Here is a 67,267-nt window from a genome sequence, read left to right as displayed (position 1 = left end):
AGACTGTAGTCTTACTGGTACTGCTGTGGTTAGACTGTAGTCATGACTGGTACTGCTGTGGTTAGACTGTAGTCATGACTGGTACTGCTGTGGTTAAACTGTAGTCATGACTGGTACTGCTGTGGTTAGACTGTAGTCATTACTGATACTGCTGTGGTTAGACTGTAGTCATGACTGGTACTGCTGTGGTTAGACTGTAGTCATGACTGGTACTGCTGTGGTTAGACGGTAGTCATTACTGGTACTGCTGTGGTTAGACTGTAGTCATGACTGGTACTGCTGTGGTTAGACTGTAGTCGTGACTGGTACTGCTGTGGTTAGTCTGTAGTCATGACTGGTACTGCTGTGGTTAGACTGTAGTCATTACTGGTACTGCTGTGGTTAGACTGTAGTCATGACTGGTACTGCTGTGGTTAGACTGTAGTCATTACTGGTACTGCTGTGGTTAGACTGTAGTCATGACTGGTACTAATGTGGTTAGACTGTATTCATGACTGGTACTTCTGTGGTTAGACTGTAGTCATGACTGGTACTGCTGTGGTTAGACTGTAGTCATTACTGGTACTGCTGTGGTTAGACTGTAGTCATGACTGGTACTGATGTGGTTAGACTGTATTCATGACTGGTACTTCTGTGGTTAGACTGTAGTCATGACTGGTACTGCTGTGGTTAGACTGTAGTCATGACTGATACTGCTGTGGTTAGACTGTAGTCATGACTGGTACTGCTGTGGTTAGACTGTAGTCATTACTGGTACTGCTGTGGTTAGACTGTAGTCATGACTGGTACTGCTGTGGTTAGACTGTAGTCATGACTGGTACTGCTGTGGTTAGACTGTAGACATGACTGGTACTGCTGTGGTTAGACTGTAGTCATGACTGGTACTGCTGTGGTTAGACTGTAGTCATGACTGGTACTGCTGTGGTTAGACTGTAATCATGACTGGTACTGCTGTGGTTAGACTGTAGTCTTACTGGTACTGCTGTGGTTAGACTGTAGTCATGACTGGTACTGCTGTGGTTAGACTGTAGTCATGACTGGTACTGCTGTGGTTAGACTGTAGTCATTACTGGTACTGCTGTGGTTAGACTGTAGTCATGACTGGTACTGCTGTGGTTAGACTGTAGTCGTGACTGGTACTGCTGTGGTTAGTCTGTAGTCATGACTGGTACTGCTGTGGTTAGACTGTAGTCATTACTGGTACTGCTGTGGTTAGACTGTAGTCATGACTGGTACTGCTGTGGTTAGACTGTAGTCATGACTGGTACTGCTGTGGTTAGACTGTAGTCATTACTGGTACTGCTGTGGTTAGACTGTAGTCATGGACCGGTACTGCTGTGGTTAGACTGTAGTCATGACTGGTACTGCTGTGGTTAGACTGTGGTCATGACTGGTACTGCTGTGGTTAGACTGTAGTCTTACTGGTACTGCTTTGGTTAGACTGTAGTCATGACTGGTACTGCTGTGGTTAGACTGTAGTCATGACTGGTACTGCTGTGGTTAGACTGTATTCATGACTGGTACTTCTGTGGTTAGACTGTAGTCATGACTGGTACTGCTGTGGTTAGACTGTAGTCATGACTGATACTGCTGTGGTTAGACTGTAGTCATGACTGGTACTGCTGTGGTTAGACTGTAGTCATTACTGGTACTGCTGTGGTTAGACTGTAGTCATGACTGGTACTGATGTGGTTAGACTGTAGTCATGACTGGTACTGCTGTGGTTAGACTGTAGTCATGACTGGTACTGCTGTGGTTAGACTGTAGTCATGACTGGTACTGCTGTGGTTAGACTGTAGTCATGACTGGTACTGCTGTGGTTAGACTGTAGTCATGACTGGTACTGCTGTGGTTAGACTGTAGTCTTACTGGTACTGCTGTGGTTAGACTGTAGTCATGACTGGTACTGCTGTGGTTAGACTGTAGTCATGACTGGTACTGCTGTGGTTAAACTGTAGTCATGACTGGTACTGCTGTGGTTAGACTGTAGTCATTACTGATACTGCTGTGGTTAGACTGTAGTCATGACTGGTACTGCTGTGGTTAGACTGTAGTCGTGACTGGTACTGCTGTGGTTAGTCTGTAGTCATGACTGGTACTGCTGTGGTTAGACTGTAGTCATTACTGGTACTGCTGTGGTTAGACTGTAGTCATTACTGATACTGCTGTGGTTAGACTGTAGTCTTACTGGTACTGCTGTGGTTAGACTGTAGTCATGACTGGTACTGCTGTGGTTAGACTGTAGTCATGACTGGTACTGCTGTGGTTAGACTGTAGTCATGACTGGTACTGCTGTGGTTAGACTGTAGTCATGACTGGTACTGCTGTGGTTAGACTGTAGTCTTACTGGTACTGCTGTGGTTAGACTGTAGTCATGACTGGTACTGCTGTGGTTAGACTGTAGTCATTACTGATACTGCTGTGGTTAGACTGTAGTCATTACTGATACTGCTGTGGTTAGACTGTAGTCATTACTGATACTGCTGTGGTTAGACTGTAGTCTTACTGGTACTGCTGTGGTTAGACTGTAGTCAATGCTGATACTGCTGTGGTTAGACTGTAGTCATGACTGGTACTGCTGTGGTTAGACTGTAGTCATTAATGATACTGCTGTGGTTAGACTGTAGTCATTACTGATACTGCTGTGGTTAGACTGTAGTCTTACTGGTACTGCTGTGGTTAGACTGTAGTCATGACTGGTACTGCTGTGGTTAGACTGTAGTCATTACTGATACTGCTGTGGTTAGACTGTAGTCATGACCTGGTACTGCTGTGGTTAGACTGTAGTCATTTTTGGTACTGCTGTGGTTAGACTGTAGTCATTACTGGTACTGCTGTGGTTAGACTGTAGTCATTACTGGTACTGCTGTGGTTAGACTGTAGTCATGACTGGTACTGCTGTGGTTAGACTGTATTCATGACTGGTACTGCTGTGGTTAGACTGTAGTCATGTCTGGTACTGCTGTGGTTAGACTGTAGTCATGACTGATACTGCTGTGGTTAGACTGTAGTCATGACTGGTACTGCTGTGGTTAGACTGTAGTCATGACTGGTACTGCTGTGGTTAGACTGTAGTCATGACTGGTACTGCTGTGGTTAGACTGTAGTCTTACTGGTACTGCTGTGGTTAGACTGTAGTCATGACTGGTACTGCTGTGGTTAGACTGTAGTCATTACTGATACTGCTGTGGTTAGACTGTAGTCATTACTGATACTGCTGTGGTTAGACTGTAGTCATTACTGATACTGCTGTGGTTAGACTGTAGTCTTACTGGTACTGCTGTGGTTAGACTGTAGTCATGACTGGTACTGCTGTGGTTAGACTGTAGTCATTACTGATACTGCTGTGGTTAGACTGTAGTCTTACTGGTACTGCTGTGGTTAGACTGTAGTCATGACTGGTACTGCTGTGGTTAGACTGTAGTCATTACTGGTACTGCTGTGGTTAGACTGTAGTCATTACTGATACTGCTGTGGTTAGACTGTAGTCTTACTGGTACTGCTGTGGTTAGACTGTAGTCATGACTGGTACTGCTGTGGTTAGACTGTAGTCATTACTGGTACTGCTGTGGTTAGACTGTAGTCATTACTGATACTGCTGTGGTTAGACTGTAGTCATGACTGGTACTGCTGTGGTTAGACTGTAGTAATTACTGGTACTGCTGTAGTTAGACTGTATTCATGACTGGTACTTCTGTGGTTAGACTGTAGTCATGACTGGTACTGCTGTGGTTAGACTGTAGTCATGACTGATACTGCTGTGGTTAGACTGTAGTCATGACTGGTACTGCTGTGGTTAGACTGTAGTCATTACTGGTACTGCTGTGGTTAGACTGTAGTCATGACTGGTACTGATGTGGTTAGACTGTAGTCATGACTGGTACTGCTGTGGTTAGACTGTAGTCATGACTGGTACTGCTGTGGTTAGACTGTAGTCATGACTGGTACTGCTGTGGTTAGACTGTAGTCATGACTGGTACTGCTGTGGTTAGACTGTAGTCATGACTGGTACTGCTGTGGTTAGACTGTAGTCTTACTGGTACTGCTGTGGTTAGACTGTAGTCATGACTGGTACTGCTGTGGTTAGACTGTAGTCGTGACTGGTACTGCTGTGGTTAAACTGTAGTCATGACTGGTACTGCTGTGGTTAGACTGTAGTCATTACTGATACTGCTGTGGTTAGACTGTAGTCATGACTGGTACTGCTGTGGTTAGACTGTAGTCATGACTGGTACTGCTGTGGTTAGACGGTAGTCATTACTGGTACTGCTGTGGTTAGACTGTAGTCATGACTGGTACTGCTGTGGTTAGACTGTAGTCGTGACTGGTACTGCTGTGGTTAGTCTGTAGTCATGACTGGTACTGCTGTGGTTAGACTGTAGTCATTACTGGTACTGCTGTGGTTAGACTGTAGTCATGACTGGTACTGCTGTGGTTAGACTGTAGTCATTACTGGTACTGCTGTGGTTAGACTGTAGTCATGACTGGTACTAATGTGGTTAGACTGTATTCATGACTGGTACTTCTGTGGTTAGACTGTAGTCATGACTGGTACTGCTGTGGTTAGACTGTAGTCATTACTGGTACTGCTGTGGTTAGACTGTAGTCATGACTGGTACTGATGTGGTTAGACTGTATTCATGACTGGTACTTCTGTGGTTAGACTGTAGTCATGACTGGTACTGCTGTGGTTAGACTGTAGTCATGACTGATACTGCTGTGGTTAGACTGTAGTCATGACTGGTACTGCTGTGGTTAGACTGTAGTCATGACTGGTACTGCTGTGGTTAAACTGTAGTCATGACTGGTACTGCTGTGGTTAGACTGTAGTCATTACTGATACTGCTGTGGTTAGACTGTAGTCATGACTGGTACTGCTGTGGTTAGACTGTAGTCATGACTGGTACTGCTGTGGTTAGACGGTAGTCATTACCGGTACTGCTGTGGTTAGACTGTAGTCATGACTGGTACTGCTGTGGTTAGACTGTAGTCGTGACTGGTACTGCTGTGGTTAGTCTGTAGTCATGACTGGTACTGCTGTGGTTAGACTGTAGTCATTACTGGTACTGCTGTGGTTAGACTGTAGTCATGACTGGTACTGCTGTGGTTAGACTGTAGTCATTACTGGTACTGCTGTGGTTAGACTGTAGTCATGACTGGTACTAATGTGGTTAGACTGTATTCATGACTGGTACTTCTGTGGTTAGACTGTGATCATGACTGGTACTGCTGTGGTTAGACTGTAGTCTTACTGGTACTGCTGTGGTTAGACTGTAGTCATGACTGGTACTGCTGTGGTTAGACTGTAGTCATGACTGGTACTGCTGTGGTTAGACTGTAGTCATTACTGGTACTGCTGTGGTTAGACTGTAGTCATGACTGGTACTGCTGTGGTTAGACTGTAGTCGTGACTGGTACTGCTGTGGTTAGTCTGTAGTCATGACTGGTACTGCTGTGGTTAGACTGTAGTCATTACTGGTACTGCTGTGGTTAGACTGTAGTCATGACTGGTACTGCTGTGGTTAGACTGTAGTCATGACTGGTACTGCTGTGGTTAGACTGTAGTCATTACTGGTACTGCTGTGGTTAGACTGTAGTCATGACCGGTACTGCTGTGGTTAGACTGTAGTCATGACTGGTACTGCTGTGGTTAGACTGTGGTCATGACTGGTACTGCTGTGGTTAGACTGTAGTCTTACTGGTACTGCTTTGGTTAGACTGTAGTCATGACTGGTACTGCTGTGGTTAGACTGTAGTCATGACTGGTACTGCTGTGGTTAGACTGTATTCATGACTGGTACTTCTGTGGTTAGACTGTAGTCATGACTGGTACTGCTGTGGTTAGACTGTAGTCATGACTGATACTGCTGTGGTTAGACTGTAGTCATGACTGGTACTGCTGTGGTTAGACTGTAGTCATTACTGGTACTGCTGTGGTTAGACTGTAGTCATGACTGGTACTGATGTGGTTAGACTGTAGTCATGACTGGTACTGCTGTGGTTAGACTGTAGTCTTACTGGTACTGCTGTGGTTAGACTGTAGTCATGACTGGTACTGCTGTGGTTAGACTGTAGTCATGACTGGTACTGCTGTGGTTAAACTGTAGTCATGACTGGTACTGCTGTGGTTAGACTGTAGTCATTACTGATACTGCTGTGGTTAGACTGTAGTCATGACTGGTACTGCTGTGGTTAGACTGTAGTCATGACTGGTACTGCTGTGGTTAGACGGTAGTCATTACTGGTACTGCTGTGGTTAGACTGTAGTCATGACTGGTACTGCTGTGGTTAGACTGTAGTCGTGACTGGTACTGCTGTGGTTAGTCTGTAGTCATGACTGGTACTGCTGTGGTTAGACTGTAGTCATTACTGGTACTGCTGTGGTTAGACTGTAGTCATGACTGGTACTGCTGTGGTTAGACTGTAGTCATTACTGGTACTGCTGTGGTTAGACTGTAGTCATGACTGGTACTAATGTGGTTAGACTGTATTCATGACTGGTACTTCTGTGGTTAGACTGTAGTCATGACTGGTACTGCTGTGGTTAGACTGTAGTCATTACTGGTACTGCTGTGGTTAGACTGTAGTCATGACTGGTACTGATGTGGTTAGACTGTATTCATGACTGGTACTTCTGTGGTTAGACTGTAGTCATGACTGGTACTGCTGTGGTTAGACTGTAGTCATGACTGATACTGCTGTGGTTAGACTGTAGTCATGACTGGTACTGCTGTGGTTAGACTGTAGTCATTACTGGTACTGCTGTGGTTAGACTGTAGTCATGACTGGTACTGCTGTGGTTAGACTGTAGTCATGACTGGTACTGCTGTGGTTAGACTGTAGACATGACTGGTACTGCTGTGGTTAGACTGTAGTCATGACTGGTACTGCTGTGGTTAGACTGTAGTCATGACTGGTACTGCTGTGGTTAGACTGTAATCATGACTGGTACTGCTGTGGTTAGACTGTAGTCTTACTGGTACTGCTGTGGTTAGACTGTAGTCATGACTGGTACTGCTGTGGTTAGACTGTAGTCATGACTGGTACTGCTGTGGTTAGACTGTAGTCATTACTGGTACTGCTGTGGTTAGACTGTAGTCATGACTGGTACTGCTGTGGTTAGACTGTAGTCGTGACTGGTACTGCTGTGGTTAGTCTGTAGTCATGACTGGTACTGCTGTGGTTAGACTGTAGTCATTACTGGTACTGCTGTGGTTAGACTGTAGTCATGACTGGTACTGCTGTGGTTAGACTGTAGTCATGACTGGTACTGCTGTGGTTAGACTGTAGTCATTACTGGTACTGCTGTGGTTAGACTGTAGTCATGACCGGTACTGCTGTGGTTAGACTGTAGTCATGACTGGTACTGCTGTGGTTAGACTGTGGTCATGACTGGTACTGCTGTGGTTAGACTGTAGTCATGACTGGTACTGCTGTGGTTAGACTGTAGTCATGACTGGTACTGCTGTGGTTAGACTGTAGTCATGACTGGTACTGCTGTGGTTAGACTGTAGTCATGACTGGTACTGCTGTGGTTAGACTGTAGTCTTACTGGTACTGCTGTGGTTAGACTGTAGTCATGACTGGTACTGCTGTGGTTAGACTGTAGTCATGACTGATACTGCTGTGGTTAGACTGTAGTCATGACTGGTACTGCTGTGGTTAGACTGTAGTCATTACTGGTACTGCTGTGGTTAGACTGTAGTCATGACTGGTACTGCTGTGGTTAGACTGTAGTCATGACTGGTACTGCTGTGGTTAGACTGTAGACATGACTGGTACTGCTGTGGTTAGACTGTAGTCATGACTGGTACTGCTGTGGTTAGACTGTAGTCATGACTGGTACTGCTGTGGTTAGACTGTAATCATGACTGGTACTGCTGTGGTTAGACTGTAGTCTTACTGGTACTGCTGTGGTTAGACTGTAGTCATGACTGGTACTGCTGTGGTTAGACTGTAGTCATGACTGGTACTGCTGTGGTTAGACTGTAGTCATTACTGGTACTGCTGTGGTTAGACTGTAGTCATGACTGGTACTGCTGTGGTTAGACTGTAGTCGTGACTGGTACTGCTGTGGTTAGTCTGTAGTCATGACTGGTACTGCTGTGGTTAGACTGTAGTCATTACTGGTACTGCTGTGGTTAGACTGTAGTCATGACTGGTACTGCTGTGGTTAGACTGTAGTCATGACTGGTACTGCTGTGGTTAGACTGTAGTCATTACTGGTACTGCTGTGGTTAGACTGTAGTCATGACCGGTACTGCTGTGGTTAGACTGTAGTCATGACTGGTACTGCTGTGGTTAGACTGTGGTCATGACTGGTACTGCTGTGGTTAGACTGTAGTCTTACTGGTACTGCTTTGGTTAGACTGTAGTCATGACTGGTACTGCTGTGGTTAGACTGTAGTCATGACTTGTACTGCTGTGGTTAGACTGTATTCATGACTGGTACTTCTGTGGTTAGACTGTAGTCATGACTGGTACTGCTGTGGTTAGACTGTAGTCATGACTGATACTGCTGTGGTTAGACTGTAGTCATGACTGGTACTGCTGTGGTTAGACTGTAGTCATTACTGGTACTGCTGTGGTTAGACTGTAGTCATGACTGGTACTGCTTTGGTTAGACTGTAGTCATGACTGGTACTGCTGTGGTTAGACTGTAGTCATGACTGGTACTGCTGTGGTTAGACTGTAGTCATGACTGGTACTGCTGTGGTTAGACTGTAGTCATGACTGGTACTGCTGTGGTTAGACTGTAGTCATGACTGGTACTGCTGTGGTTAGACTGTAGTCTTACTGGTACTGCTGTGGTTAGACTGTAGTCATGACTGGTACTGCTGTGGTTAGACTGTAGTCATGACTGGTACTGCTGTGGTTAAACTGTAGTCATGACTGGTACTGCTGTGGTTAGACTGTAGTCATTACTGATACTGCTGTAGTTAGACTGTAGTCATTACTGGTACTGCTGTGGTTAGACTGTAGTCATGACTGGTACTGCTGTGGTTAGACGGTAGTCATTACTGGTACTGCTGTGGTTAGACTGTAGTCATGACTGGTACTGCTGTGGTTAGACTGTAGTCGTGACTGGTACGGCTGTGGTTAGTCTGTAGTCATGACTGGTACTGCTGTGGTTAGACTGTAGTCATTACTGGTACTGCTGTGGTTAGACTGTAGTCATTACTGATACTGCTGTAGTTAGACTGTAGTCATTACTGGTACTGCTGTGGTTAGACTGTAGTCATGACTGGTACTGCTGTGGTTAGACGGTAGTCATTACTGGTACTGCTGTGGTTAGACTGTAGTCATGACTGGTACTGCTGTGGTTAGACTGTAGTCGTGACTGGTACGGCTGTGGTTAGTCTGTAGTCATGACTGGTACTGCTGTGGTTAGACTGTAGTCATTACTGGTACTGCTGTGGTTAGACTGTAGTCATGACTGGTACTGCTGTGGTTAGACTGTAGTCGTGACTGGTACTGCTGTGGTTAGTCTGTAGTCATGACTGGTACTGCTGTGGTTAGACTGTAGTCATTACTGGTACTGCTGTGGTTAGACTGTAGTCATGACTGGTACTGCTGTGGTTAGACTGTAGTCATGACTGGTACTGCTGTGGTTAGACTGTAGTCATTACTGGTACTGCTGTGGTTAGACTGTAGTCATGACTGGTACTGCTGTGGTTAGACTGTAGTCATGACTGGTACTGCTGTGGTTAGACTGTAGTCATGACTGGTACTGCTGTCGTTAGACTGTAGTCATGACTGGTACTGTTGTGGTTAGACTGTAGTCATTACTGGTACTGCTGTGGTTAGACTGTAGTCATGACTGGTACTAATGTGGTTAGACTGTATTCATGACTGGGTACTTCTGTGGTTAGACTGTAGTCATGACTGGTACTGCTGTGGTTAGACTGTAGTCATGACTGATACTGCTGTGGTTAGACTGTAGTCATGACTGGTACTGCTGTGGTTAGACTGTAGTCATTACTGGTACTGCTGTGGTTAGACTGTAGTCATGACTGGTACTGATGTGGTTAGGACTGTATTCATGACTGGTACTTCTGTGGTTAGACTGTAGTCATGACTGGTACTGCTGTGGTTAGACTGTAGTCATGACTGATACTGCTGTGGTTAGACTGTAGTCATGACTGGTACTGCTGTGGTTAGACTGTAGTCATTACTGGTACTGCTGTGGTTAGACTGTAGTCATGACTGGTACTGCTGTGGTTAGACTGTAGTCATGACTGGTACTGCTGTGGTTAGACTGTAGTCATGACTGGTACTGCTGTGGTTTAGACTGTAGTCTTACTGGTACTGCTGTGGTTAGACTGTAGTCATGACTGGTACTGCTGTGGTTAGACTGTAGTCATGACTGGTACTGCTGTGGTTAAACTGTAGTCATGACTGGTACTGCTGTGGTTAGACTGTAGTCATTACTGATACTGCTGTAGTTAGACTGTAGTCATTACTGGTACTGCTGTGGTTAGACTGTAGTCATGACTGGTACTGCTGTGGTTAGACGGTAGTCATTACTGGTACTGCTGTGGTTAGACTGTAGTCATGACTGGTACTGCTGTGGTTAGACTGTAGTCGTGACTGGTACGGCTGTGGTTAGTCTGTAGTCATGACTGGTACTGCTGTGGTTAGACTGTAGTCATTACTGGTACTGCTGTGGTTAGACTGTAGTCATTACTGATACTGCTGTAGTTAGACTGTAGTCATTACTGGTACTGCTGTGGTTAGACTGTAGTCATGACTGGTACTGCTGTGGTTAGACGGTAGTCATTACTGGTACTGCTGTGGTTAGACTGTAGTCATGACTGGTACTGCTGTGGTTAGACTGTAGTCGTGACTGGTACGGCTGTGGTTAGTCTGTAGTCATGACTGGTACTGCTGTGGTTAGACTGTAGTCATTACTGGTACTGCTGTGGTTAGACTGTAGTCATGACTGGTACTGCTGTGGTTAGACTGTAGTCGTGACTGGTACTGCTGTGGTTAGTCTGTAGTCATGACTGGTACTGCTGTGGTTAGACTGTAGTCATTACTGGTACTGCTGTGGTTAGACTGTAGTCATGACTGGTACTGCTGTGGTTAGACTGTAGTCATGACTGGTACTGCTGTGGTTAGACTGTAGTCATTACTGGTACTGCTGTGGTTAGACTGTAGTCATGACTGGTACTGCTGTGGTTAGACTGTAGTCATGACTGGTACTGCTGTGGTTAGACTGTAGTCATGACTGGTACTGCTGTCGTTAGACTGTAGTCATGACTGGTACTGTTGTGGTTAGACTGTAGTCATTACTGGTACTGCTGTGGTTAGACTGTAGTCATGACTGGTACTAATGTGGTTAGACTGTATTCATGACTGGTACTTCTGTGGTTAGACTGTAGTCATGACTGGTACTGCTGTGGTTAGACTGTAGTCATGACTGATACTGCTGTGGTTAGACTGTAGTCATGACTGGTACTGCTGTGGTTAGACTGTAGTCATTACTGGTACTGCTGTGGTTAGACTGTAGTCATGACTGGTACTGATGTGGTTAGACTGTATTCATGACTGGTACTTCTGTGGTTAGACTGTAGTCATGACTGGTACTGCTGTGGTTAGACTGTAGTCATGACTGATACTGCTGTGGTTAGACTGTAGTCATGACTGGTACTGCTGTGGTTAGACTGTAGTCATTACTGGTACTGCTGTGGTTAGACTGTAGTCATGACTGGTACTGCTGTGGTTAGACTGTAGTCATGACTGGTACTGCTGTGGTTAGACTGTAGTCATGACTGGTACTGCTGTGGTTAGACTGTAGTCATGACTGGTACTGCTGTGGTTAGTCTGTAGTCATGACTGGTACTGCTGTGGTTAGACTGTAGTCATTACTGGTACTGCTGTGGTTAGACTGTAGTCATGACTGGTACTGCTGTGGTTAGACTGTAGTCATGACTGGTACTGCTGTGGTTAGACTGTAGTCATTACTGGTACTGCTGTGGTTAGACTGTAGTCATGACCGGTACTGCTGTGGTTAGACTGTAGTCATTACTGGTACTGCTGTGGTTAGACTGTAGTCATGACCGGTACTGCTGTGGTTAGACTGTAGTCATGACTGGTACTGCTGTGGTTAGACTGTAGTCATGACTGGTACTGCTGTGGTTAGACTGTAGTCTTACTGGTACTGCTTTGGTTAGACTGTAGTCATGACTGGTACTGCTGTGGTTAGACTGTAGTCATGACTGGTACTGCTGTGGTTAGACTGTATTCATGACTGGTACTTCTGTGGTTAGACTGTAGTCATGACTGGTACTGCTGTGGTTAGACTGTAGTCATGACTGATACTGCTGTGGTTAGACTGTAGTCATGACTGGTACTGCTGTGGTTAGACTGTAGTCATTACTGGTACTGCTGTGGTTAGACTGTAGTCATGACTGGTACTGCTTTGGTTAGACTGTAGTCATGACTGGTACTGCTGTGGTTAGACTGTAGTCATGACTGGTACTGCTGTGGTTAGACTGTAGTCATGACTGGTACTGCTGTGGTTAGACTGTAGTCATGACTGGTACTGCTGTGGTTAGACTGTAGTCATGACTGGTACTGCTGTGGTTAGAATGTAGTCTTACTGGTACTGCTGTGGTTAGACTGTAGTCATGACTGGTACTGCTGTGGTTAGACTGTAGTCATGACTGGTACTGCTGTGGTTAAACTGTAGTCATGACTGGTACTGCTGTGGTTAGACTATAGTCATTACTGATACTGCTGTAGTTAGACTGTAGTCATTACTGGTACTGCTGTGGTTAGACTAGTCATGACTGGTACTGCTGTGGTTAGACGGTAGTCATTACTGGTACTGCTGTGGTTAGACTGTAGTCATGACTGGTACTGCTGTGGTTAGACTGTAGTCGTGACTGGTACGGCTGTGGTTAGTCTGTAGTCATGACTGGTACTGCTGTGGTTAGACTGTAGTCATTACTGGTACTGCTGTGGTTAGACTGTAGTCATGACTGGTACTATTGTGGTTAGACTGTAGTCATGACTGGCACTGCTGTGGTTAGACTGTAGTCATGACTGGTACTGCTGTGGTTAGACTGTAGTCATGACTGGTACTGCTGTGGTTAGACTGTAGTCATTACTGATACTGCTGTGGTTAGACTGTAGTCATTACTGGTACCGATGTGGTTAGACTGTAGTCATGACTGGTACTGCTGTGGTTAGACTGTAGTCATTACCGATACTGCTGTGGTTAGACTGTAGTCATTACTGGCACTGCTGTGGTTAGACTGTAGTCATTACATATACTGCTGTATGTTAGACTGTAGTCATTACTGGCACTGCTGTGGTTAGACTGTAGTCATTACTGGTACTGCTGTGGTTAGACTGTAGTCATGACTGGTACTGCTGTGGTTAGACTGTAGTCATGACTGGTACTGCTGTGGTTAGACTGTAGTCATTACTGGCACTGCTGTGGTTAGACTGTAGTCATGACTGGTACTGCTGTGGTTAGACTGTAGTCATGACTGGTACCGCTGTGGTTAGACTGTAGTCATGACTGGTATTGCTGTGGTTAGACTGTAGTCATTACTGGTACTGCTGTGGTTAGACTGTAGTCATTACTGGTACTGCTGTGGTTAGACTGTAGTCATGACTGGTACTGCTGTGGTTAGACTGTAGTCATGACTGGTACTGCTGTGGTTAGACTGTAGTCATGACTGGTACTGCTGTGGTTAGACTGTAGTAATTACTGGTACTGCTGTGGTTAGACTGTAGTCATAACTGGTACTGCTGTGGTTAGACTGTATTCATGACTGGTACTGCTGTGGTTAGACTGTAGTCATTACTGGTACTGCTGTGGTTAGACTGTAGTCATGACTGGTACTGCTGTGGTTAGACTGTAGTCATGACTGGTACTGCTGTGGTTAGACTGTAGTCATTACTGGTACTGCTGTGGTTAGACTGTAGTAATAACTGGTACTGCTGTGGTTAGACTGTAGTCATGACTGGTACTGCTGTGGTTAGACTGTAGTCATGACTGGTACTGCTGTGGTTAGACTGTAGTCATAACTGGTACTGCTGTGGTTAGACTGTAGTCATGACTGGTACTGCTGTGGTTAGACTGTAGTCATGACTGGTAATGCTGTGGTTAGACTGTAGTCATTACTGGTACTGCTGTGGTTAGACTGTAGTCATGACTGGTACTGCTGTGGTTAGACTGTAGTCATGACTGGTACTGCTGTGGTTAGACTGTAGTCATGACTGGTACTGCTGTGGTTAGACTGTAGTCATGACTTGTACTGCTGTGGTTAGACTGTAGTCATGACTGGTACTGCTGTGGTTAGACTGTAGTCATGACTGGTACTGCTGTGGTTAGTCTGTAGTCATGACTGGTACTGCTGTGGTTAGACTGTAGTCATGACTGGTACTGCTGTGGTTAGACTGTAGTCATGACTGGTACTGCTGTGGTTAGACTGTAGTCATGACTGGTACTGCTGTGGTTAGACTGTAGTCATGACTGGTACTGCTGTGGTTAGACTGTAGTCATGACTGGTACTGCTGTGGTTAGACTGTAGTCATGACTGGTACTGCTGTGGTTAGACTGTAGTCATGACTGGTACTGCTGTGGTTAGACTGTAGTCATGACTGGTACTGCTGTTGTTAGACTGTAGTCATGACTGGTTCTGCTGTGGTTAAGCCCCGGAGTTCTAGCTCCTTGATATTATTGTTGGATCTGAATTTAATAGCTAACATCTCGATGACCAATGAAAATAGATATGCTGATAGTGGACAACCTTGTTTCACTCTTCTTGACAGTTTAAAACTCTCTGAGAAATAGCCATTATTTACTATTTTACACCTAGGGTTACTATACATAACTTTAACCCATTTTATAAGAGATTCTCCAAAATTGAAATATTCCAGGCATTTATATATAAATTCCAGTCGTACTTTATCAAATGCATTTTCAAAGTCTGCTATGAATAGTAGTGTCACGCTCGTCGGGAACAGAGGAGGACCAAGGCGCAGCGTTGCAGGCAAACATACTATTTATTTAGCGATACACGACCAAAACAAACAAAACGATAACGTGACAGTTCACGGTCTAACACAAACCAACTAGAAACAAGATCCCACAACAACTGTGGGAAAACAGCCTGTATAAATATGGTTCCCAATCAGAGACAACCAGCACCAGCTGACACTCGTTGCCTCTGATTGGGAACCAATCTGGCCAACATAGAAATGCAACTACTAGATAAACAAATGAAACGCACACCCTGGCTCAACATACAAGTGTCCCCAGAGCCAGGGCTTGACAGTACCCCCCCCTAAAGCCGCGGACTCCGACCGCGTCAACTAAATACCATAGGGGAGGGACCGGGTGGGCACTCCGCCTTGGCGGCGGATCCGGCTCCGGGCCTGATCCCCACTCCCTCTCCAACCCCCCAAAGTACCCCTGGTCCGGTCTGGCCCCGCTGACCGGAGCTGGACTGCACACTGGTGGAGCGGATTGCTCTAGCTCCGGCGTGAAGCAGCTGACCGGTGCCGGACCAGGCACCGGTGGAACAGGCACGGGCCGTGCCGGACTGACGACGCATACCATAGGCTTGGTGCGGGGAGCAGGAGCAGGCCGGACCGGACTGGCGACGCACACCACTGGCTTGGTGTGGGGAACAGGCACGGGCGTGCCGGACTGACGACGCACACCACTGGCTTGGTGTGGGGAGCAGGAGCGGACCGGACCGGGCTGGCGACGCACACCACTGGCTTGGTGTGGGGAACAGGCACGGGCCGTGCCGGACTGACGACGCACACCACTGGCTTGGTGTGGGGATTAGGAGCGGGCCGGACCGGGCTGGCGACGCACACCACTGGCTTGGTGTGGGGAACAGGCACGGGCCGTGCCGGACTGACGACGCGCACCATAGGCTCTGTGCGGGGAGCAGGAACAGGCCGGGCCGGGCTGGCGACGCGCACCATAGGCTCGGTGCGGGGAGCAGAAACCCACACAGCCTCGCAGACAACTATCTAATTAATACTTGTCACGTCATTGGCTGCTGAATACCTCTAGTTACATCAGCAATTAAACAAGGAAACTAAAATAGCATCCGTGCTGTCATGTGACACCCCTCAGTACTGCATTATTCATTAGTACTGGCCCCCCCATTAGTACTGGCCCCCCTATTAGTACTGGCCCCCCCATTAGTACTGGCCCCCCCATTAGTACTGCCCCCCCCCATTAGTACTGGCCCCCCATTAGTACTGGCCCCCCCATTAGTACTGGCTCCCCCATTAGTACTGGCCCCCCATTAGTACTGGCCCCCCATTAGTACTGCCCCCCATTAGTACTGCCCCCCCATTAGTACTGGCCCCCACATTAATACTGGCCCCCCCATTAGTACTGGCCCCCCCATTAGTACTGGCCCCCCCTGTAGCTCAGTTGCAACGCCAGGGTTGTGGGTTCGTTTCCCACGGCGGGCCAGTATGAAAATGTATGCACTCACTAACTGTAAGTCGCTCTGGATAAGAGCGTCTGCTAAATGACTAAAGTGTAAAAATTTAATTAAGTTAGACTAGCTAGGCCCCCATGTACCGGTGCAGAGGGCATATTGGAGGGATGGTGGTGGAAGGATACTGCAGCGTCCCAGAGGATACCCTATTCCCTATATAGTGCACTACCCTATACTTGGCCTCTGGTCAACAGAAGTGCACTATATAGGGAGTTGGGTGCCGTTTGGGAGCCTATGGAAATAACATTTAAACCAGTTGCTGATGTTTCTAAAGGTCACATTTCTTTATTTACAGTGAGGGAAAAAAGTATTTGATCCCCTTCTGATTTTGTACGTTTGCCCACTGACAAAGAAATGATCAGTCTATAATTTTAATGGTAGGTTTATTTGAACAGTGAGAGACAGAATAACAACAACAAAATCCAGAAAAACGCATGTCAAAAATGTTATAAATTGATTTGCATTTTAATGAGGGAAATAAGTATTTGACCCCCTCTCAATCAGAAAGATTTCTGGCTCCCAGGTGTCTTTTATACAGGTTAACGAGCTGAGATTAGGAGCACACTGTCACGATCGTCTAAGGAGGAGGACCAATGCGCAGCATTGAAGGTGAACATATTTATTTAGAGAATGATCACACGATCAAAACAACAGACGATAACGTGATGTCTACGGTTTAACACAAACCAAATAAGAACAAGAAACCACAAATAATGAATGCCAAACGGCTACCTAAGTATGACTCCCAATCAGAGACAACGAGCTACAGCCGTCTCTGATTGGGAGCCACCCTGGCCAACATAGATATACAACAACTAGAACATAAACAAATGAACACCCTGGCTCAACATACGAGAGTCCCCAGAGCCAGGGCGTGACACACACTCTTAAAGGGAGTCCACCTAATCTCAGTTTGTTACCTGTATAAAAGACACCTGTCCACAGAAGCAATCAATCAATCAGATTCCAAACTCTCCACCATGGCCAAGACCAAAGAGCTCGCCAAGGATGTCAGGGACAAGATTGTAGACCTACACAAGGCTGGAATGGGCTACAAGACCATCGCCAAGCAGTTTGGTGAGAAGGTGACAACAGTTGGTGTGATTATTCGCAAATGGAAGAAACACAAAATAACTGTCAATCTCCCTCGGCCTGGGGCTCCATGCAAGATCTCACCTCGTGGATGATCATGAGAACGGTGAGGAATCAGCCCAGAACTACACGGGAGGATCTTGTCAATGATCTCAAAGCAGCTGGGACCATAGTCACCAAGAAAACAATTGGTAACACACTACGCCTTGAAGGACTGAAATCCTGCTGCGCCTGCAAGGTCCACCTGCTCAAGAAAGCACATATACATGCCCGTCTGAAGTTTGCCAATGAACATCTGAATGATTCAGAGGAGAACTGGGTAAAAGTGTCTCTCCTTGGCTATCTTCTTGACTGATTACAGCATGATGGGGTGGGGTTTGTGTATGTTTGAAAGATTAAGTATGGACCTGTCATGTCCAACAATCAGTCTTCAGGTCAAGCCCGGGGGAGCCGGGGTTGAACGGAGTTTAAACTAAACATGAGTGTTTTTGCTAGATAAGGGTGTGATTGATTGTAATAATATTGTTTCTAAACTGAATGACAGTTAAATTAAGCCACTATCATAGACGAAGGGAGTGGGTGGAGCGGTAGAGAGACGAAGGGAGTGGGTGGAGCGGTAGAGAGACGAAGGGAGTGGGCGGAGCGGTAGAGAGACGAAGGGAGTGGGCGGAGCGGTAGAGAGATGAAGGGAGTGGGTGGAGCGGTAGAGAGACTAAGGGAGTGGGTGGAGCGGTAGAGAGATGAAGGGAGTGGGTGGAGCGGTAGAGAGACTAAGGGAGTGGGTGGAGCGGTAGAGAGACGAAGGGAGTGGGTGGAGCGGTAGAGAGACGAAGGGAGTGGGTGGAGCGGTAGAGAGACGAAGGGAGTGGGCGGAGCGGTAGAGAGACGAAGGGAGTGGGCGGAGCGGTAGAGAGATGAAGGGAGTGGGTGGAGCGGTAGAGAGACTAAGGGAGTGGGTGGAGCGGTAGAGAGACGAAGGGAGTGGGTGGAGCGGTAGAGAGACGAAGAGAGTGGGCGGAGCGGTAGAGAGACGAAAGGAGTGGGTGGAGCGGTAGAGAGACGAAGGGAGTGGGCAGAGCGGTAGAGAGACGAAGGGAGTGGGTGGAGCGGTAGAGAGACGAAGGGAGTGGGCGGAGCGGTAGAGAGACGAAGGGAGTGGGCGGAGCGGTAGAGAGACGAAGGGAGTGGGCGGAGCGGTAGAGAGACGAAGGGAGTGGGCGGAGCGGTAGAGAGACGAAGGGAGTGGGCGGAGCGGTAGAGAGACGAAGGGAGTGGGCGGAGCGGTAGAGAGACGAAGGGAGTGGGCGGAGCGGTAGAGAGACGAAGGGAGTGGGCGGAGCGGTAGAGAGACGAAGGGAGTGGGCGGAGCGGTAGAGAGACGAAGGGAGTGGGCGGAGCGGTAGAGAGACGAAGGGAGTGGGCGGAGCGGTAGAGAGACGAAGGGAGTGGGCGGAGCGGTAGAGAGACGAAGGGAGTGGGTGGAGCGGTAGAGAGACGAAGGGAGTGGGTGGAGCGGTAGAGAGACGAAGGGAGTGGGCGGAGCGGTAGAGAGACGAAGGGAGTGGGCAGAGCGGTAGAGAGACGAAGGGAGTGGGCGGAGCGGTAGAGAGACGAAGGGAGTGGGCGGAGCGGTAGAGAGACGAAGGGAGTGGGCGGAGCGGTAGAGAGACGAAGGGAGTGGGCGGAGCGGTAGAGAGACGAAGGGAGTGGGCGGAGCGGTAGAGAGACGAAGGGAGTGGGCGGAGCGGTAGAGAGACGAAGGGAGTGGGCGGAGCGGTAGAGAGACGAAGGGAGTGGGCGGAGCGGTAGAGAGACGAAGGGAGTGGGCGGAGCGGTAGAGAGACGAAGGGAGTGGGCGGAGCGGTAGAGAGACGAAGGGAGTGGGCGGAGCGGTAGAGAGACGAAGGGAGTGGGCGGAGCGGTAGAGAGACGAACGGAGTGGGCGGAGCGGTAGAGAGACGAAGGGAGTGGGCGGAGCGGTAGAGAGACGAAGGGAGTGGGCGGAGCGGTAGAGAGACGAAGGGAGTGGGCGGAGCGGTAGAGAGACGAAGGGAGTGGGCGGAGCGGTAGAGAGACGAAGGGAGTGAGCGGAGCGGTAGAGAGACGAAGGGAGTGGGCGGAGCGGTAGAGAGACGAAGGGAGTGGGCGGAGCGGTAGAGAGACGAAGGGAGTGGGCGGAGCGGTAGAGAGACGAAGGGAGTGGGTGGAGCGGTAGAGAGACGAAGGGAGTGGGTGGAGCGGTAAAAAAATAAATAAAAAATTAGTCATTTAGCAGACGCTCTTATCCAGAGCGACTTACAGGAGCAATTAGGGTTAAGTGCCTTGCTCAAGGGCACATCGACAGATTTTTCACCTAGTGGGCTCGGGGATTAGAACCAACGACCTTTCGGTTATTGGCACAACGCTCTTAACCACTAAGCTACCTGCCGCCCCTAGAGAGACGAAGGGAGTGGGTGGAGCGGTAGAGAGACGAAGGGAGTGGGCGGAGCGGTAGAGAGACGAAGGGAGTGGGCGGAGCGGTAGAGAGACAAAGGGAGTGGGCGGAGCGGTAGAGAGACGAAGGGAGTGGGCGGAGCGGTAGAGAGACGAAGGGAGTGGGCGGAGCGGTAGAGAGACAAAGGGAGTGGGGGGAGCAGTAGAGAGACGAAGGGAGTGGGTGGAGCGGTAGAGAGCGGGAAACTGAAGACAATGGTAGGAGAACCCAAGAGGGAGGGGCTTTTAAGCTAGGATGTGTGGGAATGAGACTATCGAGGAGGAGCAGAGAGTGAGAAGGGAGGATGCTTTGCAAATCACCCCGGCTTTGTCCATTGTAATAAAGTCTCTAGATTCTACAAAAACTCTGTAAGAACTTTGATTTTTAATAAAGTATAGTGACAATTTTCCACATCACAGTCTGCCCAATGCATCACCGGGGGTACATTGCCTGCCCTCCAGGACATGTACAGCACCAGGTGTCACAGGAAGGCCAAGAAGATCATTAAGGACCTCAGCCACCCGAGCCACTGCCTGTTCACCCCGCTACCATCCAGAAGGAGAGGTCAGTACCAGGGGCGGTGTGTTCAATAGGGCGATATGGGCGACGCACTGCCAAACGGGAAAAGGAAGGGATTTTTTTTCTAATCAATTATATCACGGCAACAGTAGTTATCAGTGTTGTAATCTAGACGTCTGATCTGCCACAGTGCCACTAAATGTCCAATCAGGCTAAAGTCGTGCTTCAAATGCCCCCCTTTTGGGGCGATTTCAGTCAGGTTGAAAATCGCCCAGAAGTCTGTCATAGACTCCCATGTAAAATCTATTTTTTTCAAATATCAGAGCTTTCAATACAATCTCTATGGGTTTCTGAGGGCTTGCACTTACGCGCTTTCGTCATACGTAACATAACCATGAACGTAACTAAGAAAAGAGCGGGTAGCAGCATCAATCAATTCACTACTACTATCAAAATGGCTAGGCTTCAGTGCAACTCGATTGTGTCTTTGAAAGAAGTTCCTTTTTGTCGACGAACAAATGAAGATAAATTGGCAACGAAACAATTAGGACCTCCCAGACCAAATTTAATAATTCAACAGGTTTCTACTAAAGGGGGGAAGTCCTACACCCGAGGATTTTCCAAAAATTGGTACGAACGAAAAACCTGGCTAGCAGGCTGCGATGTAGCTAATGCAGTCTTCTGCTACCCCCTGCTTACTCTTTCACCCTGAAGGCGGCACGGCAGACAGCACCGCTTGGACAGCGACTGGTGTGTAACGGACATGCACCATCTTTCAGGAAAGATTAAGAAACATGAGCTGTCAAAGACCCACATGGATAGCTGTTTGAGATTGTCTGCTTTGGGGAGAGTGAACATTCCCACCCAACTGGATGAGGGATACAGGCTAGCTGTCCGCCGCCACAACAATGAGGTTAGTGTTGATAATCACAAGTTTACTGGAGAACTGAAACTGACAAGGCTGACAAGATAGGACCCTTTTTGTCCATTGTTATTGGATAGGAACAGAACTTATAACCAGCTCCTGACCTAAATAGATCTTAGCACAACATTTTACTCAACATATCATATTCCATATTCACTATAACAAATATATTTACTACGACATTAGCAAGAACCGCCACATCCTCAGCCGGCTAATCCAGTGTGTGAAGTTTTGCGGAGTGTTTGAGTTAGCTTTGCGAGGCAAAGATGAAACTGAGGGCTCCACCAACCCTGGTAAGCCAACACTTTTGAGATCAGTCAATAAATGCTTCTGGTATTGACTTATATGCTGCCCCTGTCTTCATGTTGTTGCTGGACATATCTTTTTTAAAATGTGTGTAGGTCACCTAAATCATCAGAAAAATTGCCCCCCCTGAGAATTTTTTCAGGAGCCGCCACTGGTCAGTACAGGTGAATCAGCTGGGACCAAGAGACTGAAAAACAGCTTCTATCTCAAGGCCATCAGACTGTTAAATAGCCATCACTAGCCGGCCTCCACGCAGTACCCTGCCCTGAACTTAGTCACTGGCACTAACCGGCCTCCACCCAGTACCCTGCCCTGAACCTAGTCATTGGCACTAGCCGGCTACCACCCGGTTACTCTTTCCTGCACCTTAGAGGCTGCTGCCCCATATACATAGACATGGAATCACTGGCCACTTTAATAATGGAACACTAGTCACTTTAATGTTTACATCCTGTTTTACCCACTTCATATGTATATACTGTATTCTAGTCAAGGCCATCATTTAACTATTGCTGTACATATAGTATTCTATCCACGTATTCTACAGATATACCATATATTCTATCAATATACTGTCCATAATGTCTATACATCCCATCATATATATATACACAGTGCATTCGGAAAGTATTCAGACCCCTTGATTTTTTCCACATTTTGTTACGTTACAGCCTTATTCTAAAATGGATCAAATAGCAGCTTTATGGTAGAGTGGCCAAACGGAGTTTGCCAAAGGCACTTAAAGGACTCTCAGACTGTGAGAAACAAGATTCTCTGGCCTGATGAAACCAAGATTTAACTCTTTGCCCTGAATGCCAAATGTCACGCCTGGAAGAAAGCAGGCACCGCTCATCACCTGGCCAATACCATCCCTACGGTGAAGCATGGTGGTGGCAGCATCATGCTGTGGGACTGTTTTTCAGCGGCAGGGACTGGGAGACTAGTTAGGATTGAGGGAAAGATGAACGGAGCAAAGTACAGAGAGATCCTTGATGAAAACCTGCTCCAGAGCACTCAGGACCTCAGACTGGAGCGAAGGTTCACCTTCCAACAGGACAACGACCCTAAGCACACAGCCAAGACAACGCAGGAGTGGCTTCAGGACAAGTCTCTGAATGTCCTTTAGTGGCCCAGCCAGATCCCGGACTTGAACCCGATCGAACATCTCTGGAGAGAACTGAAAATAGCTGTGCAGCGACGCTCCCCATCCAACCTGACAGAGCTTGAGAGGATCTGCAGAGAAGAATGGGAGAAACTCCCCAAATACAGGTGTGCCAAGCTTGTAGCGTCATACCCAAAAAGACTCAAGGCTGTAATCGCTGCCAAAGGTGCTTCAACAAGTACTGAGTAAAGGGTCTGAATACTTATGTAAATTTATATTTCAGTTGTTGTTTTTTTATAAATTGGAAAAAAATACAAATACACGGTTTTTGCTTTGTCATTATGGGATATTGTGTGTAGATTGATGAGGGGGGAAAACTATTTAATACATTTGAGAATAAAGCTGTAACGTAATAAAATGTGGAAAAAGTCAAGGGGTCTGAATACTTTCCGAATGCACTGCACCTAGTATTAAGCCATCTGAGCTGCTTCAATATGCATATCTATTAGGCATATAGGCTACTATTATCTAAAAGCGACTTTGACTTTATTAATTCTTGTTCATAAACTGAATAAATGCAGAATTTACATAATCAAACATCGCAAACAAAATAGCAGGAGAAAACACTTAGAATACAGAACACATGGCCAACATAATACAAACACTTAGAATACAGAACACATGGCCAACATAATACAAACACTTAGAATACAGAACACATGGCCAACATCATACAAACACTTAGAATACAGAACACATGGCCAACATAATACAAACACTTAGAATACAGAACACATGGCCAACATCATACAAACACTTAGAATACAGAACACATGGCCAACATAATACAAACACTTAGAATACAGAACACATGGCCAACATAATACAAACACTTAGAATACAGAACACATGGCCAACATAATACAAACACTTAGAATACAGAACACATGGCCAACATCATACAAACACTTAGAATACAGAACACATGGCCAACATCATACAAACACTTAGAATACAGAACACATGGCCAACATCATACAAACACTTAGAATACAGAACACATGGCCAACATCATACAAACACTTAGAATACAGAACACATGGCCAACATAATACAAACACTTAGAATACAGAACACATGGCCAACATCATACAAACACTTAGAATACAGAACACATGGCCAACATAATACAAACACTTAGAATACAGAACACATGGCCAACATCATACAAACACTTAGAATACAGAACACATGGCCAACATCATACAAACACTTAGAATACAGAACACATGGCCAACATCAAATCAAATGTTATTTGCCACATGCGCGGAATACAACAGGTGTAGACCTTACAGTGAAATGCTTACTGACAAGCCCTTAACCAACAATGCAGTTTTAAGAAAAATAATAGTTAAGTAAAAAATATATCAGTAAAAAATAAAAATAACAAACAATTAAAGAGCAGCAGTAAAATAACAGTAGGGAGCCTATATACAGGGGGGTACCGGTACAGAGTCAATGGGAAATAACAGTAGAGAGGCTATATACAGGGGGTACCGGTACAGAGTCAATGTGAAATAACAGTAGGGAGGCTATATACAGGGGGGTACCGGTACAGAGTCAATGTGAAATAACAGTAGGGAGGCTATATACAGGGGGTACCGGTACAGAGTCAATGTGTAATAACAGTAGGGAGGCTATATACAGGGGGGTACCGGTACAGAGTCAATGTGAAATAACAGTAGAGAGGCTATATACAGGGGGGTACCGGTAGAGTCAATGTGAAATAACAGTAGGGAGGCTATATACAGGGGGTACCGGTACAGAGTCAATGTGAAATAACAGTAGGGAGGCTATATACAGGGGGTACCGGTACAGAGTCAATGTGCGGGGGCGCAGGTTTGTCGACGTAAATGATGTAATATGTACATGTGAGTAGAGGTAAAGTGACTATGCATAAATAATTAACAGAGTAGCATCAGCGTAAAAAGATGGGGTGGGGGGGGCAAATAGTCTGGGTAGCCATGATTAGCTATTCAGGAGTCTTATGGCTTGGGGGTAAAAGCTTGGTGGAGACCTACACGGTATAAATACGGCTCCGGTGCCACACAACGTCACCTGCCTACGCCCCTTCACTACGGAGAGAATGTGGAACTTTATACGACTGACTCTCGCACTCCTCTGTGTTGCCGGTGAGTGTTGTTCAATTTTACTTAATTAGTTTCAAGTGGCAGTCAAATAGTTTTATTAAATAACATTAACTTCTAAGAGCAGTTTAGACAAACAGTCGATACTACCCCCGGACTGCCTCTGTTGGCGCCCGCGCAAATCTACGACTAGAGAAAAGATGCGCTATCTGTCGTTTAGATTAGAACGGCTGGAAATCAAATCTGATGTTAAATCATAATTAGTCTAAGGCTTGACATCTTTCTCCATTTTAGTTTTGGCACGAGGAGCGAGTCTCCCTGACGGCAGCATAGAGGTAAGCAGGCTAAACCGTTTCTTTTTTTGGAGTGAAAGGCTATGCGCATTCATAAAACACTTTGTCCTATGTGCTGGATTAACAGTAGTTAGTAATGTAGAACACTGGTATGGGTCTTACTCTGTACAAAATTCAATTGTTCACCAAGTACACCTGTATGTATACAGTCACTTCCTGGTCAACAACCAGTTGACGTGACAGTCAGGGGTGTATTCATTAGTCCGATTCTGTTGCAAAACGTTTTGCAACGAACAGTGTACTCTAAATGTAAAACGTTTTTCAACCAATGAGAATTTCTATTGGGCAAATTCCCTGTTTGTGTTGCGTTTGCTTCAATTTGTTTGCTTGAGTGACACGTTTTGCAATAGAATCTGAGAAATGAATACACCCCAGGTGCACTGTGGAAGGGGTGGAAAACGTATGGCTTGTTCCCTGTTATCCATGTTCTCTTCATATGGTGTCATACTAGTACACTATATTACCAACACCTCATATTTATTTATTACATAACCTGGTTTTTGTCCAACAGCCTAACTGTCCCAAGTACAACCTGTTCATGTGCACCGCGCAATATGATCCAGTGTGTGGAACCGATGGCATCACCTACGGTAACGAATGCGAGCTGTGCTATGAAAACATGTAAGTAACCAACTAAAGCTTTCAACAACTTGTCTTGTTCTGTGCTTGTCTGTCTGTGCCTCTGTCTCGTTCTGTGTTTGTGCGTGTCTTTAATTCTGCTCCGTGTGTGTTCCCAGGAAGCATAATCGTCACGTTCACATCAGGAGTAAAGGAGAGTGCTGAACCAGACGTGACCGTCCATTGTCTCAGCGACACACCAGGCCCTCAACATTACTTTGAACCATTTCCTGTTGCCTTGTCAAAACACTGACATGTTTTCTGCTGCCTTCTAAAAACCGGTCTCAAGTGCCTCAATAAACTTTGAACAATTTCTTCAATGCCTGTTTCCTTCTCCAACCCTGTTTGTCATAGTCTTCTGTAGAGCACTTCACTACCTAGTCTTTAAGACTTGTGTAGTGTACTTCTTGGTGGTAAAATTGTATTTTAAATGGAATAGTCTTCATGCTTTATTTGTCCACCTTTTTATCTGTAATTAAAACTATTTTAGCAACTCTGCTGTCCGACTCATCCCAAACATCACAATTGGGTTGAGGTCGGGTGATTGTGGAGGCCAGGTCATCTGATGCAGCACTCCATCACTCTCCTTATTGGTAAAATAGCCCTTACATAGCCTGGAGGTGTGTTGGGTCATTGTCCTGTTGAAAAACAAATGATAGTCCCACTAAGCCCAAACCAGATGGGATGGTGTATCGCTGCAGAATGCTGTGGTAGCCATGCTGGTTAAGTGTGCCTTGAATTCTAAATAAATAACAGACAGTGTCACCAGCAAAGCACCCCCACACCATAACACCTCCTCCATGCTTCACGGTGTGAACACCGCGTCTCACAAAGACACGGCAGTTTGAACCAGAAATCTCACATTTGGACTCAAGACCAAAGGACACATTTCCACCGGTCTAATGTCCATTGCTCGTGTTTCTTGGCCCAAGCAGGTCTCTTCTTCTTATTGGTGTCCTTTAGTAGTGGTATCTTTGCAGCAATTCAACCATGAAGGCCTGATTCACACAGTCCCCTCTGAACAGTTGATGTTGAGATGTGTCTGTGACTTGAACTCTGTGAAGCATTTATTTGGGCTGCAATTTCTGAGGCTGGTAACTCTAATGAACTTATACTCTGCAGCAGAGTTAACTCTGGGTCTTCCATTCCTGTGGCGGTCCTCATGAGAGCCAGTTTCATCATAGCACTTGATGGTTTTTGCGACTGCACATGAAGAAACTTTCAAAGGTCTTGACATTTTCCATGTTGACTGACCTTCATGTCTTAAAGTAATGATGGACAGTTGTTTCTCTTTGCTTATTTGAGCTGTTCTTGCCATAATATGAACTTGGTCTTTTACCAAATCTTCTGTATACCACCCCCCCTACCTTGTCACAACACAACTGATTGGCTCAAACTCATTAAGAAGGAAGAAATTCCACAAATTAACTTTTAACAAGGCACACCTGTTAATTGAAATGCATTCCAGGTGACTACCGCATGAAGCTGGTTGAGAGAATGCCAAGAGTGTGCAAAGCTGTCATCAATGCAAAGGGTGTCTATTTGAAGTATCTCAAATATAAAATATATTTTGATTTGTTTAACACTTTTTTGGTTACTAAATGATTCCATATGTGTTATTTCATAGTTTTGATGTCTTCACTATTATTCTGCAATATAAAAAATTGTAAAAATAAAGAAAAACCCTTGAATGAGTAGGTGTGTCCAAACTTGACTGGTAGTGTAAGTATTCACACCCCTTTGCTATCACACTTTGAGATCTGGCACATCCAATTTCCTTTGATCATCCTTGAGATGTCACTACATCTTGATTGGAGTCCACCTGTGGCCAATTCAATTGTTTGGACATGATTTAGAAAGAAACCCACCTGTCTATATAAGGTCCCACAGTTGACAGGTCATGTCAGAGCAGAAACTATACCATGAAGTCCAAGGAACTGTCCGTAAATCTCTGAGATAGAATTGCGATGAGGCATATATCTGGGGAAGGGTATAAAACAATGTCTAGGGTGTTGAAAGTTTCCAAGAACACAGTAGCCTTCATCATTGGGAAATCGTAAAAAAATGGAACTACGCAGACTCTTCCTAGAGCTGGCCGTCCGACCAAACTGAGGAACCGGGCAAGAAGGACCTTGGTCAGATGGGATGGTGTATCGCTGCAGAATGCTGTGGTAGCCATGCTGGTTAAGTGTGCCTTGAATTCTAAATAAATCACAGACAGTGTCACCAGCAAAGCACCCCCACACCATAACACCTCCTCCATGCTTCACGGTGTGAACACCGCGTCTCACAAAGACACGGCAGTTTGAACCAGAAATCTCACATTTGGACTCAAGACCAAAGGACACATTTCCACCGGTCTAATGTCCATTGCTCGTGTTTCTTGGCCCAAGCAGGTCTCTTCTTCTTATTGGTGTCCTTTAGTAGTGGTATCTTTGCAGCAATTCAACCATGAAGGCCTGATTCACACAGTCCCCTCTGAACAGTTGATGTTGAGATGTGTCTGTGACTTGAACTCTGTGAAGCATTTATTTGGGCTGCAATTTCTGAGGCTGGTAACTCTAATGAACTTATACTCTGCAGCAGAGTTAACTCTGGGTCTTCCATTCCTGTGGCGGTCCTCATGAGAGCCAGTTTCATCATAGCACTTGATGGTTTTTGCGACTGCACATGAAGAAACTTTCAAAGGTCTTGACATTTTCCATGTTGACTGACCTTCATGTCTTAAAGTAATGATGGACAGTTGTTTCTCTTTGCTTATTTGAGCTGTTCTTGCCATAATATGAACTTGGTCTTTTACCAAATCTTCTGTATACCACCCCCTACCTTGTCACAACACAACTGATTGGCTCAAACTCATTAAGAAGGAAGAAATTCCACAAATTAACTTTTAACAAGGCACACCTGTTAATTGAAATGCATTCCAGGTGACTACCGCATGAAGCTGGTTGAGAGAATGCCAAGAGTGTGCAAAGCTGTCATCAATGCAAAGGGTGTCTATTTGAAGTATCTCAAATATAAAATATATTTTGATTTGTTTAACACTTTTTTGGTTACTAAATGATTCCATATGTGTTATTTCATAGTTTTGATGTCTTCACTATTATTCTGCAATATAAAAAATTGTAAAAATAAAGAAAAACCCTTGAATGAGTAGGTGTGTCCAAACTTGACTGGTAGTGTAAGTATTCACACCCCTTTGCTATCACACTTTGAGATCTGGCACATCCAATTTCCTTTGATCATCCTTGAGATGTCACTACATCTTGATTGGAGTCCACCTGTGGCCAATTCAATTGTTTGGACATGATTTAGAAAGAAACCCACCTGTCTATATAAGGTCCCACAGTTGACAGGTCATGTCAGAGCAGAAACTATACCATGAAGTCCAAGGAACTGTCCGTAAATCTCTGAGATAGAATTGCGATGAGGCATATATCTGGGGAAGGGTATAAAACAATGTCTAGGGTGTTGAAAGTTTCCAAGAACACAGTAGCCTTCATCATTGGGAAATCGTAAAAAAATGGAACTACGCAGACTCTTCCTAGAGCTGGCCGTCCGACCAAACTGAGGAACCGGGCAAGAAGGACCTTGGTCAGAGAGGTGACCAAGAACCCAATGGCCACTCTGACAGAACTACAGAGTTCCTTGGCTGAGATGGGAGAACCTGCCAGAAGGACAACAGTCTCTACAGCACTTCACCAATCTGGGCTTTAAGGGAGAGTGGCCAGATGGAAGCCACTCCTGAGAAAAAGGCACATGACAGCACGCCTGGAGTTAGCAAAAAGGCAGGTGAAAGACTCCGATCATAAGGCAGAAGATTCTGTGGTCTGATGAGACAAAATGGAATTCTTTGGCCTGAATGCAAAGCGCTATTTCTGGAGAACCAGGCACAGCTCATCACCCATCTAACTCCTATCCCTACTGTGAAGCATGGTGGTGGCAGCATCATGCTATGGGGATGCTTTTCAGCGGCAGGGACTGGGAGACTGGTAAGGATAGAGGGAACAATGAATGGAGCCAAATACAGGCAAATCCTTGATGGGAACCTGCTTCAGAGTGCAAACGACCTTAGACTGCCCCGAAGATTTACGTTTCAACAGAACAATACCCCCAAGCATATAGCCAAAGCAACGCTTGAATTATTCAGAACAAGAATGTGAAAGTCCTTGAGTGGCTTAGAATTCAGGCTGTAACACAACATTTACATTTACGTCATTTAGCCGACGCTCTTATCCAGAGCGACTTACAAATTGGTGCATTCACCTTATAGCCAGTGGGATAACCACTTTACAATATGTTTTTTTTTTTTTTTTTGTGGGGTAAGGGGGGATAGAAGGATTACTTTATCCTATCCCAGGTATTCCTTAAAGAGGTGGGATTTCAAGTGTCTCCGGAAGGTGGTGAGTGACTCCGCTGTCCTGGCGTCGTGAGGGAGCTTGTTCCACCATTGGGGTGACAGAGCAGCGAACAGTTTTGACTGGGCTGAGCGGGAACTGTGCTTCCGCAGAGGTAGGGGGGCCAGCAGGCCAGAGGTGGATGAACGCAATGCCCTCGTTTGGGTGTAGGGACTGATCAGAGCCTGAAGGTACAGAGGTGCCGTTCCCCTCACAGCTCCGTGAGGCAAGCACCATGGTCTTGTAGCAGATGCGAGCTTCAACTGGAAGCCAGTGGAGTGTGCGGAGGAGCGGGGTGATGTGAGAGAACTTGGGAAGGTTGAACACCAGACGGGCTGTGGCATTCTGGATGAGTTGTAGGGGTTTAATGGCACAGGCAGGGGAGCCCAGCCAACAGCGAGTTGCAGTAATCCAGACGGGAGATGACAAGTGCCTGGATTAGGACCTGTGCCGCTTCCTGTGTAAGGCAGGGTCATACTCTCCGAATGTTGTAGAGCATGAACCTACAGGATCGGGTCACCGCCTTGATGTTAGCGGAGAACGACAGGGTGTTGTCCAGGGTCACGCCAAGGCTTTTTGCACTCTGGGAGGAGGACACAACGGAGTTGTCAACCGTGATGGCGAGATCATGGAATGGGCAGTCCTTCCCCGGGAGGAAGAGCAGCTCCGTCTTGCCGAGGTTCAGCTTGAGGTGGTGATCCGACATCCACACTGATATGTCTGCCAGACATGCAGAGATGCGATTCGCCACCTGGTTATCAGAAGGTGGAAAGGAGAAAATGAATTGTGTGTCGTCTGCGTAGCAATGATAGGAGAGACCATGTGAGGATATGACAGAGCCAAGTGACTTGGTGTATAGCGAGAATAGGAGAGGGCCTAGAACTGACACCAGTGGTGAGAGCACGTGGTGCGGAGACAGATTCTCGCCACGCCACTTAGTAGGAGCGACCTGTCAGGTAGGACGCAATCCAGGAGTGAGCCGCGCCGGAGATGCCCAACTCGGAGAGGGTGGAGAGGAGGATCTGATGGTTCACAGTATCAAAGGCAGCAGACAGGTCTAGAAGGACAAGAGCAGAGGAGAGAGAGTTAGCTTTAGCAGTGCGGAGAGCCTCCGTGACACAGAGAAGAGCAGTCTCAGTTGAACGACCAGTCTTGAAACCTGACAGCAAAGGACCTTGTGAAGATGCTGGAGGAAACAGGTACAAAAGTATCTATATCCACAGTAAAATGAGTCCTATATCGACATAACCTGAAAGGCCGCTCAGCAAGGAAGATGCCACTGCTCCAAAACCGCCATAAAAAAGCCAGACTACGGTTTGCAACTGCACATGGGGACTAAGATCGTACTTTTTGGAGAAATGTCCTCTGGTCTGATGAAACAAAAATAGAACTGTTTGGCCATAATGACCATCGTTATGTTTGAAGGAAAAAGGGGAACGCTTGCAAGCCGAAGAACACCATCCCAACCGTGAAGCACGGCGGTGGTAGCATCATGCTGTGGGGGTGCTTTGCTGCAGGAGGGTCTGGTGCACTTCACAAAATAGATGGCATCATGAGGAAGGAAAATTATGTGGATATATTGAAGCAACATCTCAAGACATCAGTCTGGAAGTTAAAGCTTGGTCGTAAATGGGTCTTCCAAATGGACAATGACCCCAAGCATACTTCCAAAGTTGTGGCAAAATGGCTTAAGGACAACAAAGTCAAGGTATTGGAGTGGCCATCACAAAGCCCTGAGCGTGTGCGAGCAAGGAGGCCTACAAACCTGACTCAGTTACACCAGCTCTGTCAGGAGGAATGGGCCAAAATTTACCCAACTTATTGTGGGAAGCTTGTGGAAGGCTACCCGAAACGTTTGACCCAAGTTAAACAATTTAAAGGCAATGCTACCAAATACTAATTGAGTGTATGTAAACTTCTGACCCACTGGGAATGTGATGAAATAAATAAAAGCTGAAATAAATCATTCTCTCTACTATTATTCTGACATTTCACATTCTTAAAATAAAGTGGTGATCCTAACTGACCTAAAACAGGGAATTTTTACTAGGATTAAATGTCAGGAATTGTGAAAAACTGAGTTTAAATGTATTTGGCTAAGGTGTATGTAAACTTCCGACTTCAACTGTACCTTTAAAAAAAAGGTAGGGGCATGGATCAGAAAACCAGTCAGTATCGGGTGACCACCATCTGACTCATGCAGTGCGACACATCTCCTTCGCATAGAGTTGATCAGGCTGTTGATTGTGGCCTGTGGAATGTTGTCCCACTCCTCTTCAATGGCTGTGTGAAGTTATAGGATATTGGTGGGAACTGGAACACGCTGTCGTACACGTCGATCCAGAGCATCCCAAACATGCTCAAAGGGTGACGTCTGGTAAGTATGCAGGCCATGGAAGAACTGGGACATTTTCAGCTTCCAGGAATTGTGTACAAATCCTTGCGACATGGGGCCGTGCATTATCATGCTGAAACATGAGGTGATGGCGGTGGTTGAATGGCACGACAATGGGCCTCAGGATCTCGTCACGGTATTACGCGTACACAGACGTTTCGGCTTCTTCAGCGTGTAGGTTTTCAATTTTATTTTAATTCAGAACAGCATTTGAACAACTAATGAGCAGCAGGTGCTTCTAATCAGCCAATCAGGGATGTGGCTTCTCTGGTCTACCTTGTATACAAGTTAGTCACAAAGACATACAGATTTATAGGGTATGGGAGTGGGCACGAATCACCTGCCCCAGGTGTCTGCTCACCTAAATACGTCATATCAATTCATGAGATAGCCCACCACCTGCCCCAGGTGTCTGCTCACCTAAATACGTCATATCAATTCATGAGATAGCCCACCACAAAGGACATCAGGCACAGCCGTTCATAAATATGTGGGGCTAACTCATATGCAAAATCTGATATGGACAGTGTTCTTGTTTGACAGTTTAAATATGGCATTTAGGAAGGAGGTGAAATCTAATTATTTGTTTAAACCATATGGGGATATGGAATTTAATGTATATATCCACATGGCTTCTCTTTAGAGTCATTTGTTGTCATAGTTACTCCCTTTATGTGGTGGATGAACTTTTAGATCCCGACGGAACGCAATTCATTAATAGAATGATTTTGTTCTATAAAGTGTCTTGTTACTGGCGAGGTGATATCTTGACGTGTAATAGTGGATTTATGTTCTCCAAGGTGTACTCCAAGGGCCTCTGTAGCTCAGTTGGTAGAGCATGGGCATTTGCAACGCCAGGGTTGTGGGTTCGATTCCCACGGGGGGCCAGTATGAAAATGTATGCACTCACTAACTGTAAGTCGCTCTGGATAAGAGCGTCTGCTAAATGACTAAAATGTAAATGTAAAATATACTTTCAAGGTTTGGAATGTTTTTCTGATATAAATCTTATTACAAGAACACTGTAAAATATAAATAACTTCTTTAGTAGTGCCAGTTATACATTACTTTATCTCATAGGTCCTAGAAGTCTGAGGGCCTACAATTGTTTTTTAAAAAGTTTTATTTAACTAGGCAATTAAGTTAAGAACAAATTCTTATTTACAATGACGGCCTACACCGGCCAAACTCGGACGACGCTGGGCATGATCTACAGGGGAAGCATCCTTTATGAATGTCTCTTCTCTCTCTCTGACCACATCATATTTAACCAATATGTTTGATACATTTCTTGATTGTTTATAGGTGAATAAATGTGGATTCTGGAAGGCAGAATTTAAAGAGGAGTCTGATGATAACCTGTGCCAGTGTTTATTGACGATAGGCCATTATGGCTATCATCGAAAGTAAGTATATAGTTTACAGAAAACAGTTTGTTCTGTTTTGATGGGATTTATTAAGTAACTGGCTTCTGTTCAAGCGTTTAACTTGTTTTGGAGCTTTATCAAGCCAGGTATCGGGGTATCCTCTACAGCTTTATCAAGCCAGGTATCAGGGTATCCTCTACAGCTTCATCAAGCCAGGTATCAGGGTATCCTCTACAGCTTTATCAAGCCAGGTATCGGGGTATCCTCTACAGCTTCATCAAGCCAGGTATCAGGGTATCCTCTACAGCTTCATCAAGCCAGGTATCAAGGTATCCTCTACAGCTTCATCAAGCCGGGTATCGGGGTATCCTCTACAGCTTTATCAAGCCAGGTATCAGGGTATCCTCTACAGCTTCATCAAGCCAGGTATCAAGGTATCCTCTACAGCTTCATCAAGCCAGGTATCGGGGTATCCTCTACAGCTTCATCAAGCCAGGTATCAGGGTATCCTCTACAGCTTCATCAAGCCAGGTATCAAGGTATCCTCTACAGCTTCATCAAGCCGGGTATCGGGGTATCCTCTACAGCTTTATCAAGCCAGGTATCAGGGTATCCTCTACAGCTTCATCAAGCCAGGTATCAAGGTATCCTCTACAGCTTCATCAAGCCAGGTATCGGGGTATCCTCTACAGCTTCATCAAGCCAGGTATCAGGGTATCCTCTACAGCTTCATCAAGCCAGGTATCAAGGTATCCTCTACAGCTTCATCAAGCCGGGTATCGGGGTATCCTCTACAGCTTTATCAAGCCAGGTATCAGGGTATCCTCTATAGCTTTATCAAGCCGGGTATCGGGGTATCCTCTACAGCTTTATCAAGCCAGGTATCAGGGTATCCTCTATAGCTTTATCAAGCCGGGTATCGGGGTATCCTCTACAGCTTCATCAAGCCAGGTATCAGGGTATCCTCTATAGCTTTATCAAGCCGGGTATCGGGGTATCCTCTACAGCTTTATCAAGCCAGGTATCAAGGTATCCTCTACAGCTTTATCAAGCCAGGTATCAGGGTATCCTCTATAGCTTTATCAAGCCAGGTATCAAGGTATCCTCTATAGCTTTATCAAGCTAAAGAAACCTTTCAATTGATATTACGTAAAAACTTAAATAGTTAAATGATAACTTGAAAATGATTTGTGACTGTATACGTTACAAAGGATAACCCTTTGCTTAAAACATCAATTTGTTCACTACAAAACTTTTTATCTGATAGGTTAAAAACGACATTCTCTCGGGGGGCATTGTTGCTTTGGGTATCTTCGTTCACCTCCTTCTGCCGACCTCTTGTTCCTCTCCTTGTGCGTCTTTGTCTTTGGCATGTGTACGTTTGGAGCGTCGGAGGGGCAGGGGGCCCAAAAAAGTATTTCTGGATCTGGAGGATGGAGAAGACATCGCTGAGGTAGAGGATTCACCGGATTCTGATGCGTTGGCCTGTTGTGTGGGATGTCGTCTGCAAGTGCTTGGGTTTCTCAGACAACCAGGTGTAGAAGTTCTGCTCCTTGTAGTCGACTGTGTTGTGCTTGAACTTTCCCAGGTTGAACTTCAGTAGATCGGCTTGGAGGTTATCGATCTTGGTTTTGATCTTCTGCTGGAGTCTGTCCACTTCTTCTTGATTATATGTCTGCTCAATGTCCCTTTTGCAGTCATTGGTAGCTTGTTTTAAAGTAGCAAGCTCTTTAGAGGAATGGTCAATGATGAGTAGCAGTAGGTCCATAGAGCAGTGATTCAGCACCAGCGTCTCCTTTCCTTATGGACGGCTCCTTTTGGATACGTAAACCTTTATAAAATGATTCTGTTCTTGTAGTATTCGCTGAGCGTTATTGTGCTGGGAGCTCTAAGCAAATTTCTCTCTCTTGTAGTTTTGTTAAGTTTTATTTCATACTCTTCCTTTTCTGGGACTATGGTGGTGGTTAAGTCCCCAGTATTACCTTTCCTGCCTTGCCTCCAGACCGTAGTCGGGACGGCTCAGGGAAATTCCTTCACTTGCTAGCTCCAGGGCCAGAGCAATTTACAGATGCTCTGGGGGTAAATCCCACATTTGGGGATCTTATCTACTGCTAATGACGAGTTAGTCTGGAATTCCACTGAAGCAGTTGACATTTATTAAACTTGTACTGACTGAGGTAGTCTGAATGACAAAATAAAATAGTGGGCTAACGGAGCGAAAAGAGCATGGCTCACAGGTCGGCTACATCCTCCACACCACAACAATTGAATCAAAAAAACTAAAGTAAACTTACTACGTTACCCATAATGCACTTTAGTGTTTTAAAGCTATATCCCTACTTTACCAACACCAGGGAGTAGAATTTTATCCGCATCTCCTTTGCTGAATGTGAACGTTCGGGCTCTCGCCTCAGTAAACTTGCTGATAGTTTCAAAAGACGTGGTTCAGAGTTCAGAGTTCAGGGCTGCTGATGGAGGGGGATAGTAACTCATCAAAAGAGAACCATCGCGCTCTCCCAGAAGCTTGTCTGTTGCGTGTTTGTCTGAATTAGCTGGTTTTACACACCAGCCAAGCTTCTGGGAGAGCGGGATGGTTCTCTTTTCATATGTAAACAAATTTGTGCACAGCATTTTAGAGAAATACGATTTTTGTGCACATGGAACATTTCTGGGATCTTTTATTTCATCTCATGAAACATGGGACCAACATTTTACATGTTACCTTTATATTTTGGTTCAGTATGGATTGAAGCATTCATTCTATCGTTCATGAAATTCTTCTGGTGAACAAGGTTTTCTTTAGTCTTCTAGGGCAACATATAATGGCAGAAGAGAAGCTGCATGTATCTAATTATAGACAAGTTGACTAACAAATAACCTACCAAAATGTTGGAAATCAGGCACACCCTGTCAAAAAATCCTTCCAGCATCTCTGACTGTAGCCTACAGCGCTATTTTATTTTTATTTTAGCGGGTTAAAGCCAGCTTATGCTTGATCCGAAAATGTGGTCAGAGGCTCCGTATGGAGGGTGTGACACAATTACGGAGCCTCTGGGGCAAGCAGAGGCCAAATTGAGCTCCTTACCACATCTGCAGTGCGCCTCCCAAATGTTGTAACAATGTGGAGGGCTCTGTATAGCTTTGCATTGCCATGATTGGTTGACGGTAGGTCCTGTATAAACACAAACTCACTTCCTTGCCAACTTCCTTCACAACAGCACTGCTCAACAGCTCTGTGCTGTTCCACAAAGCGCAAGAAGTATGAATGCCCTGACTTCTGCAGAGGCCGTATCACCGCCAATGCAGAAGACAGATTGACCATGCAGCGCCTTTTTAGGATCGGCTGCGGCCATCCGAGTTTCACGTTATCTTGTATAGTCGGGCGTTGCGGATGGGTTATTAGCAATTGCTGGCAGTGCGGGTGAACGAACAGCTGACCCGCACACCACTAGTGTGTGTGTCTATTCTTTGTTGTTGCCTAATTTTAGGTTCAGTTTAAGGTTTAATTTATTTGCGCCAAAGAAAATAAGTGATAAACAACAATACAGATGTTTTAAAAATTATTAAAAGAGGTGTGCTGGTTGGAAGCCGAAGGGCTTATAATGAAACCACACCACAAAAAAACAATATACAATACATAAGTAAAAAAAAAAAAAAAAAAAAAAAAAAATTAAAGGTTGGTTAAAACAGATAACAAAACCCATTAATCATAAATGTACAAAAGAACCGATCAGCAATCGCAAAACTTTTTTTTGTAAGTGTGTGTGTGTGCATGTGTGGATGTGTGTGTGTGAGAGTTGGGCTATATGGAGGAGATGACTGAGTAGTTTGGTTCATCAGGCTGACCCCCAGTCTTCATGGAGGAGATTACTGAGTAGTTTGGTTCATCAGGCTGACCCCCAGTCTTCATGGAGGAGATTACTGAGTAGTTTGGTTCATCAGGCTGATCCCCCAGTCTTCATGGAGGAGATTACTGAGTAGTTTGGTTCATCAGGCTGATCCCCCAGTCTTCATGGAGGAGATTACTGAGTAGTTTGGTTCATCAGGCTGATCCCCCATTCTTCATGGAGGAGATTACTGAGTAGTTTGGTTCATCAGGCTGATCCCCCATTCTTCATGGAGGAGATTACTGAGTAGTTTGGTTCATCAGGCTGATCCCCCAGTCTTCATGGAGGAGATTACTGAGTAGTTTGGTTCATCAGGCTGATCCCCCATTCTTCATGGAGGAGATTACTGAGTAGTTTGGTTCATCAGGCTGATCCCCCAGTCTTCATGGAGGAGATTACTGAGTAGTTTGGTTCATCAGGCTGACCCCCAGTCTTCATGGAGGAGATTACTGAGTAGTTTGGTTCATCAGGCTGATCCCCCAGTCTTCATGGAGGAGATTACTGAGTAGTTTGGTTCATCAGGCTGATCCCCCAGTCTTCATGGAGGAGATTACTGAGTAGTTTGGTTCATCAGGCTGATCCCCCAGTCTTCATGGAGGAGATTACTGAGTAGTTTGGTTCATCAGGCTGATCCCCCAGTCTTCATGGAGGAGATTACTGAGTAGTTTGGTTCATCAGGCTGATCCCCCAGTCTTCATGGAGGAGATTACTGAGTAGTTTGGTTCATCAGGCTGACCCCCAGTCTTCATGAAGGAGATTACTGAGTAGTTTGGTTCATCAGGCTGACCCCCAGTCTTCATGGAGGAGATTACTGAGTAGTTTGGTTCATCAGGCTGATCCCCCAGTCTTCATGGAGGAGATTACTGAGTAGTTTGGTTCATCAGGCTGATCCCCCAGTCTTCATGGAGGAGATTACTGAGTAGTTTGGTTCATCAGGCTGACCCCCAGTCTTCATGGAGGAGATTACTGAGTAGTTTGGTTCATCAGGCTGATCCCCCAGTCTTAATGGAGGAGATTACTGAGTAGTTTGGTTCATCAGACTGAACCCCAGTCTTCGTTGGATGTTATTGAGGGATGATGAGGTTTATCGGCAATGTGAAGATAAGAATACCAGAGTATTCCAGTAGTCTGATTCAATAGCCAGTCATTGTTCTCTTTCACAGCCCATTACCAAAGAGACTCTCACTGAGTTAAGATCGTGATGTGGATCAATGTGTAAAAATATAACTTCAATGAAAAGTTCTTCATTGATCCAGTTCATGTCAACAACAAAAAATGCTGTTTTGTCACGTCTTGAACCTCAAAACAGGACATCTGGTTGGGGATTTCAAGGTACCCAAAATGTCCTAGATATGGGAACTACAGCATACTAGATATGGGAACTATACTAGGTATTGGTATGGGAACTATACTAGGTATTGGTATGGGAACTATACTAGGTATGGGAACCATACTAGGTATGGGTATGGGAACTATACTAGGAATGGGAACTATACTAGGTATGGGAACTATACTAGGAATGGGAACTATACTAGGTATGGGTATGGGAACTATACTAGGAATGGGAACTATACTAGGTATGGGAACTATACTAGGAATGGGAACTATACTAGGAATGGGAACTATACTAGGTATGGGTATGGGAACTATACTAGGAATGGGAACTATACTAGGTATGGGAACTATACTAGGAATGGGAACTATACTAGGAATGGGAACTGTATTAGGTATGGGAACTATACTCGGAATGGGAACTCTACTAGGAATGGGAAATATACTAGGTATGGGTATGGGAACTATACTAGGAATGGGAACTATACTATGAAGGGGAACTATACTAGGTATGGGAACTATACTAGGTATGGGAACTATACTAGGAATGGGAACTATACTAGGTATGGGAACTATACTAGGAATGGGAACTATACTAGGAATGGAAACTATACTAGGAATGGGAACTATACTAGGTATGGGAACTATACTAGGTATGGGTATGGGAACTATACTAGGAATGGGAACTATACCAGGTATGGGAACTATACTAGGAATGGGAACTATACTAGGTATGGGAACTATACTAGGTATGGGAACTATACTATGAATGGGAACTATACTAGGAATGGGAACTATACTAAGAATGGGTATGGGAACTATACTAGGTATGGGAACTATACTAGGAATGGGAACTATACTAGGAATGGAAACTATACTAGGAATGGGAACTATACTAGGAATGGGAACTATACTAGGAATGGGTATGGGAACTATACTAGGAATGGGAACTATACTAGGTATGGGAACTATACTAGGAATGGGAACTATACTAGGTATGGGAACTATACTAGGAATGGGAACTATACTAGGAATGGGAACTATACTAGGTATGGGAACTATACTGGGAATGGGAACTATACTAGGAATGGGAACTATACTAGGAATGGGAAATATACTAGGTATGGGAACTATACTAGGAATGGGAACTATACTAGGAATGGGAACTATACTAGGAATGGGAACTATACTAGGAATGGGAACTATACTAGGTATGGGAACTATACTAGGAATGGGAACTATACTAGGAATGCGAACTATACTAGGTATGGGAACTATACTAGGTATGGGAACTATACTAGGAATGGGAACTATACTGGGAATGGGAACTATACTAGGTATGGGAACTATACTAGGTATGGGAACTATACTAGGAATGGGAACTATACTAGGAATGGGAACTATACTAGGTATGGGAACTATACTAGGTATGGGAACTATACTAGGAATGGGAACTATACTAGGAATGGGAACTATACTAGGAATGGGAACTATACTAGGAATGGGAACTATACTAGGAATGGGAACTATACTAGGTATGGGAATCGCTTTGTGCTTCCGACATGTTGTATGGGTTCAGGATCTAACCACTTTGTGTTCAGACACGTTGTATTTTTAAAACTTATTTTTCAGATGTTTCAAGAGAATTTCAAGATAAATGTTGCTTTTTTCTGTAATGTGTATCCTAACAGATCAGTCCCAACACTGCTACACTGTAATGTTTATCCTGACAGATCAGTCCCAACACTGCTACACTGTAATGTTTATCCTAACAGATCAGTCCCAACACTGCTACACTGTAATGTTTATCCTGACAGATCAGTCCCAACACTGCTACACTGTAATGTTTATCCTGACAGATCAGTCCCAACACTGCTACACTGTAATGTTTATCCTGAAAGATCAGTCCCAACACTGCTCCACTGTAATGTTTATCCTGAAAGATCAGTCCCAACACTGCTACACTGTAATGTTTATCCTGAAAGATCAGTCCCAACACTGCTACACTGTAATGTTTATCCTGAAAGATCAGTCCCAACACTGCTACACTGTAATGTTTATCCTAACAGATCAGTCCCAACACTGCTACACTGTAATGTTTATCCTGACAGATCAGTCCCAACACTGCTACACTGTAATGTTTATCCTGAAAGATCAGTCCCAACACTGCTACACTGTAATGTTTATCCTAACAGATCAGTCCCAACACTGCTACACTGTAATGTTTATCCTGAAAGATCAGTCCCAACACTGCTACACTGTAATGTTTATCCTGAAAGATCAGTCCCAACACTGCTACACTGTAATGTTTATCCTGAAAGATCAGTCCCAACACTGCTACACTGTAATGTTTATCCTGACAGATCAGTCCCAACACTGCTACACTGTAATGTTTATCCTGACAGATCAGTCCCAACACTGCTACACTGTAATGTTTATCCTGAAAGATCAGTCCCAACACTGCTACACTGTAATGTTTATCCTGAAAGATCAGTCCCAACACTGCTACACTGTAATGTTTATCCTGAAAGATCAGTCCCAACACTGCTACACTGTAATGTTTATCCTGAAAGATCAGTCCCAACACTGCTACACTGTAATGTTTATCCTGAAAGATCAGTCCCAACACTGCTACACTGTAATGTTTATCCTGAAAGATCAGTCCCAACACTGCTACACTGTAATGTTTATCCTGAAAGATCAGTCCCAACACTGCTACACTGTAATGTTTATCCTGAAAGATCAGTCCCAACACTGCTATGTTTATCCTGAAAGATCAGTCCCAACACTGCTACACTGTAATGTTTATCCTGAAAGATCAGTCCCAACACTGCTACACTGTAATGTTTATCCTGAAAGATCAGTCCCAACACTGCTACACTGTAATGTTTATCCTGAAAGATCAGTCCCAACACTGCTACACTGTAATGTTTATCCTGACAGATCAGTCCCAACACTGCTACACTGTAATGTTTATCCTGACAGATCAGTCCCAACACTGCTACACTGTAATGTTTATCCTGACAGATCAGTCCCAACACTGCTACACTGTAATGTTTATCCTGACAGATCAGTCCCAACACTGCTACACTGTAATGTTTATCCTGACAGATCAGTCCCAACACTGCTACACTGTAATGTTTATCCTGACAGATCAGTCCCAACACTGCTACACTGTAATGTTTATCCTGAAAGATCAGTCCCAACACTGCTACACTGTAATGTTTATCCTAACAGATCAGTCCCAACACTGCTACACTGTAATGTTTATCCTGAAAGATCAGTCCCAACACTGCTACACTGTAATGTTTATCCTGACAGATCAGTCCCAACACTGCTACACTGTAATGTTTATCCTGAAAGATCAGTCCCAACACTGCTACACTGTAATGTGTATCCTAACAGATCAGTCCCAACACTGCTACACTGTAATGTTTATCCTGAAAGATCAGTCCCAACACTGCTACACTGTAATGTTTATCCTGAAAGATCAGTCCCAACACTGCTACACTGTAATGTTTATCCTGACAGATCAGTCCCAACACTGCTACACTGTAATGTTTATCCTAACAGATCAGTCCCAACACTGCTACACTGTAATGTTTATCCTGACAGATCAGTCCCAACACTGCTACATTGTAATGTTTATCCTGAAAGATCAGTCCCAACACTGCTACACTGTAATGTTTATCCTGAAAGATCAGTCCCAACACTGCTACACTGTAATGTTTATCCTGACAGATCAGTCCCAACACTGCTACACTGTAATGTTTATCCTAACAGATCAGTCCCAACACTGCTACACTGTAATGTTTATCCTGAAAGATCAGTCCCAACACTGCTACACTGTAATGTTTATCCTGAAAGATCAGTCCCAACACTGCTACACTGTAATGTTTATCCTAACAGATCAGTCCCAACACTGCTACACTGTAATGTTTATCCTGAAAGATCAGTCCCAACACTGCTACACTGTAATGTTTATCCTGAAAGATCAGTCCCAACACTGCTACACTGTAATGTTTATCCTGACAGATCAGTCCCAACACTGCTACACTGTAATGTTTATCCTATTTGTAGGCCTAGATATCAGTGTTACAGTAGATTGATGATTTAGGACTATGTGTGTAGTCTTCCTATCTTAATGTATATAACATAGATGATGGTTCATTTGGGTCTACTATATTTAAGACAAAGTTCTGCAACGAAGTACAAAAGACAAATAGGATTTATTCAGTGGTATCAAAAACAACTACTAACAAACATATGCAAAAATAGATATGATATAATAAGAAATATATTACTTTAGTTCAATAAATATCACATAGGTAATCAGACAGACAGCAGTCTCTGGTGAGTCTGTTCCCTGTCTTAGTGCTTTAGGGGTTCTGACTCTCTCCCAGAGCTGTTAATAGTACAAGATGCTAACAGAGCTAGCATGCTAATAATGCTAACTGAGCTGCTATTAACAGTACACGATGCTAACAGAACTAGCAGGCTAATAATGCTAACAGAGCTAGCAGCTGCTAACAGTACATGATGCTAACAGAGCTAGCATGATACTAACAGAGCTAGCGTTAGCTAACAGCTGCTAGCACTACAGAGGCATGGTGGCGTTTCAGAGGTATCTGATGGTTGGTTGTCAGGATCGTCAGGGTCTCATGGTGTTTTTTAAAAGGCCGCCATTTGCATCTGAATATCCACTTTAAACTAAACCTTCTGGCGCTCTCCGAGCCGAGCTGGCTGATTGGCCAGAGATACATTCATTGTTCGTCAACAATAAAGAGTCTGAGGAGTGATTTATCCAAACCTGTGTCGTTCGGCGAGGCATTAGCGGGATTCCCTCAGGAAGACAGTGAACGAAGCTAAATTGTAATTTTAACTATTTTGCACTATGGCCTATTTATTGCCTTACCTCCATAACTTACTACATTTGCACACACTGTATATAGATTTTCTGTTGTATTTTTGACTTTATGTTTTGTTTACCCCATATGTAACTCTGTGTTGTTGTTTTTATCGCACTGCTTTGCTTTATCTTGGCCAGGTCGCAGTTGTAAATGAGAACTTGTTCTCAACTGGCTTACCTGGTTAAATAAAGGTGAAATAAAAAAACATGAGAAAAAAAAGGGACATTGAAAGTAATTAATGATTCCTGAGAGTCTATTGGTATCAATAAATATGACAACTGCCTGTGAGTGACCAAGGGAGGGTTTACATTTTGTTAAGAGTTGTGGCAGGTCCAAAAAATTATTTGACTACAATCTCTTCTCTTCATCCAATTAAAATACTTCTAACTTCTTTTAATGGATTGACCCTTCCCCAAGTCACCTTCAGCCATTGACTTCTCTGTCTTTTCCTAGACTAGAAGTTGAGGGTATTCTAGGTAGATCTGTGGGTGTCATTTACCTTCTACAGAGGATGTTGTGATAACCATACTGACATATTGGTAGCGAGAGAAACTCCTTTCAAGGCGATGGGGCAGACCTGTGGATTTAACCCATAAACTGGGCCACTTGGATTGTCTCTCCAAAAGTTAGCCCTTTTGTCCAGTGATGCCAGGATCACTTCTTTATGACCTTTACACCAGGAAGGGCATCAGTGACCTTTATACCAGGAAGGGCATCAGTGACCTTTACACCAGGAAGGGCATCAGTGACCTTTACACCAGGACGGGCATCAGTGACCTTTACACCAGGACGGGCATCAGTGACCTTTACACCAGGAAGGGCATCAGTGACCTTTACACCAGGACGGGCATCAGTGACCTTTACACCAGGAAGGGCATCAGTGACCTTTACACCAGGAAGGGCATCAATGAGGGTTCCATCAGTTCTAGAACTCAACGATTAGTCACCTGTAGTTGAGTGACACTGACAGTACAGTGGCAATGACCCTGTTACTACCCTGATACTACCCTGGCACTACCCTGTTACTACCCTGGCACTACCCTGGCACTACCCTGTTACTACCCTGTTACTACCCTGGCACTACCCTGTTACTACCCTGTTACTACCCTGGCACTACCCTGTTACTACCCTGGCACTACCCTGTTACTACCCTGGCACTACCCTGTTACTACCCTGGCACTACCCTGTTACTACCCTGGCACTACCCTGGCACTACCCTGTCACTACCCTGGCACTACCCTGTTACTACCCTGGCACTACCCTGTTACTACCCTGATACTACCCTGGCACTACCCTGGCACTACCCTGTTACTACCCTGTTACTACCCTGGCACTACCCTGTTACTACCCTGTTACTACCCTGGCACTACCCTGTCACTACCCTGGCACTACCCTGTTACTACCCTGGCACTACCCTGGCACTACCCTGTCACTACCCTGTTACTACCCTGTTACTACCCTGGCACTACCCTGTTACTACCCTGTTACTACCCTGGCACTACCCTGTCACTACCCTGGCACTACCCTGTTACTACCCTGTCACTACCCTGGCACTACCCTGTTACTACCCTGATACTACCCTGGCACTACCCTGGCACTACCCTGGCACTACCCTGGCACTACCCTGTTACTACCCTGATACTACCCTGGCACTACCCTGGCACTACCCTGGCACTACCCTGTTACTACCCTGATACTACCCTGGCACTACCCTGGCACTACCCTGTTACTACCCTGTCACTACCCTGGCACTACCCTGGCACTACCCTGTCACTACCCTGGCACTACCCTGTTACTACCCTGATACTACCCTGTTACTACCCTGTTACTACCCTGTCACTACCCTGGCACTACCCTGGCACTACCCTGTTACTACCCTGGCACTACCCTGTTACTACCCTGTTACTACCCTGGCACTACCCTGGCACTACCCTGGCACTACCCTGTTACTACCCTGGCACTACCCTGGCACTACCCTGTCACTACCCTGTTACTACCCTGGCACTACCCTGTTACTACCCTGGCACTACCCTGTTACTACCCTGTTACTACCCTGATACTACCCTGGCACTACCCTGTTACTACCCTGGCACTACCCTGGCACTACCCTGATACTACCCTGGCACTACCCTGGCACTACCCTGGCACTACCCTGGCACTACCCTGGCACTACCCTGTTACTACCCTGGCACTACCCTGGCACTACCCTGGCACTACCCTGGCACTACCCTGGCACTACCCTGTCACTACCCTGTCACTACCCTGGCACTACCCTGTTACTACCCTGTTACTACCCTGTCACTACCCTGGCACTACCCTGGCACTACCCTGGCACTACCATGGCACTACCCTGGCACTACCCTGGCACTACCCTGGCACTACCAGTATTGTGACAGTACAGTTCAAGTCCAGGCTAAGACAGACAACCCTCCATATGATCCTACTCTCCACCTTAGCAGCTGGGTGAGGTGGTGATGGGGCTGTGGAGGAAGGAGAGCTGTCCATGTCCAGCAGAGCCGTGGATGGGGATAGACACTGGGAAGTTAAAGACCGTACTGCTCTTCCCCAGGGCAGGACTCCCGGCCTCCGACGAGCAGGACGACGTAGCCAGGACCTGGGACTCAAACCGCAGCAGTTGGCCCATGAAGCTGAAGTTAGGACTGATGATGCTGCGCCGCTGCTTGACGAACTCGAAGGCCTCGTCCAGCTTCACGCGGTTGGTCCTCATCAAGTAGGCCAGACAGATGGTGGCGGAGCGGGAGATGCCGGCTTGGCAGTGGACAAACACACGGCCGCCTTTATTACGGATGGAGTCTATAGGAGAGAGAGAAGGAGAGGGGAGATTATTACAGATGGAGTCTATAGGAGAGAGAGAAGGAGAGGGGAGATTATTACAGATGGAGTCTATAGGAGAGAGAGAAGGAGAGGGGAGATTATTACAGATGGAGTCTATAGGAGAGAGAGAAGGAGAGGGGAGATTATTACAGATGGAGTCTATAGGACAGAGAGAAGGAGAGGGGAGATTATTACAGATGGAGTCTATAGGAGAGAGAGAAGGAGAGGGGAGATTATTACAGATGGAGTCTATAGGAGAGAGAGAAGGAGATGGGAGATTATTACAGATGGAGTCTATAGGAGAGAGAGAAGGAGAGGGGAGATTATTACAGATGGAGTCTATAGGACAGAGAGAAGGAGAGGGGAGATTATTACAGATGGAGTCTATAGGAGAGAGAGAAGGAGAGGGGAGATTATTACAGATGGAGTCTATAGGACAGAGAGAAGGAGAGGGGAGATTATTACGGATGGAGTCTATAGGAGAGAGAGAAGGAGAGGGGAGATTAGTACGGATGGAGTCTATAGGAGAGAGAGAAGGAGAGGGGAGATTAGTACGGATGGAGTCTATAGGAGTGAGAGAAGGAGAGGGGAGATTATTACGGATGGAGTCTATAGGAGAGAGAGATAAGGAGAGGGGAGATTATTACGGATGGAGTCTATAGGAGAGAGAGAAGGAGAGGGGAGATTATTACGGATGGAGTCTATAGGAGAGAGAGATAAGGAGAGGGGAGATTATTACGGATGGAGTCTATAGGAGAGAGAGAAGGAGAGGGGAGATTAGTACGGATGGAGTCTATAGGACAGAGAGAAGGAGAGGGGAGATTATTACAGATGGAGTCTATAGGAGAGAGAGAGAAGGAGAGGGGAGATTATTACGGATGGAGTCTATAGGAGAGAGAGATAAGGAGAGGGGAGATTATTACGGATGGAGTCTATAGGAGAGAGAGATAAGGAGAGGGGAGATTAGTACGGATGGAGTCTATAGGAGAGAGAGAGAAGGAGAGGGGAGATTATTACAGATGGAGTCTATAGGAGAGAGAGAAGGAGAGGGGAGATTATTACAGATGGAGTCTATAGGAGAGAGAGAAGGAGAGGGGAGATTATTACGGATGGAGTCTATAGGAGAGAGAGAAGGAGAGGGGAGATTAGTACGGATGGAGTCTATAGGAGAGAGAGAAGGAGAGGGGAGATTAGTACAACGTTCAACTTTGTTTCAATACAACATATTCAACTTAGTTATGGTGTAAGTGTAGGACAGTTGTGTAAGTTGCCAGATTCTGAAAGGTTTCTCTTGACTGTGTTAGAACACCGTTGGTGTCATAAACCGTTGTGGATGTGGTGGAGGAGTCAAGCGCAGGAAGCAGAGGTTAGTCCAACAAGACTTTTAATAGTCTCAAAAGCAAGATACAAACCCCGACCTCGAATACACGAAGTGGCGAGGGATAATTACGCACACGCGTAAAACACTAAACAAGGAAAAATGACACGGAAAAACAAACACGTATCATCTACAAAGTGGCAACGGAAAATAACAACACACAATGACCATAGAGCAAAACAAGGAACTTATAAGGCACCTAATCAACACTCAAACAGACACAGGTGTGACAGACAGACAAAAGCAATCAAACACAGAAACATAGAGCGGTGGCAGCTAATACTCCGGGGACGGCGAACGCCGAAGCCTGCCCGAACCAGGAGGAGGAGCAGCCTCGGCCGAAACCGTGACAGTTGGTCCTTTGTAGCTCAGTTGGTAGAGCATGGCGCTTGTAATGACGGCGTAGTGGGTTCGATTCCCGGGACCACACATATGTAAAATGTATATACACGTGACTGTAAAATGCTTTGGATGAAAGTGGCTGCTAAAAAGGCGTTTACAATATGATATATTAGCATTACCTAGCTATTGATATTCCAGTGATACTAACAAGTCTGTCGTCCGTCTGTCTACACTGTTCTCCTTGCTCAGTCAGTAGACCTACTAAAGGCATCTGCGTGCTTCCCAGCCGGAACAGTTTGTGCACGTTTTTTGTTCATTTTGGACTTCGGTAAGGGTTTTTTCGGCTGTTCGGGCAAACAAACATTTTTCTCAATGCAAGCCGAAGTTGGTAGCCGAAGTCTACACCCCTTTCGTCGGTGATTGGTCAGCAGTAGGGATTCTTCAATAAAGTATTTGTTGTCATTCAGAGACGACTCGCTTTCATGCAAAAAAAAATCATTGAGAAATACTGCACCAAACATCTTAGTTAGATGTAAAATTGTGCGACTAAGATCTCCTCTGCAAAAACATCCAAATGAATGACAGATTTCTTGAGTTATCTTAGATTAACTCTGACTATTTTGAGGAAGTGTATACTGGCTACTGCGTCTCAAGAAATAGCGGGTAGCTACTGGTAACTTTTAGCAATGGTGGATAGTTGTTTCCAATGTTATTTCACGCTTAAGAGTACCTGTAATTAAGCCAGCTAGCTACCTACCATTCAGCTGTTTTTCTAACCTCATTATCTGAGGCATCAACGTTAGGTAGTTAGTAGCTACTGTACTTAATTACAGCTACTGATTGCAGAAGACAAATGTCTTCTTGTCTGCCACCCAGACAGCTGGCGTCGGGTAAGTTTGGCTTTATACATAGCTTGGGCTTTGTCGAGTAAGGCTTCAATTATGTATTTAGATTGTAGTTAGGTATTGTAGGTAGGCATCGTGGGCTGTTGTGGGTAGTTATTGTAGGTTAGCATTGTATTCGGTGGTGCCGGGTGTAGCACGAAGCTAGCTAGCTAGCTAACTCACCTCCTGGACTAGCTGGCGAGTAGCTATTAGCAACGGTAGCAACTAGATACAATATCCTTTTAGCCAGCTACATTTGTTCGCAGCGCCGCCGTTTTTCAAACAAAGTCAACACAGCAGCCATTGCAAGCTAGCCAACATGACCAGCTAGCTGTACTGTAGCAGCTAAATACAATATATTTGTGCTAGCTAGCCAACGTTTAATTATTGCTGCGTTATGAAAGGAACTAGACACGGACACAAATTATCTGTTTAGTGTGTTAACACACTATTGGTAGTTTGTTGTAACCAAGTATTGGTGCTAAACTGTGTGTTATTGGATGCTAGCATGCTAGTTAGCTATGGTGTCATAGTTAGCTAGCTGAATAAAGTAAGTTGAGTCTATTCCTTGAAACATTGAACCGCTGTAGTTCACAACAATTCTAATTTCTAAAGTGGAAGTTGGGAGAGTTTTTATTCGGGTGGTTCAGTGAAACAATTATAGTTTCTGAGGTGGAAGTTGGGTGAGTTATATTTGGGAGTTTTGGTGAGGGAGGCCCTACTCTCTCCTTTCCCAGATGTTTAGTTCATTTCATTCCGATCTCCTCTGCATTATTGTAGCCATTTGCTACAGCCTGTCAACTATGCCTCTGCCTATCCCTGTTCTCTCCTCTCCGCACAGGCTACACACCGCGTGGCTGCTGCCTCTCTAACCTGGTGGTCCCTGCACGCACCCCACACCTGGAGTTCCAGGTCTCAGGCAGCCTCTGGAACTGCCGTTCAGCTGCCAACAAGGCTGACTTCATCCCAGCCTATGCTAACCTCCAGTCCCTCGACTTCCTGGCGCTGACGGAAACATGGATTACCACTGAAAACACTGCTACTCCTACTGCTCTCTCCTCGTCTGACCATGTGTTCTCGCATACCCCGAGAGCATCTGGTCAGAGGGGTGGTGGCACAGGAATCCTCATCTCTCCCAAGTGGACATTCTCAATTTTTCCCCCTAACCCATCTGTCTATCTCCTCATTTGAATTCCATGCTGTCACAGTCACTAGCCCATTTAAGCTTAATATCCTTGTCATCTATCGCCCTCCAGGTTCCCTTGGAGAGTTCATCAATGAGCTTGACGCCTTGATAAGTTCCTTTCCTGAGGATGGCTCACCCCTCACAGTTCTGGGGGATTTCAACCTCCCTACGTCTACATTTGACTAATTTCTCTCTGCCTCCTTCTTTCCACTCCTCTCCTCTTTTGATCTCACCCTCTCACCGTCCCCCCCTACTCACAAGGCAGGCAATACGCTTGACCTCATCTTTACTAGATGCTGCTCTTCTACTAATCTCACTGCAACTCCCCTCCATGTCTCCGACCACTACTTTGTATCCTTTTCTCTCTCGCTCTCCTCCAACACTACTCACTCTGCCCCTACACAGATGGTAATGCGCCGCCGCAACCTTCGCTCTCTCTCTCCCACTACTCTCTCCTCTTCCATCCAATCATCTCTTCCCTCTGCTCAATCCTTCTCCCTCCAATCTCCTGATTCTGCCTCCTCAACCCTCCTCTCCTCCCTTTCTGCATCCTTTGACTCTCTGTGTCCCCTATCCTCCCGGCCGGCTCGGTCCTCCCCTCCAGCTCCGTGGCTTGATGACTCATTGCGAGCTCACAGAACAGAGCTCCGGGCAGCGGAGCGGAAATGGAAGAAAACTAAACTCCCTGCCGACCTGGCATCTTTTCACTCCCTCCTCTCTACATTTTCTTCATCTGTTTCTGCTGCTAAGGCCACTTTCTACCACTCTAAATTCCAAGCATCTGCCTCTAACCCTAGGAAGCTCTTAGCCACATTCTCCTCCCTGCTGAATCCTCCCCCCCCCTCCTCTCCTCTCTCTCTGTGGATGACTTCGTCAACCACTTTGAAAAGAAGGTTGACGACATCCGATCCTCGTTTGTTAAGTCTAATGACACTGCTGGTCCTGCTCACACTGCCCTACCCTATGCTTTGACTTCTTTCTCCCCTCTCTCTCCAGATAAAATCCTGCGACTTGTGACTGCAGGCCGCCCAACAACCTGCCCGCTTGACCCCATCCCCTCCTCTCTTCTCCAGACCATCTCCGGTGACCTTCTCCCCTACCTCACCTCGCTGATCAACTCATCCTTGACCGCTGGCTATGTCCCTTCCGTCTTCAAGAGAGCGAGAGTTGCACCCCTTCTCAAAAAACCAACACTCGATCCCACTGATGTCAACAACTACAGACCAGTATCCCTTCTTTCTTTTCTTTCCAAAACTATTGAGCGTGCCGTCTTTAGACAACTCTCTTGCTATCTCTCTCAGAATGACCTTCTTGATCCAAACCAGTCAGGTTTCAGGACTGGTCATTCAACTGAGACTGCTCTTCTCTGTGTCACGGAGGCTCTCCGCACTGCTAAAGCTAACTCTCTCTCCTCTGCTCTTGTCCTTCTAGACCTGTCTGCTGCCTTTGATACTGTGAACCATCAGATCCTCCTCTCCACCCTCTCCGAGCTGGGCATCTCCGGCGCGGCTCACTCCTGGATTGCGTCCTACCTTACCGGTCGCTCCTACCAAGTGGCGTGGCGAGAAGCTGTCTCCGCACCACGTGCTCTCACCACTGGTGTCCCCCAGGGCTCAGTTCTAGGCCCTCTCCTATTCTCCCTATACACCAAGTCACTTGGCTCTGTCATATCCTCACATGGCCTCTCCTATCATTGCTACGCTGACGATACACAACTAATCTTCTCCTTTCCCCCCTTCTGATAACCAGGTGGCGAATCGCATCTCTGCATGTCTGGCAGACATATCAGTATGGATGACGGATCACCACCTCAAGCTGAACCTTGGCAAGACGGAGCTGCTCTTCCTCCCGGGGAAGGACTGCCCGTTCCATGATCTCGCCATCACGGTTGACAACTCCGTTGTGTCCTCCTCCCAGAGTGCGAAGAGCCTTGGCGTGACCCTGGACAACACCCTGTCGTTCTCCGCTAACATCAAGGCGGTGACCCGATCCTGCAGGTTCATGCTCTACAACATTCGGAGAGTACGACCCTGCCTTACACAGGAAGCGGCACAGGTCCTAATCCAGGCACTTGTCATCTCCCCGTCTGGATTACTGCAACTCGCTGTTGGCTGGGCTCCCTGCCTGTGCCATTAAACCCCTACAACTCATCCAGAATGCCGCAGCCCGTCTGGTGTTCAACCTTCCCAAGTTCTCTCACGTCACCCCGCTCCTCCGCACACTCCACTGGCTTCCAGTTGAAGCTCGCATCTGTTACAAGACCATGGTGCTTGCCTATGGAGCTGTGAGGGGATCGGCACCTCTGTACCTTCAGGCTCTGATCAGTCCCTAAAAAACATATTGTAAAGTGGTTATCCCACTGGCTATAGGGTGAATGCACCAATTTGTAAGTCGCTCTGGATAAGAGCGTCTGCTAAATGACGTAAATGTAAATGTAAAGATGGACAAACAGTACTATTGCTGCTTTTTTCTAGTTTTTGAAGCGAAGGTCTGTTAAGGGAGTGTGAAGCACACTCGTTGGGTTCCCCTAGCCGACGTCAGCTAGGCGCCAGCCGAACTGAAGCATGCGGAAGCGTTAAGCCACAGCAGGAAGTGACCAACATCCTCTTTGCTCAGCCAGTAGGCCTACTAAGCCACAGCAGGAAGTGACCAACATCCTCTTTGCCCAGTCAGTAGGCCTACTAAGCCACAGCAGGAAGTGACCAACATCCTCTTTGCTCAGCCAGTAGGCCTACTAAGCCACAGCAGGAAGTGACCAACATCCTCTTTGCTCAGTCAGTAGGCCTACTAAGCCACAGCAGGAAGTTACCAGCATCCTCTTTGCCCAGTCAGTAGGCCTACTAAGCCACAGCAGGAAGTGACCAACATCCTCTTTGCCCAGTCAGTAGGCCTACTAAGCCACAGTAGGAAGTGACCAATCGAAAAGTAGGTGACTTTCAGGTGCAAATCACCCTCCATAGTGTTGCTAACTAATGGTGTTGCTAACGGACCCATCTCATTAACCCAGGAAAGGGGTCAGTTAGACGGGGGGTTGGGGGTTGATCAGGGGGGTTATTCCCCAAGGAGAGGGGGGCAGAAGGGGACAAAGGGGGTTTAGCTGCCCCCCTGCTGGGGTTATTAATCTGGGAGAAAGGCCGGCCTTGAGCCTGGTGGAAAAAACTGCCTTTTGTCCCGACAGAACAAAGAGATGGAAGGGAGAGGAGGGAGCTGCATTCAACCATCAGCCTCTCTCTGGCTGCGTCCCAAACGGTACCCTATTCCCTTTATAGTGCACTACTTTAGACCAGAGCCTTATGGACCCGATGAGCCCTAAGATAGTGCACTATAACGGGAATAGGATGCCATTTGGGACGCAGATCTCTCTGGCCTGCTACTACAAAAGCAGAATGAGGCCTGGGTCTGTTGGGTCTGCTTCGTGGCTCCCACATGATAAGGGACCCTCTGTTGGGTCTGCTTCGTGGCTACCACATGAAAAGGGACCCTCTGTTGGGTCTGCTTCGTGGCTCCCACATGAAAAGGGACCCTCTGTTGGGTCTGCTTCGTGGCTCCCACATGAAAAGGGACCCTCTGTTGGGTCTGCTTCGTGGCTCCCACATGATAAGGGACCACCTCTTTAAAAGGGGGGTCTAGTAGAGGGGTGGATGGGGTGTGATGATGTCACCACCATTGTGGTGGAGCAGGGAGCCCTGGCTCAGACAGCTGGTCGGGGTTTTGGAGGGAACTTTTTTCAATTGAAATCCAAGTCATTGAATGGAGGAGAGGAGGGAGGGATGGAGAGAGGGAGGGGGTTGGCTGTTGAGTTGTAGTAGTTCGTTTTCCCGCCAAGCCAATGGCTTCCATGACTACAGCTGTGGTTGCCTTGCTTGGTGATTGTGTCCTATGTTTGTCAGTTAACTAGAGCTATGAGAGAATTAAAACTGAACTAGTTAGCTAGCTACTTACAGTGACTGCGATATCGTGACCTGCGCAAAGCATCGCAGCTCTCAGAACTGTTTTGTAGTGAATTCTTCTTTCATAAACCCATTAAAGTCCTCACCTTAAAGGCACCTAAAGTGCAGTGTATCAAAATCCCCAAATCCCGTTTTTTTTTTAGGGGGGTGCAGTCGCACATAGAACCTTACGGCTCTGAAATGTCAATCTGGGTTCAGCCATACAGTTCTATCTGATACTTCTGAATTAGACATGTTCCGTGGCTATTTAAATAAATAAATGATAGAATAACACTATTTTACCAAGATAGAGTCAGAACACATCATCCAATACATTAAGAAATGTATTATGATCATCAGACAAATGACTGTCATCACTGAACAACGATGTGACAACATCATTTGCTTTAAGATTTCTGTCAGTGTTGTTTTTTTGCTTGAGTGCCATTATCGCTGGCTAGACTAGCTTAGACCAGACTCCCGAGTGGCGCAGCGGTCTAAGGCACTGCATCTCAGTGCTTGAGGCGTCACTACAGACCCCCCCTGGTTCGATTCCAGGCTGTATCACAACCGGCCGTGATTGGGAGTCCCATAGATGCAGCGCACAATTGACCCAGCGTCGTCCGGGTTTGGCCGGTGTAGGCCGTCATTGTAAATAAGAATTTGTTCTTAACTGACTTGCCTAGTTAAATAAAGGTAAAATAGAGGGAGGTGGCAAAGACATGTTCTGATTGGTCCGTCTGTATTTTTCAGGCTTGTAATTGGATTGCAGATAGAACCTTAGAGCGCCAAGTTCAAATGGGTTTATGCAGATCGAACTTTCTAGTTATACTTTTGATCACTTAAAATCTAACTTCACAGACATATGAAAGAACCATTTAAAGATCAATTATATGTGAATAATTCATTTTTAGTCCCGAGGTGTTTTCTTACCTATCTACCTGAAGTTGAATACACTGACGGTTAGTCGCTCTGGATAGGAGTGTCTGCTAAATTACCAAAATGTAATGTAAATGTAATGTAAAGTGAATGTAGCCTAAGACAGTTAAGACACTCACCGATAAACTCTATGGCCTCGTTGAACCAGGAGGAGATGTCAGCCTTGTGGTTGTCCTCTACAGGGATACTCTTGTACTGGAAGGACTCTTCAAAGTGGTTGGGGCAGTTAGCTGATACGTTGATAAGAGCAGTGACACCCAGCATGTCTAACATGTCCTTTCTGGAGGCATGGTAGGCACTGCCCAGGTAGAGGAAGGGAAGGATCTCCACTGGACCACCCTGGAGAGGAGGAGTGGAACAGGACAGAAAACAGTCAACCACCAGCCCTAATGATTTAGGCTGTAATAAAGTTAGTCTAATATGTCAAAATATATAGTTTGATGACACACTGACACTGTTTTGAGAGTAATAACGTGTCAAAGTGTTATTGGAGATGAAGATAGGAACAGAAACCAATGTCAAATCCAAGCCCCGTGTAGCTCAGTTGGTAGAGCATGGCGCTTGCAACGCCAGGGTTGTGGGTTCGACTCCCACGGGGGGGCCAGTATGGAAAATATATGCACTCACTAACTGTAAGTCACTCTGGATAAGAGCATCTGCTAAAATGACTAAAAAATAAATACAATAAAAAGCCTATAAATACTTATGCCTACCAGACTGAGGTTAGTTTAAGGTTGCAGAATCTATTGTCTGATGACACACTGACATTGGTTTATTTACTATACAGGTAAAAGTGCTGTTACACAGTAATAACATACAAAATACACGTTTAAAAGAAAACCTACCTGGTCATAGAGAGCTGTACTGCATGGACTGCAGCCGGGGTCGGCGCTGTCTGGACGGGCGCTGAGGGGCAGACTCAGTCCCTGTGGAGCTGACGGCTTGGTGCAAATCTCTGGATACTCCGAGGAGAACGTGTCAAACCCACCTAAACAATGTCAAGATAGGACGTAAGGATACCGTCCAACAGTCCCGTCACCATCTCAGTTACAGGACGTAAGGATACCGTCCAACAGTCCCGTCCCCATCTCAGTTACAGGACGTAAGGATACCGTCCAACAGTCCCGTCACCATCTCAGTTACAGGACGTAAGGATACCGTCCAACAGTCCCGTCACCATCTCAGTTACAGGACGTAAGGATACCGTCCAACAGTCCCGTCACCATCTCAGTTACAGGACGTAAGGATACCGTCCAACAGTCCCGTCACCATCTCAGTTACAGGACGTAAGGATACCGCCCAACAGTCCCGTCACCATCTCAGTTACAGGACGTAAGGATACCGTCCAACAGTCCCGTCACCATCTCAGTTACAGGACGTAAGGATACCGTCCAACAGTCCCGTCACCATCTCAGTTACAGGGACGTAAGGATACCGTCCAACAGTCCCGTCACCATCTCAGTTACAGGACGTAAGGATACCGTCCAACAGTCCCGTCACCATCTCAGTTACAGGACGTAAGGATACCGTCCAACAGTCCCGTCACCATCTCAGTTACAGGACGTAAGGATACCGTCCAACAGTCCCGTCACCATCTCAGTTACAGGACGTAAGGATACCGTCCAACAGTCCCGTCACCATCTCAGTTTCAGGACGTAAGGATACCGTCCAACAGTCCCGTCACCATCTCAGTTACAGGACGTAAGGATACCGTCCAACAGTCCCGTCACCATCTCAGTTACAGGACGTAAGGATACCGTCCAACAGTCCCGTCACCATCTCAGTTACAGGACGTAAGGATACCGTCCCAACAGTCCCGTCACCATCTCAGTTACAGGACGTAGGGATACCGTCCAACAGTCCCGTCCCCCATCTCAGTTACAGGACGTAAGGATACCGTCCAACAGTCCCGTCACCATCTCAGTTACAGGACGTAAGGATACCGTCCAACAGTCCCGTCACCATCTCAGTTACAGGACGTAAGGATACCGTCCAACAGTCCCGTCACCATCTCAGTTACAGGACGTAAGGATACCGTCCAACAGTCCCGTCACCATCTCAGTTACAGGACGTAAGGATACCGTCCAACAGTCCCGTCACCATCTCAGTTACAGGACGTAAGGATACCGTCCAACAGTCCCGTCACCATCTCAGTTACAGGACGTAAGGATACCGTCCCAACAGTCCCGTCACCATCTCAGTTACAGGACGTAAGGATACCGTCCAACAGTCCCGTCCCCATCTCAGTTACAGGACGTAAGGATACCGTCCAACAGTCCCGTCACCATCTCAGTTACAGGACGTAAGGATACCGTCCAACAGTCCCGTCACCATCTCAGTTACAGGACGTAAGGATACCGTCCAACAGTCCCGTCACCATCTCAGTTACAGGACGTAAGGATACCGTCCAACAGTCCCGTCACCATCTCAGTTACAGGACGTAAGGATACCGTCCAACAGTCCCGTCACCATCTCAGTTACAGGACGTAAGGATACCGTCCAACAGTCCCGTCACCATCTCAGTTACAGGACGTAAGGATACCGTCCAACAGTCCCGTCACCATCTCAGTTACAGGACGTAAGGATACCGTCCAACAGTCCCGTCACCATCTCAGTTACAGGACGTAAGGATACCGTCCAACAGTCCCGTCACCATCTCAGTTACAGGACGTAAGGATACCGTCCAACAGTCCCGTCACCATCTCAGTTACAGGACGTAAGGATACCGTCCAACAGTCCCGTCACCATCTCAGTTACAGGACGTAAGGATACCGTCCAACAGTCCCGTCCCCATCTCAGTTACAGGACGTAAGGATACCGTCCAACAGTCCCGTCCACCATCTCAGTTACAGGGACGTAAGGATACCGTCCAACAGTCCCGTCACCATCTCAGTTACAGGACGTAAGGATACCGTCCAACAGTCCCGTCACCATCTCAGTTACAGGACGTAAGGATACCGTCCAACAGTCCCGTCCCCATCTCAGAGTTATAAACAGTAACAGCTGTATAGTGGCTATTTTGGCACAGTCACAGCGTTCACCTCATAACTGACGTAGGCCTACGCTACGGCACGTTTGTTGTGCGCCGTTCGTCATTACCATGAGTGCGTAATCAATATAGATATCAGCTACTATAACACGTTTATAATAAATCAAATTACCTTTGAGAAAGAAGACACTGGCTCCACACGGGTCTCGGCACAGAGCTGTCACGGCGAGCATTAGAGTCCCGTCATTCTTCACTTGGCCGAAGTCCAAACTCCGATCATCCAGAAACACCACCGACCGATACTCCCCTGAGAGAAGCCGGTTCCGCGTGTCCTCGTTGGGCACGATGTGTCCCACCCCCAGCCCCCCTCGGGCCCTCCGGCGGACTACAGTACTGAAGCGGACGTTGGTGGACCCGGAGATGTGAGAGGAGTTGAAGGAGAAGAATGAGCGGCAGTCCAGGACCAGACAGCCCGGGTCTTCCCCCTCCAGCAGCCCGCGGAGGGACACGGCATCGATGCTGGGGATATGGTATTATTTTATGTATCATTAAGGCACATGTAGGGAGATGCCAAAGGTAAAATATAATAAACATGTTTGATATTTTATAATCCAGATACATGCTTAAATAAGGAATATAGATATGTAGTATATGCTGTGTTTTAAATGAATGCATGTGTTCTTTCACAGAGGCTCTCAACAGTGTGCATTACATTAGTTCTTTTTTAAGAAGGGGCCTAAGCCACGCAGCCAATAGAATGATAGAATGAGAGGCTTCATATAGAAAAAAGCATTCATGACCTTTTGGAGTGGACATTGTGTGACAGCTGGACGTTGAAAAAGAAGGGTGGTGCAGAACTAAAATAAGTTAGGAATGTACGCATGTTTGTTCATTTGTGTGTATATAAGAGATCTCTAAGCCAGAGAGAGACAGTTGTTCCATGGAGCAAGCTCGGCTTTGTTATGCAATAAAGTCTAATTCTTGGATTCACAAGCTCTGGTGTCTTGAGAGATATTTTTGAGTTGATTAATTATTAGTCAAATATTTCTACCACATAATTGGCGAGCTTTTGCCAGGAGTTGAAAAATAGGGACCAGAGACGGTATACATCTGCAGTTGTGAAACGGCTTGGACGGACCATACAAACAAAAGCGGCCGCTTTTAAAAGGTAAGCCAAGTTCTTACTTATATAGTATAACGTTTGTGTGGTCCGATCCGGGGCTCGGCAACATCTAAAGAAATACCAAATAGGTCTCTCCAAATTTAAGAACCAGAAAATTAAAGACTAGGAGCTTTTGAATTTAAGAATACATGTCGCTGTTGTTTGTCTGAACCGTCTGTTCAATTGATTTGATTCATCTTGCTGATCGCTCTGTCTGGGTCATTTCGACACGGGCGGCTGTCCAGCTGGTTGAGCGATCAGACAATAACATGTTAAGTCCTGCGGATACCGCTCTAGACGTGTAGTGGAAGTGAATCGTCTTGAGGACTGCTTAGGTAGGCAGAAATCCTGTGTAATACCGCTCCTTTTTCTGTGTTGAGGAAGTGTAACAGAAAAAATAGGGCAGAATTTACAGGTCGCTTAGGAAAGCGTAGTAGAAGTCCAGGTGTGTCGAGGAAGTGTAACACCTATGGGGCTAAATAAATAGAAATCCTGTGGATACCGCTTTGGAGAGCTAAAATTAGCACTCCAGAGGTCTGAACGGGCAGGTAGGGCATCATCCTGTGTTGTGGTGATGCCAAAATTAGGTAGGGTCGATCAGGTAAAAAAGTTAGGTCATCCGGCGTAGGTGACACCATAAATTGGAGTAACACCGGTCATCCTGAGTAGGTGAACGGGTTAAATAGCTACAAGGGCTTCAAAATATTGAGAAAGTGTTAAATAGAGTAGGTCTGCTCATCTCGTATGGTGAATGGGTTGCTTGGGCGGCTGTGAGTCGTTCAACTGTCTGATTCATTTGGGCACAAGTGGCTGCTCATCTGTGTGAGTGAGAATAATAAGAAATCCTGCAAGTAAATAGCCTTTCTGTAAGGAAAGGAAATATATTTGAGGTTGTTTGAAGCTTCTGTCTGATGGAGAAGAGGCATGCTGAATTAGGGGGTTAGATAAAATAAGGATAATTGTGAAGAAGTTTATAATTTGGAAAAAATCCTATATATAAATTAGTCGAAACAGGACAAGGATGAAGTGAGAGGGTTAGTCCTGAAGGAGAGGTATTCCTTGAATAGTGTTATGGAATACAGTTAAGTAAAGATATGCTCAAGGGTTGTCATTTTAAGGTTAGTTATTATTTTAGGTTTGATAGGCAATATTGTTTTGTTTTGTTTTTTGTACACATTAATCATGATGTGATGCATGTGTCCAAGGGGGGAAGTTGGGATTACAGAGGTTTTAATGGTTTATTATGGTTTTGTGGGGAAATATGCAAGGTGTATTAAGGATATGAGCAGTAGTAATAATGTGTTATGGGTTAGGTTAAATCATTTTTGTTTTTGTGATAGGAGGCATGGTGTAGAGGTGGTCTGTCTATGAGATAAGTGGACTACAACAAGCTGGAAGCAGGTGTGCTTCATAATCTCAAGGCTTCTCTTGACGGATGAGAGGACATGAGTAGCATACTGTGTCTCACCTAACCTAACAATGTTCTTAAGATTTTCTTTTCATGGGTGAAGATAACTCTGCCCAACTGAGTAGGATAATCTGAGTATTTTCTGTGCCCTGGAGACTATGTGATGGCAAAAGACTACAGAAGAAAGAGCTGGAAAGACCCTATGTGGAGGGGCCTGTACCAGGTGTTGTTGGCTACTTGAAGGACACTTTTCACAGACAGATGTCGATAGATTGAGAGGGACTCTGGCTGATCCGGAGACCCTAGTGACGGGGGAAGGTTAACAACTGAAATGACCATACACATTGTTGTCCAGGTTATACCAACGATGGTATGGATAGAGGGGAGTATCGGGTATCATCTTAACCATTGTACCAGAGTGAGGGAACTGATGATTAAGATACTTTAAGGACCTTCCAGACCGCTGAGAGATTCCAGACCACCGAGAGATTCCAGATCGCCGAGAGATTCCAGACCACCGAGAGATTCCAGACCACCGAGAGATTCCAGACCACCGAGAGATTCCAGACCTCCAAGACGCACCAAATATCCTTATCATTGATTTCTCTACACTTGACTAGTTACCTGAGAATAAAGGGAATGGAGTACTGATAATAATAAAGAGCAGAAGGAAAAGACACAGAAGGGATCACTATTAAAATACAAGGGTTAAAATATTATTGGTGTGTGAGAAACCAGCACAAAGAGTATGGGGAAGTCACATGGGGTAGTGTGACCTTAAGATAATGAAAGAAAGAGACAGGTGAATCATAGAAATAAGGAGAACAGTCCAAGACCTAGATAAACAATTTGATGTAGTATTTGGTGTTAGATTTCCAGGGGGAAGTGTTATTGGAGTAGTTATTCCTTGGGAAAGTGCATTAAACCCTGTATATGTTAGAGCTATACCAAATACAGAAGAAAGGGAATTGAAGGAGCCGTTAAACAATGATTGATATAGATGAGTACAATATATTATATTACAATTAAATAAAGAAAATAGTCTAATATGTACCACATCTCCGTTTAAAGAATTAACAGTAGTTCAAAATCTTCACAGTTACTAGGACTGTGTTATGATTCAACTACAACTTTTGTCATATAAGGAACTCGGAAAGACCATATTGGCCAGCAGAATGTTTGTAATATTTAGGAAATCCTAAATATAAACAATTTTATGATCAACCAGGATGAGGAGAGAAGTGTAAGCAATTGTTAGAATAGGAACAAGGAAAGGGAAACACCAGAGTAATGTCAAATAGAGTATGAGCAAAAATATAGGAATGTTATAATAAAACAATTGGGTTATATCATTTGGGAGAATTCAAGGGAGAATGTGAAACTAGGGGGTGTTTAAACAGATAGCCTTTGGAATACAGGGGCCCCTCAAAGACAAATCTATCAGGTGTTAGATAGAAATGGGTATAAGAATGAGTGATGAAACATAATGATTTGTCATGTAGACAATGTTAATAGGGATGTTTTGGATTGGAAATTAACTCAACTGAACTGTTATGATCTGTCCTTTCCTGAGGTTGCTACGGATGGTGTCGTAATGCATTGCAGAGATCATTTGGCCCAGAACGGTGTAAACCTCAATAAAAAACCAAAAATCCTCTACTCGGCTGAAAAGGAACAACAAAGGCGTTGAAGACGTTCCTGTCTGAACCACTTCTGCCAGGAGACCTGAATCCAGCATCAAATCAAAGCAATACACTGGTTTGCACATGGACAAAACAGGATGATAGTGGAGGTGTGGCGGTTCAGGTGTGACATTGGAATTGGGACATTGCTATGGGCAATCCAAGATGAGCTATGAAGCTATCTGAAGAACATAATGAAGACGCCAGAAGATTGAGTGCCGGTAGAGGAAGGGAGTGTTAGTTGAGGTAGTATGTTGATTAAGGAGGTATTATACACTACTAAATTTATAGTAATTTGGACAATGCATTGGGGTACTGATCTGTGGTAAATCTCGTTATGAGGAAGATACATTGGTCTGAATATATATTCTTATAAAATGTAACCACAGATGGCAAGGCTAAGAATAAGTATATGCACATGCTTACACTCATTTTATGTTATCTTTTGTTTTATTGGTTGGGACTTAAAAGTCCCAGAGGGGGGAAATATATAGATGATTTTCAAGTACATATGTTGTAGAATTAAACACCTATATGCCTTAAAATGTTTATGGATTGAGAACCAGTTGAAGGATTACTACAGAGCAGAGACATTTATGTGTTTATCATAAACTCCCTGCAGATGGTCTGGGCATGTCAATGACATGTGATGGAGATACAACTCCTCGTGATGGCTGTGTGGAGATTGGAGTAACAATGGAACTAGTGTTATCATTTCTTTGTGCTTATGACCTTATGACCTGACACATGGCCACATGCACATAATCTCAAGGGCCAGGGAGGATGGTAAATGATAAATGTTTAAATCATGTTTAAGTATAAATGGATATGTTTTATAATGTGTTATGAAATGATAATGGTGAAACAGAATGAACATGATTGATACTTTGTACTCCAGATGCATGCCTGGATAGTGAATATAGTCAATACAGAGTGTGATTGTTCTTTAACGTACGTATGTACATAATTTTTTGAGTCATGCCACTAATAAGATACAGTGGCCCCACTTAGAGAAGCGCAAGTAGCCCTCGTGAGCAGCCAACATGTGATACTGAAAGATGCTATTGATTCAGTTGTATCAATGTGTCTGTATAAAAAGGAGCACTCCGGTTCAGGACAAGCAGTTGTTGCTCCATGGAGCAAACTCGGCTTTGTTTTGCAATAAAGTCTAATTCTTGAATTCACAAGCTCCGGTGTCTTGAGAGATATTTTTGAGTTGATTATATATTAGTCAAATATTTCTACGACAAATTCTGCAAAAAAGATCCTTTGTGTACAACGAAAAACACAAAATAATGCATGCAGAGCAGAATTAGGCCGATACCAGCTAATTATCAAAATCCAGAAAAGAGCCGTTAAATTCTACAACCTCCTAAAAGGAAGCGATTCCCAAACCTTCCATAACTAAGCCATCACCTACAGAGAGATGAACTTGGAGAAGAGTCCCCTAAGCAAGCTGGTCCTGGGGCTCTGTTCACAAACACAAACAGACCCCACAGAGCCCCAGGACAGCAACACAATTAGACCCAACCAAATCATGAGAAAACAAAAAGAATTACTTGACACATTGGAAAGAATTAACAAAAAAACAGAGCAAACTAGAATGCTATTTGGCTCTAAACATTGAGTACACAGTGGCAGAATACCTGACCACTGTGACTGACCCAAACTTAAGGAAAGCTTTGACTATGTACAGACTCAGTGAGCATAGCGTTGCTATTGAGAAAGGCCGCCGTAGGCAGACCTGGCTCTCAAGAGAAGACAGGCTATGTGCACACTGCCCACAAAATGAGGTGGAAACTGAGCAGCACTTCCTAACCTCCTGCCAAATGTATGACCATATTAGAGACACATATTTCCCTCAGATTACAGAGATCCACAAAGAATTTGAAAACAAACCCAATTTTGCTAAACTCCCTTATCTACTGGGTGAAAAACCACCGTGTGCCATCACAGCTGCAAGATTTGTGACCTGTTGCCACAAGAAAAGGGCAACCAGTGAAGAACAAACACCATTGTAAATACAACCCATATTTATGTTTATTTATTTTCCCATTTGTACTTTAACTATTTGCACGTCATTACAACACTATATAGACATAATATGACATTTGAAATGTCTTTATTCTTTTGGAACTTCTGAGTGTAATGGTTACTGTTAATATTTAACGTTTATTTCACTTTTGTTTACTATCTACTTCACTTGCTTTGGCAATGTTAACATACGTTTCCCATGCCATTAAAGCCCTTAAATGGAATTTTGAGAGAGAGAGAGAGAGAGAGAGAGAGAGAGAGAGAGAGAGAGAGAGAGAGAGAGAGAGAGAGAGAGAGAGAGAGAGAGAGAGAGAGAGAGAGAGAGAGAGAGAGAGAGAGAGAGAGAGAGAGAGAGAGAGAGAGAGAGAGAGAGAGAGAGAGAGAGCAATGAGAGTTGGGCTTCAAGACTATTGTATATAGGCTGGTGCCCTCTAGTGGGCAAACTCAGAATGATCACCAGGCAACACTGTAGATGGCACCTACCTCTCTTGATTCCCAGGTTCCTCAGCTTGTCATGTTCAGCATGTCCATTCTGAGCCAGTCTCAGAGACAGAGAGGCTCCTCTCCTGAAAGGGACAGAATGACCAAGCAAAAAGGGTTCTGGTCAAAAGTACAGAGTGCATTCGGAAAGTATTCAGACCCCTTTACTTGTTCCACATTTTGTTACGTTACAGCCTTATTCTAAACTGTATTAAATAGTTTTTACCCCTCATCATTATACACACAATACCCCATAACGACAAAGCAAAAACAGGTTTTTAGAAACGTTTGCAAATGTATAAAAAAAAAAAAAACGGAAATATCACATTTACATAAGTATTCAGACCCTTTACTCAGTACTTTGTTGAAACACCTTTGGCAGCGATTACAGCCTCAAGTCTTCTTGGGTATGACGCTACAAGATTGGCACACCTGTATTTGGGGAGTTTCTCCCATTCTTCTCTGCAGATCCTCTCAAGCTCTGTCAGGTTGGATGGGGAGCGTCGCTGCACAGCTATTTTCAGGTCTCTCCAGAGATGTTAGATCGGATTCAAGTCCGGGCTCTGGCTGGGCCACTCAAGGACATTCAGAAACTTGTCCCAAAGCCACTCCTGCGTTGTCTTGGCTGTGTGCTTAGGGTCGTTGTCCTGTTGGAAGGTGAACCTTCGCCCCAGGCTGAGGTCCTGAGCGCTCTGGAGCAGGTTTTCATCAGGGATCTCTCTCTACTTTGCTCCATTCATCTTTGCCTCGATCCTGACTAGTATCCCAGTCCCTGCCGCTGAAAAACATCCCCACAGCATGATGCTGCCATCACCATGCTTCACCGTAGGGATGGTGCCAGGTTTCCTCCAGACGTGACGCTTGGCATTCAGGCCAAAGAGTTCAATCTTGGTTTCATCAGACCAGAGAATTTGTTTCTCATGGTCTGAGAGTCTTTAGGTGCCTTTTGGCAAACTCCAAGCGGGCTGTCATGTACCTTTTACTGAGGAGTGGCTGCCGTCTGGCCACTCTACCATAAAGGCCTGATTGGTGGAGTGCTGCAGAGATGGTTGTCCTTCTGGAAGGTTCTCCCATCTCCACAGAGGATCTCTGGAGCTCTGTCAGAGTGACCATCGGGTTCTTGGTCACCTCCCTGACCAAGGCCCTTCTCATCCGATTGCTCAGTTTGGCAGGGCGGCCAGCTCTAGGAAGAGTCTTGGTGGTTCCAAACAATTCCTTCGACCTCATGGCTTGGTTTTTGCTCTGACATGCACTGTCAACTGTGGGACCTTACATAGACAGGTGTGTGTGCCTTTCCAAATAATGTCCAATCAATTGAATGTACCACAGGTGGACTCCAATCAAGTTGTAGAGTATAGCATTCTGGTGCTCAGGTTGACTAATACCTCATTGCCCCCAGTTTGCCCTTCTCTATGAAGAGTTCCACCGTGGTGTTGTCTCCATCTCCCTGAGGGTAGAGCCGTGCATACAGCGTCCTGTTGTCCACCATGTCTCTGAACCAAGACACTGACTGCTGGGTCCAGCCACACCCATCCACTGGGCGCACCTGGGATGAGAGGACTATCTTTTATTAGCTCATATAATAATACAGGAGACAAGTATAAAATATATGATCTGCCTACATACAGTGGGGAGAACAAGTATTTGATACACTGCCGATTTTGCAGGTTTTCCTACTTACAAAGCATGTAGAGGTCTGTAATTTTTAT

The 67,267-nt window shown here is 45.5% G+C and overlaps 2 protein-coding genes across 2 annotated transcripts in view; one reads left to right on the top strand and one right to left on the bottom strand.

The window, feature by feature from the left end:
* The first annotated feature begins 24,987 nt into the window (after positions 1-24,987).
* On the top strand, positions 24,988-26,342 carry LOC121556117 (trypsin inhibitor ClTI-1-like). Its single transcript, XM_041870005.2, has 4 exons — positions 24,988-25,096; positions 25,346-25,386; positions 25,916-26,025; positions 26,142-26,342. The coding sequence occupies exons 1-4, from the start codon at positions 25,051-25,053 to the stop codon at positions 26,185-26,187; spliced, it is 243 nt and encodes an 80-aa protein (XP_041725939.1). The 5' UTR covers positions 24,988-25,050; the 3' UTR covers positions 26,188-26,342.
* Positions 26,343-46,660: 20,318 nt separating this feature from the next.
* Positions 46,661-67,267, bottom strand: part of LOC121556118 (dual specificity protein phosphatase 1-like) — a 22,576-nt gene continuing 1,969 nt past the window's right edge. Inside the window, exons 2-7 of the mRNA XM_045212460.1 lie at positions 66,944-67,104; positions 65,465-65,644; positions 58,965-59,320; positions 56,649-56,791; positions 55,923-56,142; positions 46,661-47,124 (exon numbers count right to left, since the gene is read on the bottom strand). Of these exons, the coding sequence (XP_045068395.1) occupies positions 46,763-47,124; positions 55,923-56,142; positions 56,649-56,791; positions 58,965-59,320; positions 65,465-65,644; positions 66,944-67,104 (1,422 nt within the window). The 3' untranslated portion in view covers positions 46,661-46,762. The remainder of the gene's footprint in view (positions 47,125-55,922; positions 56,143-56,648; positions 56,792-58,964; positions 59,321-65,464; positions 65,645-66,943; positions 67,105-67,267) is intronic.

This window comes from Coregonus clupeaformis, unplaced genomic scaffold (assembly GCF_020615455.1).
Source record: "Coregonus clupeaformis isolate EN_2021a unplaced genomic scaffold, ASM2061545v1 scaf0015, whole genome shotgun sequence".
In the NCBI taxonomy this organism is placed as follows: Eukaryota; Metazoa; Chordata; class Actinopteri; order Salmoniformes; family Salmonidae; genus Coregonus; species Coregonus clupeaformis.
Note: the sequence above shows the minus strand (reverse complement) of the source record. Positions and strands in the feature narration are given on the sequence as shown.

Bases quoted from the DNA above. Each gene is read 5' to 3' on its own strand.
- LOC121556117 (XM_041870005.2), top strand. From the start codon at position 25,051: ATGTGGAACTTTATACGACTGACTCTCGCACTCCTCTGTGTTGCCG. The intron at 25,387-25,915 runs GTAAGCAGGCTA...TTTGTCCAACAG, and splicing joins TCCCTGACGGCAGCATAGAG to CCTAACTGTCCCAAGTACAA. The intron at 26,026-26,141 runs GTAAGTAACCAA...GTGTGTTCCCAG, and splicing joins GAGCTGTGCTATGAAAACAT to GAAGCATAATCGTCACGTTC.